The 72,089-nt window shown below is 33.5% G+C and overlaps 3 protein-coding genes and 1 non-coding gene across 5 annotated transcripts; 1 reads left to right on the top strand and 3 right to left on the bottom strand.

The window, feature by feature from the left end:
• The first annotated feature begins 24,489 nt into the window (after positions 1-24,489).
• On the top strand, positions 24,490-32,184 carry LOC100253596 (protein MHF2 homolog). 2 transcript variants are annotated; one of them, XM_010664763.3, is made up of 6 exons: positions 24,504-24,895; positions 24,990-25,038; positions 25,176-25,216; positions 25,482-25,521; positions 31,631-31,684; positions 31,783-32,184. In XM_010664763.3, the coding sequence occupies exons 1-6, from the start codon at positions 24,866-24,868 to the stop codon at positions 31,884-31,886; spliced, it is 318 nt and encodes a 105-aa protein (XP_010663065.1). In that variant the 5' UTR covers positions 24,504-24,865; the 3' UTR covers positions 31,887-32,184. The 2 variants fall into 2 exon arrangements, with proteins under 2 accessions (XP_010663066.1, XP_010663065.1); XM_010664764.3 differs by lacking the exon at positions 31,631-31,684 and having other exon boundaries at positions 24,490-24,895.
• On the bottom strand, positions 24,668-24,739 carry TRNAT-UGU (transfer RNA threonine (anticodon UGU)). The gene has a single exon. It is a non-coding gene; the product is annotated as a tRNA-Thr (tRNA).
• Positions 32,185-33,795: 1,611 nt separating the features above from the next.
• On the bottom strand, positions 33,796-37,058 carry LOC100248492 (leucine-rich repeat receptor-like serine/threonine/tyrosine-protein kinase SOBIR1). The gene has a single exon (XM_002276089.5). It carries the CDS (start codon positions 35,950-35,952, stop codon positions 34,054-34,056), a length of 1,899 nt encoding a protein of 632 aa, XP_002276125.1. The 5' UTR covers positions 35,953-37,058; the 3' UTR covers positions 33,796-34,053.
• Positions 37,059-59,143: 22,085 nt separating this feature from the next.
• On the bottom strand, positions 59,144-62,174 carry LOC100243366 (protein SIEVE ELEMENT OCCLUSION B). Its single transcript, XM_010664766.3, has 7 exons — positions 61,906-62,174; positions 61,723-61,827; positions 61,187-61,635; positions 60,976-61,085; positions 60,752-60,888; positions 60,170-60,649; positions 59,144-59,989 (listed from the first exon to the last, which is right to left on the bottom strand). Exons 1-7 carry the CDS (start codon positions 62,125-62,127, stop codon positions 59,372-59,374), a joined length of 2,121 nt encoding a protein of 706 aa, XP_010663068.1. The 5' UTR covers positions 62,128-62,174; the 3' UTR covers positions 59,144-59,371.
• Between the last annotated feature and the right edge of the window lie 9,915 nt (positions 62,175-72,089).

The raw sequence follows: 72,089 nt of genomic DNA, 5'->3' as shown, positions 1-72,089 counted from the left end.
ACCCAATGGACTCTAGGAAGAAAGGTTCAGCCTGATACATACTGTTAGCACTGGAAGTTGTCTCAAACATAGCAAGATCAATCAAACTTTTACCTAGTCGATTTCTAATGATTTAATATTCCCACTAGCCAAAGCATCATCATCCTCATTTCAATCATGGCATCTTCGAGGAGCAAATCTGTCGTTGGACTTCATGTCACACACGTACAATAGATGGAATAATCAGTGCTTCTCTGAGAGCTTCACAAAAGCAATGTGTTTTTCATCAGCATTCAAATCAAACATTGGAATTTTCTGTAGGTTGGCGGAATTGTTGGCAATGTCGGCGTCATATATTGCAGCAAGGCTGAAATTCTGACTTACACTTCTAAGTGTTCCAGAGAACTTAGTCAATGTCTGCCTCCTATATCATCTTTTGATAAATCTGGTTCTCTTCAAATGCTTCCAAAGGTTGAAATTAGGGCCCTTCTTCATCTCAAAGAAACAAACTACAAGAGCAACATGGTCGTCAACGTATTCAAATTCTGGATTAATTTATGAAGCCTTTCTGTCCCGATCAACATCATTGATAATCTGCATTTCTGGATGCTCTTGAGGAAAAGTTTCTTCATTGAGCCTTTATTCTATTTATTTATTTGCTGATCCTAAAATAATTCAATTCGGGCAGCCAACTTAGCATGATACATAGCCACTTCTCGGAGAGGTGCTCAGCTCATCTCAATAGCAGGGATGTTTCCCAAACATTTTGGGTGAAGGGTTTTCTTATTAATCAGCTCACTATCCTCTATCGAAGTCGTCACATATGCAGTAGCGTGACTACCAGAGATACGCTTTTGAACATCAGCATCAATTTGTTTGCCACCCTCGTTGAATTCAACAAACTCTCGTCACAACTTTATGAGTGCCACAGTCCCATCCTTGGAATCATCAGATTGCCAGCTCCGGATCCAAACCTGGGCTATTCAGTTAAGTTTCTAGAAATACTCTAGTTACGGGTTTCTCTTCGATGCTTAAATCCGAATTTCACCCTCCATCAATCCTAACAACCATGCTTCTCCCGGATAAACCTTATCGATTCATATATATCCAACACGCCATTTCTCTGTTTATAATGGTTTAAATTGGAAGTTCCTAAATCAGAGTCAGAATTATCACTACTGCTGTATTCTCTGCTGTCCTTAGTCAATGCTCCCAGAGTCATCAATGTCTGATGATTGAAAATTTGCAGCCACATTTGTGTGAGGAGTAATGCATGGACGATATGAAGAGTTAGAAATCTTTTCATATAAAGTAATGTCACTTCAAAGAGCAGAATATGTTTAGAAATTCCGGCTCCTCAATCGTACCATCAAGATTCAATTCAGAAATCTGCACACACATTGCCAAGTCTGGAACTTTCATACCGTTACTTCTTTTATTCGGTAAAATATTAAACAGTCTGCTCTTCAAAGTACCGGGACGTAAGCCATGCTTTACCATAGGATTCGGTTACTTATTAAGGGCTTCCTTCCGCAAAGTTCCTTTACTGCCAGAGTGTTCCTTGAAGTTGCTGTAACTGAATTTTCTCTTTGAATTTCTTAGAGCCCTTTGCGGTCCAGAGATGGGTAGTTCTTGCTTCACAAACATTACAACCATTCTCACTTCATGTTTTGCTCTCTCACAACTGAGAATGTTGTAGACAACGAAGGGCAATCCTTTTTCCCTTTTGCAAGACTCTGTCCTTGGAAAGATGGAGTTTGTATCTCAGTCTTAGCCAGCTAGATCAAGTTATCAAGGGAAGCAAACTGCTGGACTAGTCCGTGAGGGCAACGAGTAGAACCTACTGAAATATCAGTTCCGTATTCTTGGTCATTCTGATATCCACTCTGTTTTAACAGCGAACCTTCCTTTTCTTGAAAATCTCAATGTTAACATTCCGATTGAATTCCTTATTAGGCTCAGCTGCCAATGATCTTCTACTGAGCTCTGATCTGAGCACTTCCACTGCAATCACATCATCACACGGACACCGAAATAACTCAAACTTTACAGCCACAAGTCGTTTGCAGTGGTCATTGTCAAATAGCTTTAATCAACTGAAATCAAAACCAGGTTTCAAACCTGAACCATAAATCAGTAGGAAATCAGCCATGAAAATTGGCCACGTGCTGATTCCAGCAAACCTCAATTAAGACACCTCAAACAAATGGGAGCAAATTAGGAACCTTCATTTGACAAGATCCTCCACTGTTTAAGTTAGGTTCTTCATAATATCTATCCTCAAGTTAAACATCTAGGACAAGTGCAGATCCCTGAACCCAAGCAACTCCAAACCAACATTAAGAAAGGCAGCAGAATTTGATGTTGTGGAAAAGCATAGAGATAAAGTATGATTGAGACATAAGCAAGGGCAGATGATGGCTAGGAACCCAGAACTGCTTATCTTTCTAATTTTACTTGAACCGCTGGTACTTCCGCAGAGAACAATTTAGAGCTTCTCACCCATGTTGTATCTTTTTGCCTTCACGAAATTGTGGCTGCATGATCTCTTCTCCAATTGCTAGGTTTCCGGTCACTACACCTTTCTTGAACCGAGGAATTTGCTCCCAAACTTGAATCTGCCCATCTATCTCTCTCCTCTCAATGCGTGTTCTCTGTTTCTTCTCTCTTCGCCGAATATATGGATTTCTCCCCCCTGTTTCGTGATAACAGCACGCTTCTGAACAATACCCTTATAAAACTATAGATTTTCTTAATGGTGGAATCAAGCTCCTTCTCGTAGGCATTTCTTCAAACAACTCCCATGCTCCTCACTCTTCCTTTCGTGTAGATACCCTGGAGTAATCAAATTTCCAGAAACCATATCTCTAACCACCACATCAAACCACAAACTTACATCATTGTAATCAAGCTTAGCGAGCACATAAACATGTAAACCTTGGAATATTCGGATCCGGAGGAGCCACATCTCTGATCCCCGTATGAACCTTCAAATCTGTATTACAGTACCCAGATTTAATGGGTGCATAAACAGTCGATAAGCCACTTGGACAATCCTCTCTAGATCCCATGTTGTGATAGCAATTCCAGAATTTTGGAGCGTTTAATGCCCGTACTAAAACTTGTGACTGCCTTCCCAAACCTTGGAGTCACCCCCATATCAATCTTCCCATATTCAATCAAGCGATTCATCAAAAAAAATTGCAAGACATTATATGAGGAACAAACCCTTGTCTTCTTGTTTGAAACAGAGCATCATTGGCTTCATCAAACATACCAACCCTAACATAGGCCTTAGCCAACATATCAAGCACCAGAATCAACACACTCGAATGCTCATCCTCAACTTTTGCCCTTATATGCAGCCTCCGTAGAACTAATTCGAATTGCTACTGAAGGGAGACGACCCAGATTGTTTTTCAGATTCTGACACATCCTCTGTGAGAGCTCTTGATGCAGGAAAAGAGTATCCTTTTTTTTTTTTTTTTCAATTTTTAATTCCAAAACAGAGACCAAATCTTGAAGACCGGGAATAGAGCTTGTTGAGGTATGGGCCAAAATAGAAGAAAACAACAAAACGTATGGAAAGAGGAGAAGACCAGCAAAAGTCACAATTTTACATTTCAATCTATTAGCTCATAATAGGGGAGTGATTCAGAATAAGATTTGAATAAAAAAAGGGAGTGGTTTCTACCATCCAGTCCGAAGATGGACATGTATGCAATTTATTTTCAGATGGGATTAATGACATTAACAGAATGAAGAACATACCAAACAAACAAAGATTTAATTTCAACACAGCAATTTGTGGCCCTTTCCGTCCACACCAATCAGCAAAATAAACACCCAGAACCGTCAAAGGATCCTCAAGAATGGAATAAGATAAAGCATAGGTAAATAGTCGCAAAACATACCTGGATGGTCTTGGCTGCAATCGTTCCTTTTTCTTCTTCTTGCTTCTGCTGTGCTTCTCCGCAAAAAATCCTCCAATGCGTGCTGCTCCAGAAAGAATCTCCTCCTCCCTTCAAAAAAGCTCTCACACATATATATATCACCTCCTAAATCCTAAATCCGTTCCCGAAAGGAAAAAATCCCCTATTTTCTCTCTTCTTTTCTCCTTATCCTTTTTTTAAATCTTCCAATTCAAAAGCAATCTTCATAATTTCAAATTCCTCTCCCAAACCTTCCAAGGAGAGTCCCGCCTTCCTTAAACTTCAATAGTAAGTTTCCTTGCAAAAACATGAAATTTTAGAAGTTAAATAATTGCATTAATAGATAAATAGGTAAATAAATTAGAAAATGGTAAAAATAATAAATAAATAAATAAGTTAAGGAAAATAATATAAAGAGGAAAATAAAATAAAATAAAATAAAAATAAACAAATTAACAACAAAATGGGCCCTACGAGCGATGCAAACATGCAAGTCATATAAGTCACACTAAAAATATCCGAATGGGCCAAGTGTATCTAAAAGCTATCCTAAAAAACAAGAAAAGCCTAAGTCTAAGTTAGGGCTGCCAAGGGTCACAATAAAGGGTCAGATAATCCCTTAACCAAAGTCTCCAAGGTGACTCAAAAAAAGGTAAGTTGTACGAGTAGTAATGGGCCACCAAGGAACTATTTTGAAGCATTGAAAACGAATTTTAAAAACATGTGCTAAAGGGACAAAATTGAGGGTCTACAACTATATGTTAAATCTCCAATGCGAGGAAAAGATTCAAGTGACCAGAACTCTATTTTTGTAGTAGGAGCCTGACCCCAGTGATCCAAAAACTCCAAGAAACATTTTTATTTATAATTAAAATCAGTTATTATTTTTGGTTAGTTTAAAACCAATCTTTTTTAAACCAAAGTTCATGTTTTCTTTTAAAGCTAACCTTGAAATGAAAAAGCACCAATTTTACTTTGAATTAATATCAATTGTAAATTGAAAACCCTTCCCAGTGAACGATCCTAGAGCCACTATACTATGCTAGCTGAGGCTATCCTAGTACATGGTGATATAGGTTATAAATTTTGTTGATTACTCTTGTCTGAGGACCAAAATCAAGGTACACCAATTGATTGAGCCCCAATCAACAGAACATACACCAGTTGGGCACGAAATCAAATGGTGCCATTGCCGGGGACCATTGAGAGGACAAGAATTAGCTGGTATACCAATTGGGCACAAATCAAGGAGGTCACTGACGATGGAGTGATCGTTGATCCCATTGAGATGATTGATGGAGTTGTTCCCCATGATGAGTACCGAGATGAGATGGACATGATGACCATGAGTCAAATTACCAGTATTGTTCAGCTTAAGCCTATTTCACCATTTGATGCGTTTGGGGTGTCTACCACTGAGGTTGTTGAGGAGACCTAGACTATTCCTATTCCAGAGCTTTTAGATGATGATGGTAGTTTGTTTGAGGGCACTATTAGCCCAGTTGATGGAGCGTCCGACCTTGTGGACCCACATCTTTTCTTTGATGTTTTATCGGGATTTGTCTTCCGCTATGATGATGTTTCTATTGCATCATTTATGGATTCGACTATTTTTTAGTATTCGTTTGTCTCTGGTGATAGTAGCTTTATATCTACACTCCACTCACCCACTCCACAGATATTTGATATAGATGATGAGATTGCACAACCCGATTAAGATAGAGACTCTTTTGATCATGACTCTAATCCCATAGATGAGAGAGTTTCACCTGCTATAGGGGATGTTGAGACCGTTAATTTTGGCATAGAGGATAAGCCTAGAGAGCTGAAGATTGGTTCATCCCTATCCATAGATGAGAGTGATAGACTTATTTATTTACTCAGGTCATACTTGGAAGTCTTTGCATGGTCTTATGAGGACATGCCTGGTCTCGATCCCTCTATAGTCTAACACCACTTGCCTATCATGCCACATGCCAGACCGGTTAAGCAGAAATTGAGGCGATTGCACCCACGTTGAAGTCTGCAGGTGAAGGAGTAGATTTAGAAACAACTCAGTGTTGGATTTATATCAATGGTTAAGTATCCAGAATGGTTGGCTAACATCGTCCATTTTCCCAAAAAGGTTAGCAAAGTTAGAGTTAGTGTTGACTTCAAAGACCGTAATAAAGCCAACCCTAAATATGACTTTTCTCTCCCACATATTGATTTGTTGGTCGATAGCACCGTAGACCATTCAATGTTGTCTTTCATGGATGGTTTTTCATGGTATAATCATATTTTGATGGCTCTAGATGATATGGAAAAGACAACCTTTATTACTGAGTAGGGTACCTTCTGTTACAGGGTTATACCATTCCGGTTGAAGAATATAGGAGCCACTTATTAGAGGGCTGCTACTACTTTATTTCATGACATGATGCATAGGGATGTTAAAGTTCATATGGATGATATAATTGTGAAATCCCAAGGTAGAGCAGATCACCTAGTAGCTCTAGAGAGATTCTTTGAGAGGATTCAAAAATTCAGATTGAGGCTAAATCCCAAAAAGTGCACTTTCAGAGTGACTTTTGGGAAATTGTTGGGGCATATGGTTAGTGAGCAGGGCATAAAGGTCGACCCAGATAAGATCAAAGCTATACTTGACATGCTTGTGTCGAGGACTGAGAAAGAGATCAGGGGTTTTCTGGGCAGGTTACAGTACATCAGTCAATTGATAGCTAGATTGACAGACATATGTGAGTCCATCTTTCGTTTATTGAGGAAAAACCAGCCAATAGTTTGGAATGATGATTGCCAACTTGCATTTGAGAAGATTAATGAGTATTTTCTTTCTCTTTTTGTCTTAGTGCCTCCCATGTCGGGACGTCCACTTCTTCTATATTTTTCAGTTTCAGATATGGCCTTGGAATGTGTTTTAGCTCAACTTGATGACTCAGGGAAGGAGCGAGCTATTTAGTATCCGAGTAAGAGGATGCTGGAGTATGAGATGAGATATGTTATGATTGAACGTCTTTGCTTAGCTCTAGTTTGGGCTACCAGGAGATTGAGGCATTACATGACAGAGTATTTAGTGCACTTGATATCCCGCCTAGATCCGTTGAGATACTTATTTGACAGACCTGTATTGATTGGTAGATTGATGAGATGGCTCATATTTTTTACAAAGTTCAATATTTAGTATGTTTCTTAGAAGTCCATTAAGGGAAGTATTGTCGCCGATCACTTAGCCTCACTACCGACATATGAGGATAGACCAGTTAATGATGATTTTCCAGATTAGGAGTTTGTTGTCATGACTAACTTATCAGGATGTTGCATGTACTTCGATGGTGCAACCAATCAGTTAGGGAATGGGATAGGTGTTTTGTTGGTATCATCTCAGGGTGATCATATTCCTAGGTCCATTCATTTGGCATTCTCTGGTCGACATCCTACCACAAATAATACAGTTGAGTATGAAACTTGTATCATTGGTTTAGAGATTGCATTAGAGCTTGGCATTAGACAGATAGAGGTATTTGGTGACTTTAATATGGTACTCAAATAGATTCAAGGAGATTGGAAGACTAGGGATGTAAAGCTTAGGTTGTATCACTCTTATTTGGAGTTACTGGTTGGAAGATTTGATGACTTGAGATATGTTTATCTGCCTAAAGCATAGAACTGGTTTACTGACGCCTTAGCTACTCTGTGGTTGTACGTCCATTGCTGATTGAGTTGAGGTCTGCGCCTGCCTATTGTTGTCTGATTGGAGAAACAGAGGTCCAGGATGATCTACCTTGGTATCATGACATTTATCAGTTTCTCAAATCTGGCACATACCCTAAGGTAGCCACAGCCAAGGATCGGAGAGCATTGAGGCAATTGGCCACTAGATTTGTGATTTGTAGAGATACCTTATATAGGCATTCAACTGATGGTATGCTCCTATTGTGTTTAGATCGAGATTCCATAGACCATATGACGAGAGAGGTTCACGTAGGAGTTTGTGGTCACACATTGGAGGACACATGCTAGCCCGTAAGATTATGAGGACAAGTTATTTCTGGTTGACTATGGAGACAAATTGTTGTCAGTTTGTTCATAAATGCCCATAGTTTCAGATTCATGGTGATCTCATTCATGCACCGCCATCAGAATTACATGTTTTGACCTCACCATGGCCATTTTCAATGTGAGGTATTGATATTATTGGGAAGATTTCACAAAATATTCCAGTGGTCATGAGTTCATCCTAGTCGCCATAGATTATTTCACCAAATGGGTGGAGGTTGCATCATATGCGAGGTTGACATCTACTAGAGTTGTCAGTTTCATCAGGTCACACATCATTTGCCGCTACAAGGTTCCTCATGAGTTGATTTCAAATAGAGGGGTGCACTTCCGAGTTGAGGTAGATACTTTGTTATAGAGGTATAACATCCATCATCACATATCATCTGCATACAAGCCACAAACTAATGAGGCAGTAGAGACAACAAATAATAACATGAAGGGAATTTTGAGGAAGATGGTTGAGACTTCTCGAAATTGGTCAAAAAAACTCTTTTTTGCATTGTGGGCATACCGTACCTCTTTTCGAATCTTTACAGAAGTTACACCTTACTCTCTAGTGTATGGTATGGAGATTGTTTTGCCAATCGAGACAGAGATAGGTTCATTAAGAGTAGCCCTTGAGCAGCAGATTTTCGAGATAGAGTGGGCCTAGGCTCGATTTGATCAGCTTAACCTTTTAGATGAAAGGAGATTGAGAGCAGTGAATCATGTTCAGGCCTATCAGAGAAAGATGGCTCGTGCATTCAGGAAACGGGTTAAGCCTAGACCATTAGAGAAATGAGATTTGGTTTTTAGGATTTTCAGAGATTTGGTTGGAGACCCTAGAGGAAAGTTTAGACCTAGTTGGAGTGAGCCCTATGTTATTCGAGAGTTGACTCCAGAAGGGGCTGCATGGTTGACCGACTTAGATGGAAACCAATTTTCAGAGCTTAATAATGTAAATCAGTTGAAGAAGTATTACATTTAAGATTATGGTCGCATGATGGGTGGTCATCATTTCGGTTAGCCTTACACCTTATCACCTTTATTGATATATTGGACCATTGCTAACCCATTGAGCCTCATATGGTATGCTATAATTTTTTTTCCCATAGCCTTGCTTATCATCTCTACACCCGGGTTGGGGCTCTTTGATGTATAGTTATGTTGTGCTAGGAAAGTCTCATGAGCTTTGGACTTATAGGCTTATCTTCCTCATCCTTGCTATTATCACCTCACCACCCTATCTGTTACATTTCATTATTTTCACATTTTCATCTCAATCCTAGTTTTTATCATTGGTTGCTACATTTCATATTTCTTTCCCTTGGAATGATGATTCTTCACATATTGATGCATAAATGCTAGTCATATCACTCTCTTCATTCCATCTTTTGGCATTGATTAAGAGATTTTAACTTGAGAGGTTGTCTTATGGGATGGGGTTTCATATGTTCGTTAGTGATCTGAGAGAGTTTATTCATTCCTTGTAGTTTCTCATTGGAGTATGATTTATTGATGACCAAGGTATGCGCATTGAAAAAAAAAAGACGCAGTGATATGTTTGTACTTGATATCCTATTCCATTGAGCATTTGAGGCTTTATTGGGTTTATTATTGAGGATTTGTGCGAGTTTTCCATGAGGGCTTTTTTTGCTCGTTGAGTCATTTTCGTTATACAGTTGGATGGATGAGAGTTTTTCATGAGATTTTTAAGTTTTGTAAGATCCTTTGTTTTTTGGATCAGAGTTGTTGTACTTTACAGGTATGAGAGTTGAGTAACCTTTCACTAAGGTCTCTGAATCAGTGTCTTCCCTACTACTCCATCATGGGTGATATGATTTACCTTTGTTGTATTGATATGCGTTGCTCATCATTCCTTTTTACCTTCTCACTACCTTCATTTGATTTCCCATCATTTTTTTCTTACTATTTATTCCATTTTCGTTCCATTCCAACACCTATACACCTTCCCAATTTGACACATTTCTTCACATCATTTACATTATTTGTTGATGGCTTAACCACTTCTCCTTCTTTCTCATTTCACTCTCAACATCTTCATCGACTCCTTTTAAGTTCACATGCTCATGAGACTCTTACGCGTTGTACACTATGGGTTTGATCATTGGGTATTTGAGCCTAATTTTCTTTCATTTCTTTACATTTTCATCCTAGCCTACGTTACGTCCCGTGTTTTAAGACCACCTTGAGGCCATGAGATTAGACGTCATCTTTGACAGTCTTCACTCGAACAGGCTTTTGCAGATTGGTTGAAGAATAGTCGTTACTATGTTTTCTCTTATGAAAGATACTTTTGGAAGCATTTGGTCTCTCTCTTGCTTGGCATATTGATGTTTGATGGATTTTTGAGTTTGGGGACAGTTCATTAATGATGTTGGACTCATCCTTTTGATTGTGCATCAAATATCCACACTGGGACATATTTCCACCTTTCTCCGAGGTTCCTAGTTGTTGTTGGATGATATCCATATTGGGGCATATTCCCCTCTCCTTGATGAGATTGTGTTTGGGCAACGGTACATAGATGGATGATCATTGTTGGTTGTTTACCTCATGACTTCGACATCATATATTATACTGGGGCATATTCCTCTCTCCTTGATGAGATTGTGTTTGGGCAGCGATACATAGATGGATGATCATTGTTGGTTGTTTACCTCATGACTTCAACATTAGATATTATACTAGGGCATATTCCCCTCTTCTTGATGAGATTGTGTTTAGGCAGCGGTACATAGATGGATGATCATTGTTGTTTGTTTACCTCATGACTTTAACATTAGATATTATACTGGGGCTTATTCTCATCTCCTTGATGAGATTGTGTTTAGGCAACGGTACATAGATGGATGATCATTGTTGTTTGTTTACCTCATGACTTCAACATCAAATATTATATTGGGGCATATTTCCCCATTTTCTTTAAGTATCCTTGGGATTAAGACAACAACCAACTGGGTTTTGGATTGAGTACTAATCTAGGACTTTCAATGATTGACAATATTAAGACCTCCATACACGATTTTGTTGAGATAGAGATGGATCACATCAGGTTTCACCCAAGGAACATGAGTGGATCATTTAGCCAGGTGCTCATGAGATAGATTGTTTTCGTCATTGTTATCTTGTGGATTGGATTATCTAGATGAGTTGTATTTTGTGCGCTTTGAGATTTGCTTTTAGATGAGCCATGATATACACACTCCGAGATTTACCTTTTGAGATTTGTTGACAGAGCAGCTTTTGAGACATAGAGAGTTCATTCAGTTTAGATTTTTCAGAGGTTTGTCATGATGCATTTGTTTCTGACCCATTGATTTTAGTGAATGGTTGATTTATTGGTTGTTTTAGCAGTGCAAACACCTTGGATATTGGAACATATTTCCCTTTTTAAGTTCAGTAGTATGACCCTTGGCATTTTGAGTATACGACTTTGAGCCCATTCACTTCCTATCCACTTTCAAGTTGGTCTTGTTTATCTATTCCTTCTGGACCTTGAGTCTTATAGCCTTCAAAATCCATTCTTTCTAGACCTTGAGTCTTATAGCCTTCAATAAGCAATTCCTTCTAGACCCTAAGTCTTATAGCCTTCAGCCATCCATTCCTTCTAGACCCTGAGTCTTGTAGCCTTGAGTTATCATTTCCTTAAGATCCGGAGTCTTTCCAATTCTGAGCTGAGCCTTCATCATTTGGTCACCCATGAGTGGTTTGGCCTGGAGTTTGCATGTCGCATTCTCTTTCTAGTCAATCAATCATAGAACCTGGAGATCATAGCCCTGAGTTGTTCACATAGCCTTGAGCTATTCATCGTAACCTTGAGTTACTGATTGCATCATGACCCAGAGTCATTCATGGCATCCCAAGCCCTGAGCTCACGACCCGGAGTTGTTTGTATCCTTCACATCCCTGAGATGTTTCATTTTCATCATTCTAGCCACCTGTGAGTAGCCTCGACCCAACATCATGCGCTGGAAAGCATCCTGATTAGCTATCCATTTAGAGCTCTGAGCTCACGACCCTGAGTCATTCTTCTTATTTATGACCCAGAGTCATCCACAGCATTTGAAGCCCTTAGCTTCTGACCCAGAGTCATCCATATCATTTAAAGCCCTGAGCTTTCGACCAAGAGTCATTCCTAGCATATAAGGCCCAAAGTTCTTAACCTAGAGTCATTTATCCCATTCATGACCTTGAGTCATTCTTTTCATCATTTTCCATCTCTGTGCTACTCATCATACACTTTTCTCCTTTCATTGTCATCCCTCCACATAGAGTCGTTCCATCCATGCCATTGCGACCCCATTTTTTGACCTTACCTCTTCATGTGCCAAGACAAAATCTCTAGTCTCTTCCTTTTAATTCTTTGGTACAGTTCACTTCGTTCCACTCATTATTCGTATTTCAACTCACATTCTCTACACTCATGATCTCTACCAAAGAGGGGCATATTTGTAGACCCTTTATTTTGTCCCTTTAGCACATGTCTTTAAGTTCACTTCCAATGCTCCATAATAGTTTTTTTGATGGCTCATTACTACTCATGTAACTTATCTTTTTTGAGCCACTTTGGAGACTTTGGTTGAGGGGTTTATCTGGTTCCACATTATGACCTTGGTTGCCTTTCAAGTTTAGATTAGGCTTCACTTAGGTGCACTTTAGGTTAGACTTAGTTAGGCCCACCTAGTCTCACCCTAGACTCGTATAGGTGTACTTGACCCATTAGACACCACCTTAGGCCCATTTAGATACCTTAGGCCCATCTAGATTCACTTAGGCTCACTTGGCCCACTAGACATTCTTAGTGTGACTTGTATGGTTGCATGACTCATTTATCTCATTTATTTATTTATTTATTATTATTATTATTATTATTATTATTATTATCAATCACCTTTATTTAATCATTTATTATATTTTTATTTATTTTTATTGTTATTAATCACTTTTATTTATTTAGTTATTTTATTATTTTTTATTTATTTGTTAATTATCTTGTTATTTGTTCATTTATTATTATTATTATTATTTTATCATTCTCCGATTTATTTATTTATTTATTTTTATTCATTTATTTAATTTAATAATTTGAAGTTTTTATAGAAAAATCTACCAATGGAAAAGTTTTTGGAAAATGTAGGACTCTTTAGGTGATATGCATGGATTGGTTTTTTGACATTTAAAAGAGATTTTTCTGTTGGATGAGACAGGGAATTCGGAGAGAGTAAGACTCCTGAGGTGGAACGGCTACCAATTGTTATAAAAAACACAGGCATATGGGTTTTGGAGGAGGTGAAGAGATAGAAAAAGAGAGGTTTTCAAAAAGAAATATTTTTTTCAACACACATTGAAAAGAGAGAGAGAGTTCATTTGGGTCATCAAGTTTGGTTAAAGAGAAGAGGAGTTCGTTAGTCTCTGGGGAAACAGAAAAGGACTTTCAGGTATGATCCTCATGGCTGCCTGTACATTTCTTTTCAACCTTCCAAATTTGTGTATTAATGCTAAAAATCATTTTTTTTATTATTCTTGTTATGGTTTGGGTATGGATTACTTATGGCATGGTCTTCAAACTCTCTCCCTTCACACCATTCCCTTTCATTATTTACTGTGTTTAGATGTCGTTTGTTAGGTTACTGGTGAGTTTGAAGGTTGATTATCCATCTCTTGCTTGTCTGATTTAAGATGAGGATGATCTGATTTCATTTTAATTGCACTACGCCTTGGAAATCATACTTTGTTATTTTGTTTAGATTTTTTTTCCCTTTACCACCTCTTTAAGCACATGGATTACTTGTGAAATGACATTTGATCTGAAAAGTTTCTTCTTTTGTTGTTGGTTTTTTTTTGTTACTTATAACCTTGATATTCTCCTTGTTTTCTAGAGTTTTTTTTTTCTATTCTATTTACTCTCCATCCCTAGGTTTCTGCTTTACATCAAAGAAAGAAGCCTACCGAAACACATTTGTTTGTTAGAAGAGATTGGCCATCTTTACATAATGGATAGAGATCACAAAAAACGGTAATAGCATCATCACCATCTCTCTGTTTTGATACCTTTTCTCTTGTGGCCTGGGTCCCTTGATTTTGACTTCCACCTTTTGATTTCGGGAACTTGGATGAGGAACCTAGCGGGTAAGTGCCAAGCTCTTCGGATAATGCTAAATCAAACCCAAGGATAGCTGCTAGTTGCTTAGATGTAAATTCATCAGGAAGTTGAGAAGAAAGTTGGCCATGAGATTGCTTTTTGGGAATTTACTTTCATAATTCTGTGATAATGCAATCTGTTTTGATATAGGTCACATCCTTGTTTATGGGAGGTTATCCTGCTGCAATTTCATTGACCTTATCATGCTTGAGTGTCATTCTATCCTCATGTGGATGTTTTTTTTTTTTTTTTAAATCTCCCAATCTCTGTTCTTCATTGCCTTTACCCTTTGTTGCAAACACTTGGTTGGTAGTTGAGTTATTTGTTGAACCTGTTTTTCTTGATGAATGGACTGGTCAACATTTGGGGTTATCTCGTTCGTCCATCATACCCATTACATGCATCTTCCTAGAGAACGTATAACCCAAGCTTGGGAAATCCTGGAGATGATGGCTAATCACATCCAGATGTGGGGTATATTGGTAAAGTTTATCAGAATGGTTTGGGTATATTGCGTCTTAGCCCTGGGTTCATCCATAGGGTACCAGCCTCCAATCATAGAATTCTTATTGGGTGACACGTGAGTGCTAGACTCTCACTTTTTCATGGCTATGCATGGCCATCTTTCTTCATTCTCCCATCTCAGTCACTAACCTTAACTTCACAACCATGGTCTCTAAGTGATACTATTATTGGAAAAAGAACAAGAACATCACCCCAATTCCAATCTAAAACCAGAGATTCCATAATGCATAACATGCCCACACTGAGAAGTTTGAGAAGCCCAAGCTATTCATGTGGACTGTCGGTGATAAAAAAATAATTGTGAACTCATTGATGTGGAGTTCATGCATGTCGCGAAATGAACAAAAAAAATGGTGCATTTATGCAAGTCATTAACACTTTTAGATGCCTCTAAGGAAATTAAATTGATGGGGCTGTACCCTATAGCATTAATAGTTTGATGTCTTTTGTTGCTTTGAGCTCTTTGTGAAAGTCTATGCATAAAAGGGTCAACGGTTTGCATATGGACAGACATGCTATCATTTTTCATGCAATCAACAATGCTACAGGGGACAAAGTGCATTTGGAATTCAATTTTAGCACACAACTCAAAAAGTTACAACTCTATTGCCACTATGAATGGACTCCACTAATAGCTACATCAAGGATTGAAAATGGGGTGGTTTGCGTCCTCTTTGAAGCCATGTTATAGCATGCAACATGCGTAATATAGAATCAGCCAGCCTCCACAAACGATCTTACCTACACGCACCATTCACTCATTCTCAAGGGCAGTCACACCATCCTCCTCTTTCTTTGGTTTTTAAATGATTCTAGTTTCCTTCAAATTTCATCCTTAAAGAGTTTCTAGATTCATAAAAAATTCAGATTTCAAGAAACCTCTTGCTGTCATTTTTCCTCATGGCACGCATTCTCACTATTTTATTTGATTTTCAACTATTCTCTTGTCTTTTTTTTTTTTTTGAAAAGCATGAACAAACTTCATAGTGTCAAATAATGGAATTCATTGAACCAACTCATGTAAAAGTAATTTGGGACTTGATGGAACCCCTACATAAGAAATTTTTTCAAAACCCTTCCTTGCTGCCAGTTTTCATTTAACCACTGACCTTCTAGATTTAAAATTCATTTTAGCAACTTTGGAATATTTTTAAAAAATTTCCAAAACTTGTATGATTTTCCTCATTTCTTGAACTTAAATTTAAAATTTTGTTTAAGTTAGAAAGAAATTATGGAATAGAAGATATAAACGATTCTTTAGGGGGGCTCTGTTTTCAACCAATTCTAGACACCTGAAATCTTCCTATAAATTTAAAATAAAATAACAAATGACTTTTTAAATTTAACTCGATATTTTTCTTTAATTTTTTACTTCTTAAAATTGATCTTAGACATATAAAATGTTAAAAAAATATGCATTTTGAGGGACATATGATTTTTCAAAATCGTACCTACTGTACATAATGGAATTTGGACATCAGATTAGTTGGAGTGTTTTAAAAATATTTTGAGTACTCCCCGACCCTGGATTTATTTTTTTCTGTGATATAGACTATTTGAACGATGTGTGTGATTTTTTTTTTTTTAACGATTTTATGTGATCTTTTATTATTTTTAAAAAATTTGTTTATGCATAATACTATTTTTTTTTTTTGCTTAATTTGGACCTTCTAAAACTTTTGGGTGTCTTTGCTGCAATTTTCCATTTGAATGAGTGTTTGGCTTTTGGTATCTTGTTCTAGATGTAAAGGAGTTGTTTCCTGAAATTTTTTTTGTAGTTAAATTCCACTCCAAGATATTTTTCAGAAATTGTTTTTTGATGCTTCATTTTCTAACTGCATGCTAATGGAATTATACTTTACTTGAAATTGTTATTATTTTTGGAGTCATTTGATTTATCTTGGCTCAATTTTGGCTTTGGTACTGTATATTAGACATAATAAAGATGTTATATAATATATATTTGTCTTAACCACTCTAGCATTTTTTTGAGAAATCTTATAAATTATGCATGTTATTCGGGTACGCTCTCTATCACTTACTTTTCGGAATTCTATGAACATGCATGTTGTTGTGAACCTTATTTATGCTTGATGTGATTCTTAGGTGCTTAGATGTATGCTTGATTTGCTTGGATAAAACACATGTTGTGTGCTATATTTCTATACTAACTTTGATGTTTTATGATAGTATTTGAGAAGCAGTTCAGGTACACACCCTAAATCTGCTTTATGATTATGATTGGTTTTTCTTGTTTGACATGCTATTTTTTTTAAATCACCTAGCCTACCTAGGCATCTATAATCAACCAATTAATTGCCCCATTTCCCTCATCTTAGTCAGTAGAGACTTTAGTAGGGCTTAAAGGGGACCTTTTAGAGGTACATTCCCAATAGGTAACCCGATCCCCGGGCTTAGACTCAGGTTTTTCAAAGACACGCTTTTCCAAAAACTATGGAGTCACTTTTTTAGGATTTTCTTTTTTGTTTTATTTTCCCTTTCAAAATAAAATAAAATAAGTGGCGACTTCGAATTTTCCAAAACTAATTTTTCACCAATAAAAATGAGTCTTGCCATTGAGTGGTGATGCAAGTGAAAAATACGGGTCCGCGCTTTCCTATGTATATAAATTTATGTACTTTTTGATAATTTTAATTTAAAAGATGTAAATTTAATGTCCATTTAGCTACGTATTGAATAGTCTGGACCTTTGATTTCTATATATTATTAACATAGTATGGTTGTATGTTCTTATGAAAAAATGAAAATTTCAAAATTTGATTACAATTTGGTCATTCAGGACTAGAATAAATTTTCTTAAATTCAATGTTGCTAAGACTCTTGGATTGATATTTAGGGAGGCCATTCATATAAATTTGACATATTAAAGTGGGTTGCAAATAACCATTTGGATACCAACTTAGGGAAAGTTGTGGTAATGCGTATTTTCTTATGTTGGATTTGGAAGTTCAAGCACATTTATGGTAAGATAGTTCATTAGGCATATTCAAAATCTAATACTTTTTCAACCTATTTATTGTAAGTAAAATTTGCAGTAGTAGGATCAAGTATTGGTGTTACTTTTGCATACGATATTATCTCTTTAAAAGGCAAATGAAGTCATTGCAAAGGTAATTATTTTTATATTCAATCTTGAAGCATGACTTTAACACTTGTTCAAATTATAAAATATGGGCAATTGATTTGGTCAAGGATGATCAAATCATTTTGAATTTAAGTTTACACATAAATATTTACTATGAAAAGAAAAAGTGAATAGAGCTTAGTTGTTTAAGGATTTTGTTTTCAAAATGATTTAGTAAATGAACTTGGTTGAAATTTTGAATGAAATATTTTTTGAAATCCAAGAAAGTATAGGGAAAAAAATTTGAAACCATTTGCCAATAGAAGTTGAAATAGAAAATTTATCAAATGGTTCATGCATATATATATATATATATATATAAAAGAAATATAAAATGAAGAAATAAGGAAAACATAGGAAGAAAAAGGAAGTCTTGCAAAGTTTAAAACTAAGAAACCATTCATAGGAGCAACCATTGATGTTATTGTATGGTCTTTGTACTTTATTTCAATAAATTAATGATAGTCCTTATGGAAAATCTTCTTGAATATAGGAATGAGTTTATAAACATTGTTCTTGACGTTGGATTTGGTCTTGATTACCATCCTATTGTATTGTTGCCAACTAAGGTGTATTCACTTTCACACCAATATTTATATTAAAGTGTGGTTCATTATAAGTTAGTTCACAACAATATCTAGAATTTCTCTTGAATGTGCTTAGTTTCAAATTTATTTACTAGAGACAAAAGGGAAATATGACTCTCTCAAAATAGTAAATAAAACACCAAGATACTATTTAATCTTCATTGGTTTTATTCTACATTAATACTTAACAGTATCAATACATGTTAATGCAATGAAAAGGTTGTAAGGGTGTTGCTATTATCTTAGATTAACACCTCATTTGACAAGGAATAAGAGAAGAGAAATGAGGAGATTTCAAAATTTTCTTAATTTTAGTCCCTTGGTTTTGTAAGTGAGAAGAAATTTTGCTTCTTAACCTAAGAAAGTTTTTTTGGGGTTTTTCTTTTTGGTAGGAAAATTTTAAAGAGATGTTAAGTACAATATTCAGTAGATGGTACAAGCATTTTACAAATGACCTCTTATATTCTCTTTTCATTATTTTCTTTTCATTTCTCTAATAAAGTAGGTAATTTGATTTTCATTAGTAATGGTTGAGATATTAATTAAAGACATTTGCTGAGGGATTTTTCTAAACCATTTTAGGTATGAGTATGGCCAATAGGATGCTCAATTTTAATCATAACTGACACAAAATAGTCGATAAACGTTTGAGAAGTAAGTTGACCAACATTATCAAGACATATTGTCTTGATTGGATAATCTAGAAATTGTGTTTGTATTTTGATTATTTGTGCAGAGAGCTTAGAAAGACAATATTATGTGTAGAAATGAGACAATATGTGATCACCTAGTAGAGACATCTATTAAAATTATAAAATAACAAAATGGTTCACATGGTGGATGGATAGACTTACATATGTCTTCATGTATTCCTTTTAAAAAGACAAGTGTCTCATATATGACTTTAGTAAAAGATAGTTTAACTATGAATTTACCTTAGAAGCAAGTAGCATATGAGTATTCATTAGGTGAAAAAAATCTTCTAGTCCTTTAATGGATGCCAATGTGAGTGTTCTATTATGTGATGCATCATTGAAAACCTCGAGTGACCTAGCTTGTCATGCCAAAGAATAAAATTTTTTAGGTTGTTAAACTTCAAGTTCATGATAATATATGACTCAATAGACTTTATGGTTGTATGATACAACTTGAGGGAAAAAACTGAGAGTTTTTTCCATTATAAGCTTTTGGCTAGAATAATCGAAGTAATGTAAAGATATTCTACATTACCTTCATTCATATTCTAGATTTGCTAGGATATAAATATTATTTATATAGATCTAATTGCAATTGGTATCATAATATTTGCTATTCTAGAGCCTTCAGTTAAGTTTGTTGTACCATATATGGTATTTATATTAACTTTTGTTAATGTCAAATTAAAGACATATATTTTGTCTTGAAGAATTGTGTGCATGGTTACATAATTTGTGAGACATACATCATTCTCATCCATTTTGAGACACAATAACACATAGATTTTAGATATAATTAATATTTTAAAAAATATAAGGAATAAAGTAAGTAACAATAAAATAAAGGGTTTATTACACGTTACTCCCTTAACCTATAACGTGTTTTGTATATTGCCCCATTGAATTTAAAATTGAGCAATGTACCTTCCATGCTTTATAATTACATGCAATATGCATTTTTAGAGTGACAGTGTTACCTTAATTGGACGGAAGACATATGTGCTCTCCATGTGACTTATTTAAATGAGGGTAAAAGAGTTATTTCATTTTAAAACCTCAAAACCCTAACTCAACCCTTCTTCTTCTTCCTTCCTTTGTTTTCTTTCACCATATTTTCTCGGCAACTAAACAAGCTTGATCAAACACATTTGCAATGTCTTAAAAAATAGATAGATTCAAAAAAAAAAAAAAAAAAAAACTAAACTAAACTATACATTGATCAATTCTAACACAACTTTAATCCAAAATATGTTTTACCTAATAGTTAAAACATCAAATTGAAACACCATCACAATCCAAAACAACCAAATTCAAATCGTTAAACAAAAATGATCGAAAAACAATATTAAAATCCAAAAAGAAAATCAATTCAAAATTTAAATGACAAGTTTGCCAAATTGGGCGAAAATGCTTGAGAAACAAAAAATCGAAAATGGAAAATTTTCTTAAGCTTTTCTAATCCTTTCTCTCATTTAAATTTCGGCAATGAAAAACAAAGAAAATTTTTGGGATTTAAATAAATTAGAAAATACAGGATTTAGCCAGTTTGAAGCAATTGGTAGCTTTATCATGGTAAGGTAGGTTTCATAATTGTAAGCAAAATTGAGGTGGAATTTGTTGGCTTGGTCAAATATTTGGAGGGTGAGGTCAAGGTTGAGGTTTTGCTGGCGGTTGATCATCAAAATGATGCGTTTGAGGAAGAGACATTGGGGCTAGGGTTTGATTGGGAGAGTGATGGTGTGGGATTTGAGAAGGGTAGAGTCCACAACAGCAAGGCAGTGGTGCGATGGGTGGTCAGTGAAGGGATCCACGGTGGCATCAACGACAGCGGAGGTAGGACAAACAACAAAGATTGAGGGGAGGAATGTATGAAGGAAAAAGGAGGGTGGGTTAAGGTTTTTTTTTTTTTTTAAAATGAATGACTTTTTTTACCCTCATTTAAATAAGTCATGTGGAGAGCACATGCGCCTCCGTCCAATTAAGGTAGCATCGTCACTCAAAAAATGCACATTGTATATAATTATAAAACATGATAAGTACATTGCTTGATTTTAAACTCGATGAGGTAATGTGCAAAACACTCTATAAGTTAGGAGGGTAAAGTGTAATAAACCCTAAAATAAATGTAATTGCAAAACATAAGTACAAGAGATAACAATATATTAATTAATATAACAAGATATAAAATAATATCAATCGATGCAAGTATTTCCATCATCCATTTATATGATCGAATACATTATTATTAGGGAAATTCAATTTCATCTATTTCTTTTTTACTTTTATTGATATTTGGTAAAAGTTAACTAAATATTTGGGCATACAATAGGTATATGACCAATGTTCTTTTATACTACACTTATAATAATTCTCAATATTGTTTCACTTCTGGTGATATTGTGTGATTTATTTTGTTATGTTAATTTTTATTTTAGTATTAGTAATTAAGGAGAGTTCTTTATTCGTTTATGAGAATAACATTATATTCACTTTAGGAAATAAAATTCATTTTTTGTGTAAGTTTAGGCTATACAAATATGTGAATTTTTTTCTTTACATACTTTCTAGCTATGTGAAAAATATAATATTATTTCTATATAACTTCTGACTTTAAGTAAATTATTTTAAAGTAATTTTGCATAACTCTTGATTATAATTTACAAATAATTTCTTACTGTAAGCATGATTTTAATACAACTTCTGACTACATAATCATTTACACATAACATTTAACAATAATGATATTAAATGAAATTCGTACATAGCTTATGAACATGACCAAACAAAATAATTTGTTATATAACTTTTGGCTATAATTTACAAGTAGCTTCTGGCTATAAGAAAGATTTTTGCATAGTTCTGATTTTGTAATAATTTGTACATAACATTTGATAACGATAATATTAAATGAGATTTGTGCATAACTTCTAATTATGACTAAAAATAATTTACTAGTATATACAATATGTGACCAAACTAAATACTAATAGAAACAATGTTTTAAAAACCGGACCATCGATCAATCACCATTTCAATTTAGTTCGATTCCTTGAGTAGGTTAGTCTTTGAATCGGACTTGAACTGTTCAAACTGATGGTCGGATTGGTAAATCGATTGACCTGACCGGTTTTTTATGAACCGAACGGTTCAAAATAATCACCATCTCCTCTTCTAGCTCTTCTACCCATTTCCAGATTCTTTTCCTATGCCCTCTACTTCATATCATTTTTTTGCGCAGGGCTCCCTAGCTGCTCTAGTTGCTGCCTCCCACCCCACGACATGTCGACGACTTCCCACCATTCCAGATCCTAACCCTCCCCCTTTCCTTGTACTATCGCTGCGCACACCCCTCACCAAACTCTTTCACTATATTTTTTAGATTTTTTTTATACTTTTTATTTTTATTTATTTCCATTATTTTTTATTTTATTTTGCATTTATTATTATTTTTAAATTTTTTATAATTTTAATTTAAATTACTGAAAATATATTTTAAATAAAATTTTGAAAATATTGTGTCCATCGTATTTTAAATAAATTTTTATTTTAAAATTAGTTTATGATTTAAAAATAAATTTTAAAATTTGTGATTTTAATCTAAGTTTCTGATTTGAAACTAATTTGATGATTTTTCAAATAAAATTTTAATTTCTAAATAATATATAAATTAGTATTTTTACTTTTTATAATTATTTTAATTTTAATAATATATAAATTATATATTTATAATGTCACCGATTTGACCGTCGGTTTGATTAGTGAATCGTAAACCGATAACTTTTTATGTTCAATGATCGGTTTGATTATGAAAACATTAAATAAAAACATGCAAAATTTATTCTATATTAACAACTTCGAGTTTAATATCATAGAATTACCTTTAAAGCAATTTGTGCCAATAAGATGTTATAAAGTGAGAGTAAATGAAATACAAATTATGAAAAATAATAAAGAGATATGCAAAATACCTTTAAAAATATATAAAAAAAATAGGAGAAAATGAAAGAAAGAATGAGAGAACTTCTTACTCAAGGTGTGTCCATTTATATAGGCTATGTTTGGTTCATGGAAAATTTGAGGGAAAAAAAATATAAAGGAAAATAAAAAATATATTCAAAATCAATAAATTATTTTTATGTGTTTTTTCAAACTTATTTCACTTGATTTAATTTATAAATTTCTACCTAATTTTAATTATATTTAATTTTCTTTAAAAAAATTTTATGGTGAAACTAAATATAAGAAAATTATTTTCCTTATACTATATTTGGTTCCTAGAAACGGTGAGGAAAAATACGAGGAAAGGAAAATAAAGAAGAAAAGTGGAATGAAAGAAAATAAAAATTAGATTTAAAATCAATAAATTATTTTATATATTATTTCAAACTTATTTAATTTATTTTTCCTCTTTATTATAAACATTAAATATTTTTAAAATATATAAAATTTTAATTATAAGTTATTTTATTTTGTATTTTTTTATGTTGAAACCAAATATGAGAAAATAATTTTCCTTAATATATTTTTTTTCTTAGTACTTTTCAAAAACCAAATATAGTCTTAGTATTTATTTTCTTTGTTACTTTCCGAGAACTAAACATAGTAATAAGGTGCGAGAGACACAAAAATCTTACATTAATACCTCCATTTACTCGTGTTAATAAAGAGTGGTAATGAAGTACTTATATTTTTAATATTTTAGAGTGTGTTAGGTTGTAATTTTAAGAAGTATTTTTAGTTCTTTTAATACTTGAAAAATAAAAATTTTCAAGTATTATAAATATTAGAAACATATCTTAAAATTACTACAATACAAGAAGACTTGAGGTGACATTCAACTAGGGGTCTCCAACGGGCGGACCGGGCTGTAAATAGGAGGCCCGCGGCCCAGCTCGGGCCGGGCCTATGGGCCCGTTGACTGGTCAACAGGCCGGGCCGGGCCTATGGGCCCGTTGACTGGTCAACAGGCCGGGCCGGGCCATGCTAAAATGCTAGGCCCATGGGCTGGGGGGCGGGCTGGGCCGGCGGGCTTTTTTAAATAAGCCAAAATGGCTTTCAAAAAAGGGAAGGGGAGAAGGAGGGATTCGAACCCCTCCCCTCATTTTTTAAATTCAAGGTTCTAACCAACTAAGCTACATTCCTTTTATGCTTATTAATTGAATATTTTTTTTAATACTTTTTATTTTTGTAGTTTTTTTTTAAAGGGGCAGGCCTACGGGCCTAAATTTAGGCCCACGGCCCGGCCCGCCCATAAACGGGCTCAGGCTGGGGCGGGCCGCGGGCTTTTTGGAGACCCTTATTGATTCAACACTTTTAATATAAGAGGCCTTTAAGAGGTTACATTCAACACTTGCATTTACAACAATTACAAATAAAACAAAGAATTGTTATTTCTCAATAGCCAAACACATTTTATAAAGAAAAGAGAAAAAATAAAACATTCTTTTAGCTGCTGAAACTGAACACGGAGAAAAAACCTGCAAAAAAGATGGGGAACACCAGAGCAGCCGAACGCATTTAGAAAATAGAAACAAAAAATCGTTATTTTCTCGGCAGCCAAACACATTCTAGAAAAGGGAAAGGGGAAAACGATAAAAAGATGCCCCCATGCAGGATCGAACTACAGACCTTCAGTTTACAAGACTGACGCTCTACCACTGAGCTATAGGGGCGTTGAATTTCATGTCACAGAACATTTAATTTCACAAAAAACATTTCTCTGTGCTCACTCACTCCACCCCTTCCCACGCATCACTACCTTCTCCGGTGCTCCATCTATTGCCTTGAGATTGCTTCAGATGGACAACGCCAACACCCGTTTCGATCCTGTAAAACCATAAATTCCATTATTTTTCGTGTTCATTTCTTCATATTAATGTTAATTATTTCTGTATTGATTTTGTATAACTATTTCCAAGACAGGATCTGATTCATGCCATTTTCAAGCTTGTATGGTCCAGAACAGCCCTCGGTTTGTTGTTGTTATTATTATTATTATTATTTTTGTCTGTTTTTTTCTGCATTGTTTTTTGTTATCTTTTTCTCTGATTTTTTTTTCTGCGATTTTTGATTTATTTTTGTTTTTGTGAATTTTTGCATTAACTGCAGAGCGTGAAAAGAACGAAGGAGCCGATCCTCTGGAGTGCGAAGTGAGTTTGCGAGACATTTTTTCGAATTTTCGATGTTTTGGCGAGAAAATTGAGGAAAAGAAAAGAAAAGAAAAGAAGAGAATAATTTGAATGTTATGTTTGTTAACAAAACTGAAGTGGGCAATTAGCGCCAGTGTTATCGAATTTTGAATATGAATTGCATTAAAAAAAAATTGTTGGCTCAATTCTCTGTAGTTGCAGAACAAATCTCATGCGAGATGGTTGATGATTATGCCTTTGGTTTCCAATACTTTGGTGGATGCAGGTAGGAGCTGCAACATCAAAGAAAAATCGGCCCACTTCAGGTAAATCAGGTCATTGTAGTTTCTTTTATTACTTTTTGTTTCAATTTTGAATATGGATTATGGCAATCGAGTCTAGGAATTCTATAAATTGAGAAGAAAATCATAATTTAGATGATCTTTTTCCTGTGTCTGGAAAGGAGGGATTTAAGAGGAAAGGAAAGCATTGAGATTTTAAAATTTTCGGATAAGTATCCTTGTAAAAGGAACTTGATCCAAAGTCCATTGTATACATGAACCTTTGGAAGAGTTCTTCGCATTTGGTGACCATTGATTTGTTGGTCCTAACTAAGGTCTCAGAATTTGAAACAGAAATGAGGGTTAGATAAATCAGCCTGGTGGACCTTGAAAGTGTGCAAAGGAGGTGAGAATTCTCACATGGAAGCATGGAACAATGTAGTGGAGAGAAATTGGATTGAAGCTTTCCAGATTGTATTTTAGATGGTTTTGGTTTGGGTTTGATTGAGAATTTGCAATGCCTAAAAGTTGTTGAAGTAGCAAAGTAAATACAATGGGTAGCCATGCTCTAGCCATTATTTAACTGTTGAACTGTGAAAATGAAATTTCTTAGAAAATGGTGTGCTCATTTTAGTGGGAAAATCACCTTTCTAATTCACACACCTGAAAGGATTTCTTAAGATTGGTCCTGTTGGACTATTATGATCGGGTAGAGGCACTAGAGGATATGCAGGATAGTGATTCTTGATTCATTGAGGTCAAAGGTTTTGTTTTTCCCCTTTTCCTACAGACAACTATGTTACATTTTGCAGGAAGATTGAGGAGACTAGTATGAACTGTGTGAAAACTTAATGACCAAAGTCTTTAAAAGGTTTTCTTTTTCTGTCTTTTATCTAGCAGTATGATTATTTGTTTTCCTGTGTGGCTTGAATGACATTCTATTATTTAGTTGTTTTGGCTATTCAGTGACAGTATGCTATCTGCTCAGAGGTAATCAAATCCTGTACCTTTTTGCTCACCATGAAATTGCACTAGCCTTGTAAATTTATGACTCTTTCCCCTATAGATTAGTTGAAACCTTTATGGATTTGTGCTTACAAATTTTCCCTTTGATTGTGCTGCATTTTTAATGTGCCAGTTCCGTGTTTTCAATCCCACTAGATAAATACATCTATGGTAAATTAAGATAGATGTTGATAATTGGTTAAGACAGATGTAGATAATTAATTATAAAATTAGATGAAGCCTTAGGTTATGTTTGGTTCTTAGAAAGTATTAAGGAGAGAAAAAAAAAATACTAAGGAAAATAATTTTCTCTTGTTTGGTTTTATTGTGGAAAATATAAAAGAAAATCAAATATAATCGATGGTTAGAAACAAAGGCATTTTAAATTATTTAATCTTTACATAGTAGAGTTAAAATAAGTAAATGAGTTTGAAGTAGCATAAAAAAAATAATTTATTAACTGTTGAAGATACTTTCCAATTGTGGAAGATATATAGTTGTATATACAACCATAATATACGGCTGCATGTGTGTGTACAACTATGTAGATTTGTGTATAAAATCCCTGATTTGTAGGGACTTTTAATAGGGTAGTTCCAAATTCTTTTCTTATTCTTTCTTTTTTTGCTGGTGTATATGTTTATAAGTTTGTATACTTTTAAAATATGAATGAGAAATACAATTTTTCTTCACATGGTATTAGAGCCAAATTAGGCTCCTTGGGACTTTTCCTTTTCAGCCTTCATTGCTTAGTTATGGTACCCTTTTCCTATGTTTTTTTAAGTCTAGTTTAATGGCCTTCATTGCCATTTCAAAGGCACTCTTCTATATTTTTCTCAAAAATTATTTCCGAAATTCTACCCACCATGTTTAAGATTGTTGATGACACCAACATTGCCCAAACTCAAGAACAATGTGAATCCTCCATCAACGGATGATTTGTCTAGAACAAAGAACAAGGACACTATTTGGTGCACCTACTACAAGAGACCAAGACACATAAGGGATTGGTGTTGTAAACTCTATGGAAAGCCTCAAACTTTAAGTAAAGATTGTGTTTTCAAGGGTGGACAACAAGGTTTCAAAGGAGGACAGTAGAGAACCTAGGTACTCTTCACCAACTCTCAAATCAATAAAAACCCTTTACAAGAGAGGGTGAATTCCGGTGGTAGTGAACATACCGAGCTTAACAAGGAAGAAATTGAGAAATTGAAAAATCTCCTAGGAACCCTCGAGAGTCCTAGTGGTGCTTGCTCTCTTACTCAATCATGTAAGTATTCCCCTTCTCTTGCTTTTAGTGTCTTGGATATGTCTTTTCTAGGCTCTTGGGTCATTGACTCGGGAGCTACAAATCATATGACTCATTCCTCACAAAAGTTTAATACTTATAGCCCATGTCCTAGTAATAAGAAAATAGCCACTACTGATGGCTCTCTAGCCACAGTGGCTAGTCAAGGGGAAGTTCGCTTGAATAAATCCATAGTTTTGAAAAATGTGCTACATGTACCTAAGCTTTCCACCAATTTTTTTTCCCTTCATCGTCTTACCAAATAACTGAATTGTCATGTGATTTTTTATTCCTCCTACTATGTATTTCAAGAACAAGGTATGAGGAAGATGATTGGACATGCTAGGGAAAGGGAAAGGGAAATGAATGGACTTTACTATCTTGAGTTGTCATTTAGTCAAAATAAGACTAAGAATCATGTACCTGTATCATTCCTTTCCAAAATCTCATCCACAATAAGGGATAATATTTGGCTTCATCATCATCATCATCTTGGGCATCCGTCGTTTGGCGTTCTTAAGATAATGTTTCCTTTATTGTTCAAGGGAATGGATGTAGAAAAATTACATTATGATGTTTGTGAACTAGTAAAGCACTGTTGTGCTTCTTTTCCAATAAATAGTCAAAGAGTTTCATTTCCTTTCCACAATTCCTAATATTTCAGGCACTAAATGGTTTGTCTCATTTATAGATGATTGCACTTGAGTATTTTGGATGTTTCTTCTCAAACAAAAATCGGATGAGAGTATTGTATTTCCCAATTTTCACAAATTGGTTAAAATTCAATTTGGAGTGGGAATTAAGGAGTTTATGTTTGATAATGCAAAGGATTACTTCAATCGAATCCTACCTCCTTATTTTCAAAAAGAAGGTATTATCCATGAGTCCTCTTGTGTTAGTATTCTCCAACAAAATGGGGTTGCTGAAGAAAAAATGGTCATCTTCTGGTTGTTACAAGAGCTTTTTTGTTCCAAAAAAATGTTCCTAAATCATATTAGGATGAAGCAGTACTTATTGTTGCTCATCTTATAAACCGTTGGCCATTTAGAGTTTTGGGAATGGAAAATTTTTCAAAATACTTCCCGAACTTTGCAACGTTTGCTAGTCTTGTTCCAAAAGTTTTTGATTGTATTTCTTTTGTTCATGTCCACTCTCATAGCAAAAGGAAACTAGATCCAAGAGCAATTAAGTGCATTTTTGTGGGGTATTCATCTACTAAAAAAGGTTACAAATGTTATTGTCCACCCACTCAACAACTTTACTTCTCTTTTGATGTATCCTTTGTTGAACTTGAAAGCTACTTGAATCATCCTTATCTTCAAGGGGAGACATCATTAATGGAAGATATGGATACAAGAGATTTTTTCTTACTTGACTTGCCCTCATGTATGTCTAAACCCTCACAATCACAATCATCTGTGTTTGAGCCTGTGTTTGAGCACTCACAAATTCCTAAACCTAAAAGTCCACCTTCAGGGAAACAAGTTCCTAGTTCTACAAGGCCAACTTTGGTTTACTCCAGGAAGAAAACAACCATCATTGAACCTATGTAGGTTCAAGAGTCAAAACCAACCACTTCCTATGAGGTACATAATCCATCTTCTCCTGATATTTCTCTAGATTATATTAGTGATCTAAATCTACCCATGGTTGTTAGAACTGTACTCAACACCCTTTATATCCACTTTCCCATTTTCTGTCCTATGATAGATTGTTATCATCTCATAGAAATTTTTTCATCAGCCTAAACACCATAGCCATATCTAAGACCTTACCCGAGGCACTACATAGTAAGGAGTAGAAAGAAACCATGATGGCCGAGATGGAAGCACTTGAAAAGAATGGGACTTGGATGTGGTTGAGTTACCAAAAAAGAAGAGTCCAGTAGGGTGCAAGTGAGTGTTCACAGTAAAGTACAAGGTGGATAGTTCTCTTGAGAGATACAAAACTAGACTTGTTGCCAAAGGCTATACTCAGATGTGGAGTAGATTACCAAGAGACTTTCACACCAATAGCCAAGATGAACATTATGAGAGTTTTACTCTCTCTGGCTACCCATTTTGACTGAGCCTTTAACAGTTTGATGTGAAAAATGCTTTCCTACATGGAGAAGAGGAAATTTATATGGATTTTCCACCTGGTTTTAATATACACTTGAAAGGAAAAAAGGTGTATAATTTGAAGAAAACTTTGTATGGGTTGAAACAATCTCCTTGGGCTTGGTTTAGAAGATTTTCCAAAGTTCTGATAACTGCTGGCTACAAAGCCACGGTGACCACACCTTATTTGTTAAACACCAACCTCAAGGGATTGATTGCCCTATTAGTTTATGTGGATGATATAATATTGATTGGAAATGATCTTGAAGAAAGGGAAGCATTGAAGTGATGCTTAGCAAAAGAGTTTGAAATAAAGGAGCTTAGAAGACTAAAATATTTCTTGGGAATTGAAGTGGCTTACTCAAAAAGGGGAATTTTTGTCTCCTAACAGAAGTATGTTCTTGACTTATTGCAAGAGACAAGAAAAATAGGATGTAAACTGGCTGACACACCTATTGATCCAAATCATAAGCTTAGAGAAGCAAGTGAGGATGCAACCGTAGACAAGGGCATGTACCAAATATTGGTTGGCAAACTGATCTACCTTTCACATACACGACTAAACATAGCCTATGCACTCAGCCTAGTGAGTCAATTTATGCATAACTCGAAGGAAGTTGATCTACAAGCTGTATATAGAATCCTACAGTAAGCAACTCTAGGGAAAGAAATTTTGTTTAAGAAAAGGACTGAGCTATCAATGGAGGCCTATACTAATGCAGATTGTGCAGGATCAGTTGTTGATCAGAGGTCTACTACAGGATAGTTGCACTTTTCTTGGAAGGAACTTGGAAACTTGGAAGAGTAAGAAACTGAACATTGTTGCAAGATCTAGCATAGAAGCAAAGTTTCGTGCAATGTCTTAAGGAATCTTTGAGTTGCTTTAGCTTAAGATTATCTTGGAGGACTTGAAGATTAAGTGGGAGACACCGATAAGACTTTATTGTGACAATAAGTCGGCCATCAACATTGCACATAACCTGGGTACAACATGATAACCAAGCATGTGGAAGTAGATGAACATTTTATTGAGGAGAAGTTAGTGGCTTAGTCTACACACCATATGTGTTCACACTGGAGGTCAATTAGCTGATGTCTTAACAAAAGGATGGGCCAGTGCCCGATTTCAAGAAATCATTATCAAGTTGGGAATGGATAATAGCTATTCACCAACTCGAGGGAGAGTGTTGAAGATTATTACAGTTGCAATATATAGCTGTGGAAGATATACAGTTGTGATATATGGTTGTATGCGTGTACAGCTGTGTGAATATCCAGCTGTGTAAATTTGTGCATATTTGTATATATAATCCCTGATTTGTAGGGATCTTTAATAGGATAGTTTCCAATTCTTTCCTTATTCTTTCTTTTCTACTAGTGTATGTATTTTTAGGGTTGTATACTTTTAAACTATGCATGAAAAATACAATTTTTTTCCACATTAACTTTAAATCTATTTTTTTTTTCTTCATTTTTCTTTTTGTCTACTTTTCCTTTCTATTTTCTTTCTATCATATTTTCCCTCAAATTTTTGGGTAACCAAACATGGCCTTAGGTTCAAAGTCACATGCTCTTATATGTTATATGGAAGTTTTCTTTCCTACACCTGCATAAAGTAGATCTGACTGTATGCATCCAATCAACATTTTCCTTGCTAGAAGTTTTTTTTTCTTTACTCATTTAAGTAGTTACAAGTGGTTTGTTAAATAAATAAATAAACATCCTTCAATTAATGTTAACCTTTTATTGATCTCTGATGCAGCTAATGCAAATGCTCTAAAGCTGAGTTGTGAACTTCTGCGAGTCTTTGTCATAGGTTTACCTTGCTGAATTAAAGTCCATGCTTCCTTTTGAGAGTGTAAGTTTTGTTATTCTTTGTTACTTCATTTGTGTCAACCTTTCCTGTGGATGTAGAGGCCGTTGAACGTGCTGCCACAATTGCTGAAGCAGAGGGTGTTAATAAAATAGAAGCAACACATTTAGAGAGGATTCTTCCACAGTTACTTCTGGATTTTTGAGGTACTTGAGGAAAACTTAGCAGATGATGTTTCTCCACTATGGGTTTGCAGTAATATTAATTTATATGAAGGAATGAAAATATCTCACGCTCTCAAACCTGTCCAAATTTGGAGATTGCCATCAGTGACTCTGTAAAAAAAAGGGTATTTTGTGGATCAAAATAGACAAATTCATGCAGCCCATTCCTTCTTGTGGTAGGAGAGGGAAACTTTCATCTTAGTGCAAACTGCTGGGGTCCATATCTTGAGTTTGTTGCTCTGATTCATTTTTCATCAATATGATGGACATGATTTTGTATGTCTATTTTATTTTTGTTTTTATTTTTATGTTTTTGATGAGCAGGAGCCATGGTTATTTTCCTCTCTAAGGCTCATCTATAGCCAATTATGAAATTAAAATGGGATAGAATGGATTCTTGTATATATAGTTATTATTATTTAGTAACATCTCTGTCAATATTTCTAAAAGTTGACAACTGTTGATTGTTGTTTCCATTGGAAGGAGGGAGCGCTTACTGTGTCCAGACAATATTTTGTTTCTAATGTGCTTCCATGTCTGCAAGATCAAGAAACATGGCCTTTGCTTAGCCAACCTGAGGCCAGTTTCTTCTGTGCACTTGCCATGGCAACTTCTCTTAGGTTTTGCCTCTACTTAACTAGTTGTCCCCTGTAATGTTATCTCCTGACTCTGTTGTTTTCAAAGAGAAAGCAAAAATTAATTTTCCTAGTTGATTAGAACCATTTGATCCTAAATACCTTCTTTTAAAGCAGTTTATTATTAGGTGCCATAGCTGAAGTTTCTGTTTACAAGCAGTATTGCTTGTAAGATTATTTGCTAAATGGCTAGTCAAAATAATTGTTGTTTTAAATGTTTCTGAAATGGAGAAACCGTGTTCTCCATTCCCTTGGACTCGTTACAGAGCGCCGAAAGGGTTGAAAACTTCATTTTCTTCCTGGAGATGATAAAGGGCATTCACACTGTGATGGACCTTGAAAATCAGAAAGTTGAAAACCAGCACATTTAAGTGAATCTCATGTGGTCATGCTTAAACCCTGGGCCCATTTCCAACCTAGGTGGCAGACAGCCTGGTATGAGGCATGATTTCTGGTATATCATGGGTCAACATTTATCCTCTAGGTTAAAAGATTCGTAGTGTGTGGAATTGTAGGTTCAGAAAATGTCTCTTTATGTTATTCTGTCCCAATGCATTCTCGGAATTGCATATCCAACAAGACACAATTTATAAATATTGTTGATTTTTCAATAAATAAATTAAATGCATCTATATTGGGTCTGTGGAAGAAGCAACTTAAAGAATTCATTCGAAGTATCATTTTTACCTTACGTGATTTCCCACTTGTAGAAGCTAAATGTTTTTGTTGCTGTTTTGCCTCTATTATGAAGTCATATAGTTTCTGGATTAACCCTGTGCTAGATTGTGGAATTAGTTCATTTGTCTTGTGCTGCAATGCTATTCTATGTCATGATTTTGTTATGATCTACTCATCACAACCCTTTCTTTTCTAGTAAAACAACCAATCTCTTGTTTGTTCAAGCGTGCTCCATGCCTTCTGCATAGCCATTGAGTTTCTCGTGGAAAGTCATGTTGGATGATATATGAAGTATGACATTTAGTGATGTGTAATCTTCTCTGATTAGTCACAAGTGGATTTTTTTTAGGTAGGTTCTGTGATCAAGAATCAAAGTTATAATCCACTTGTTGGATTCAATTTCAGTGCTTCTTGTGTCTAGATTTCACTTCAACACCCTCATTTATCACAAGAATTGTTCAATATTTCTCCCTTGGTAAGGGAACAAAACAAAGCATCCCCTGAAAGGATAAAAAAGAGTTGATAGGAGAATACCTAACCAGGAGTGCCAATCTCTTCCCAGCTGCTTATGGCAATGTTACCTAATTTGTGGATGTCCTTTATTCCATATTTGAAAGATGTTTTCATGGAACACACTCTTGTTATGCTACATTGAGTGAGAACAACATTCAATAGATGACATACATGACAAAACTAGTACTAGTTTGATGCTAAATTTACATCTTAGATGCAAATTTGTTCTACTTAAACAGACACTTTCGATGACACGCATCATTATTCTTACATACAAGTGGCACATATAGATAGTTATATATAGCAACGTTCCCTTGCATCCCTAATGTTTGATCTGAGACAACATGGTCCTAACGTCCTTACTGTTAGGCCTTATCTTTGCATCATCAACAGTGCAGAAGCAAGCTATCTTTAGAACCAGCAGCATCTGCTCTTCAAATCCATTTCCCATCAGCTTTCTATCAATGGCTCTGCTGGGATCGTCTGAAGTCCTTATATTAGCCATCCACTTCACCAAGCTCATCTCAGCTGTGTGCTGGAAAAAGTCATCAGATGGAAGCTTTCCTACCACCAGAACCCCAAGCAAAACCCCAAAGCTGTATATGTCGCACTTGTCTGTAAACTTGAGTGTCTGGTGATACTCGGGCGCAATGTATCCCACAGTTCCGGCCACATTAGAAGTTGTGACATGGGTGTTAGCATCTGGGACTGCTTTTGCGAGTCCAAAATCTGCAATTCGTGCTTCCATGTCATCATCGAGAAGGATGTTTCCAGGTTTGAGGTCTCTATGAATGATGCGGGGGCTGTGGCTCATATGGAGGTATTCAAGCCCTGCAGCCACCCCTAGTGCGACCCTGTGACGAGCCAGCCAGTCCAGTTCTCTAGTCCCCTCTGAAACTTGAGTTAACATGTCCTGTAAGCTGCCATTCTTCATGAACTCATATACCAGGTAATGGCAGTTAGGCCGGGACACATGTGCCAGCAAAGGAAGAAGGTTTCGATGCCTAATATTCCCAACAGTTTGAATCTCCGACCGAATTTGGCGCATCTTCTTGTTCAAGAGCTTACTGTCTTCCTCAGCCAGTTCTGCTGCATCCTTTGGAGGTTGAACAATCTTCTTTATAGCAATCAGTTTCCCACCTGGTAACTCAGCTCTGTACACCTCTCCACATCCACCTTTGCCTATGATCTCCAGTGATGCCAATCCATCGTCTTTCTCCAAGAAAGCCAAGTCCTCCGCCTTTTTGATCAACGGACTGAAGATTGCCGGCCCTGACTCCTTTCCACCACCTCTCACCAACACCAGGAGTGCTTTAAAAAGCACGGAGAACACCAACCCAGATATGCACCCAGCAACTGCTCCAGCGATGAATCCGAGAATCCATGCGCTCAGCTTCTTGTTTTTCCGATGCTTATGAGGTGGTGCAGAAGGAGAAGGAGCTGGTGCTTCTCCATAATACCCTGAACTTCCACTTGGTGCAACTGCTGAATGATTGCTACTTCCCCTTGTTAAATTCTCAGCAAAGACGTATCGTCTCGGAAGTGCAGACGCTAGGGACTCCACCTCCACCTCCCTCATCCCCGGCACTGGGCCTTCCAGAAAGCTGTTCCCGGAAAGGTTGAAGACTCTAAGATTGCGAAACGAGCGTACAGACACCGGTACTTTCCCGGAAAACAGGTTTTCAGCCAGAGAGAGCTTCTCCAGGTTGGGAAAAAACCTCAAGAAATTCAAGTTCCCGGAAAACTTATTGGAAGAGAGATCCAGGATACGGAGGCGCACCAGGGAGGACAATTCCGGCGGAATTTCGCCGGAGAATCGGTTGTTCCGGAGGTCAAGGATTTCCAGTTTCCGGCAGTCAACAATTTGGGATGGGATCCGGTCAAGGAGATAGTTGTCCGGGAGGGAGAGCTCTTTGAGCTGGGAGAGGCGTCCGATTTGGGGAGATAGGAAACCTGAGAGACGTTGGGATTTGAAAACCAGACGGGTGACTCTGAGCACTGTGGCGTTGTCAGAGACTCTCCTCTCGCAAAATACTCCGGGGGTGTTGCATGGGTTGGGGGAGGAGCGGCGTTGACCGTTGATGCCCAAGTGTTTTTGGATGAGGAGGAGGGCGTCATAATCGGAGGGGTGGAGATGGAGGGTGGCGTGGGTGAGAAAAAGGAGAGAGAAAAGAGTTAGCAGAGAGATGAGGGATTCGCCGGAAAATGAAATGGAGGCCATTGAGCAGCGGCTTGCAGTGGTGGTGGTGGAGGTAGGCGCATGGAGCTTAAAAACTGTTGGGTGGTAGACTGGTTGTATTTGCAACGCGCAAGTCCGTGTGGAAAATATTGGGGTGGTGGCCCCATGCCATGTAGTTTTCTTTATTTTCTCCAGCCGGTTTGTTTGATTCCCAAAACTGCCCTCTTGACTTCATTTTCCAAGTCAAGCTATGATGTCGCAATTTCATTCCAAAAATCTTTTACATTCGTCTTATTGGTTTGCACAGGCTGGCTTATTTGATTATAAATTTAAAGATTTTGGAGAAAACAAATATTTATTTTTCATAAATAAAGTAGGTCGCCTTCACTCCTCTGTCTTGAAAAGGAAAAGCATAGAGAAATAAACTCAAAAAATACCCACTAATCTTCCAAGAAAGTCTACAAGTCCAAACCCCTGGAACGGTTCCGGCTCCCGATTAGTCCAACTCCCACGATTTTTACGCAGGTCTTTTCGTTGTCCTCAGCCGTCCGATCACCTCACGGTCACCGTTGTCAGACGGTGAGATGCCACCATTCACACGTCTTCTTTTCTTAGAAATCACGACCTGACTCCATTTTTCTTTTCCTTTGCTTTGCTTGTAGCACCATGCCAAAACTAAGTTAGAAATAATAATAATTTTTTTTTCTTGGATGATATATTTATTTTTTAGTCAAGAAAGAAAATTTTCTTGTGAATTTGTTACTTTGAGATCCAATTTTGTTAAAGATATTATAAAATTTTGTCTTAAGATTTTTCTTTTTTTTCTTCTTAATATTCGTATATAATTTATAATAATTTTATTTTAATTTTCAATTATTAGTCTTTTCATCGGGCAAACCTTATCATCTTATGTTTAAGACATGAGTGATAGAAATGAATGGAAGTCACCCAAATGGTTGAAAAATGAAATCCATCCTAATCGTCCAATCTCTCCCTAAGATCTTAAGCCATTGATGGGTAGAACCCAATGAATTTCAAGTCCAAGTCATGGGAATTGCCTGGTGCTTGCTTGGTAACATCAGTCACTACCCACCCACTGAAACAAAATTAAATAAAAACAAGATATAACAAACCAATGGACCCGGCGTTTACTTTTACTTTGACTATATCTTCCACTTTTCCATCCAAGTCTTCAAATCATGCACCATTTTTCCATTAATCCCTATTCTTCTCTATATGCAGTGTTCTAAGTTTATTTATTTATTTATTTATTTTTATTACAAAATTTTGAAACAAATTAGGGTCTCATTTAAATATACTTTGTTTTTAAAGGAAAAAAACTTATGATCAATTCAAATTTCACAATCCAATGTCTGTTTAACAAATTTTATTATCCAAGTGAAAAGAATTTTCATGATCCGAAAGTGGATTTAGCAATTCAATGCTTATTATAATATTTTATTTTCCTATTTCTTAGTATTATAATTTAATAAAAATATCATCAATAATATAAATAAAAATGAATATATAAATAAAAATAAATTAAAATGATATAAAATGTTTGCTTCTATTAAAAATTCATTGTTTTATGAATACTAAAATGTAAAATAAACTAAAAATAAAACTAAATTATATGTATTGTTTAAAATCTATCATCCTATAAATATCTTTTTTATTTTCTTTTTCTTATAAACCGCATTTTTATTGGATTCTTTTATGTTTTTTAGTTAATAAATATAACAAAAATTGAAGTTTTCATTGGAAATTGGATAACAAAAGTTATTTGTGTTCTTTCTAAATATTAATTTTTATTTTGTGATTTTTTTAGTAAACTTCAAAATTTTAATATTAATTTTATTACTTTAAATAGTACAAATTTTAATATATATGTTTATCATTGATCACACATACAAATGGTATATATATTAGTGTGTAAGCTTTAGGTTTAAGTATTAAATCATATGTTAATGCCTCTTTTTGTTTGAATTTATTATATTTGATTATATTAAAATTTACTAATATAAAAAAATAATTCCTTTTATTTGAAGTTGAATTAATTTAAAAAGAATTAAGGAAGTCAAAACAATTTTGATTCTAAATTAACTGAGAAAACTACTTTTATTAATGGTACACAAAGGTAATATTTTGGATTGCCACTTATAACAAAAAATTATATTTTAAAGATAATTTGAAAGTGTAATATTATATAATATTGCTTACCGTAATACTATTTCTTGAAGGTATAAATTGAACGGACATCAAATTTATTCTAGTAATTTTAGATAGGTAAAAAAATATCAATGTTTTAATATTTGAAAATTAATTTTAATTATTAGGTTGTGTTTAGTTTGGAAAAAGTTTTTTATTTTTCATTTTATTTTTTCCCTTTTTGAAAATACGTTTGATTAAGAAAAGTGAAAATTTTATATGCAATGTTATGAGATCTATGATTAGAATGGATAATAATATTTCTTTTATGATATTACGTAATAATAATAATACTCTATGCTATATTGTTATATATTCTTATATTTTATATAGGTCAATATTATATTGCACTTGTTTATTATTTTCTTATTTTAAATTATATTTTTATTTTAGAAGTGTAGACCCTGTATTTTGCTTGATGCGTTCCCACTCGATGACGAAACTCGGTTTTTTATTTATTTGTTGAAAAATATGATTTTTTAGAAAAAAAAAAAAAAAAACTTGGAATCACCACTTATTTTTAAAGGGAAAAACAAAATAAGAAAGAAAAACTCTAAGTGTGACTTCTGAAAGAAAAACAGGTCTGTGAAAAACTGAGTCTGAGTTCGAGGGTCAAGATACCTATTAGAAAGGTACGGTGGTGAGCTCTAGTACCCTTCTAAACCCATATACGTATGACCTATATTAAACAAATTAAGGGAATTATGACAATTAATTAATTAATTATGGATACTAAGAAAACTAATGATGAAATCTAATTACAAGAATATACAAAATAAATAATCAGAGAATTATGTAGAATGATTTATTGAACTAAATAAAAAAAGATATTAAAAAAAATTAGTTTTCAAGAAATTTCAAAGGACTTTATTAAAAATGATTTTGAATTAATGATTTCAATTTATTTGTTTATAAAAAAAAAGTTAATTTATTTTCTCAATTTCATTTGTATTCAATTTTCAAAAAAAGTTATTTACACTTATTGTATCAAAAGAATTTATTACAAAATTTTAATTTGACAACAAAAATTATTTTTACTTGCTTTTATGAAAAAAAAATGAATTTTTACAAATTTATTTATAAAATTATTTCAATTTGTTTTCATTTAAGAAAAGTGACTTATACAAATTATTAAAAAAAAATATAACTTTATTTGCAAAAGAATTTTTAATTAAAAATTAATTTTTGGGACAACTTTATCTACAAAACAATTTTTGGACAATTTTTATTAAACAAAGAAATTTTTGGACAATTATTATTAAAAACAAAATTTCAAATTCTATTAAAAACAATTTTTTTTTTTTGGATTTTTATAAAAGCATTTTTCTGAATTTTTATTAATAAAAAAATTTCTTTTATTAAAAAGAATATTTTAAAATTATTATTTTATTAAAACATATTTACTGAATTATTCATCTTATTTAAACAAAATTTCTGATTTACTTGATATTCAATTCTAAACATAACAAGTAAATATACACAAATAAATATTTACAGAAATTAATAGAAATAAAACCAAATATAAGTGGGAAATCAAATATGTACCTAAACAAGCTTACAAGTTCAATGTCTTCCTACAACTTTTCGAGTCTCACTTTCTTCCATGAAATTCCATGTTCCACGTGACATAAATCCATATTCCGCCAACAGAATTGCAGAATGAGCCCATGCAAAAAAACAAAAATAGCTCAAATGTAAATATCAAGAAATGTACAAAGTCCAAAACAAATATTCAAGCCAAAATCCAAACTTCAAATTAGTCCAATAAATTTCACCAATTAAAAATGGGCTCAAGTGAACAAATATAATCCAACAAAAATATCTCACATGTTACAAACCCTAATTTAAAATTTCTAAATCAATAGCCAAAATATATGCTCGGTTAATCAAACCCAAAACATGATAAATTAAAATAAATCCCATTAGGGCTAAATTTAATATCCCATCATCCAAGTCCAATTTAATACGGAAACCTAAATCCACAACCAAAATCAACCCAATTTAATATACAAACCCACATCCATAATATACCATAATATTATATCTTGTCCAAATTAAATAATTAAAATGAACACAACCATATAAATAATCAATTAATCTAATCCAAATTAGCCAATTCTAAATTAATTCACCTACAATAAATTATCCCAAATTTCATATTAATTTACCAATAACAAATTAACCTAAATTCTATACTAATTAACAAAGCCCAAACATAAAGCCCACAAATAAACATAAATGGCCAAGCCCAATTTCAACAACAATTACTATTAAAATCAAATCAAGAAAAATAAAGAAAAAATAGTAATAATAATAATAATAATAATAGAAAATGGGTGTGATGGGAAAGTAAGGGAATGAGAGAGAATGGGAGGGGGTCGCCGGCTAACAGTGGTTGGCCGATGATTCTACTGGTGACAGTGAGGGTTCACGGGTTTTTAGGAAACAAAAATAAAATAAAAAGGAAGATAAAAAAAATTGGAAGAAGAAAATGGGGATGGAGGGAAGGTCGTCGGGGATGGGTGTTGGGGCGGAGAAAAAAAAAAAAGAGGTCAGCCACCAACTGTGTGTTGACAAGCAGAACAGAAAGGGAAGGAAAGGAAAAAAGAAAAAAAAACAAGATAGATTGGGAGCTGGGCAGCCGGCTAACCGTATCTGGGTGTTGGGAGGGGTTGCAGGGAGAAAAGAAAATGGAAAAGAAATGAGAGGCGGATGGAGAAGAGTTGCCTTGGGGGGGGGGGGGGGGGAATAAAAAAAATAAATAAATAAATAAAAATAAAAAAAAAAAAAGGGAGAGGGGAGGGAGGAGGGGGGAAGGGGGGTGGTGGGGGGCATGGGCAGTGGTTTGGAGGTAGGTGAGGGTAGGTAGGATAAGGAGACAAAGGAAGAGAGAGGAGAGAGGAGAGAGATAAATATAATATAATATAATATAATATAATATAATAAAATAGAATAATAATAATAATAATAATAATAATAAATAAATAAATAAATAAATAAATAAAAATAAAAATAAAAATAAAATATTTTACAAAATAATAAAAACTAATAATTAAAGGGTGAATGAGCCAAAAATCACATGTGTTCGTAGATATTTTTCAATAATAGCCATAAGCTATATAATTTTTTTTTTTTATAACCAAAAGTTATGAAAACAATTTTTATTGATCATTAAATCATAGTTTGAAGTCATGTAAGTCATATTTTATATAATCAAGTTAGAAGCTTGTAATCATTGATGATTTAATTTTATAATAGCAAAAAGTTATATAAACAAATTTTTATAACTAGAAGTTATGGAAATAATCTCTATTGTTAATTATTTCATAGATAGAAGTTATACATACAATTTCTAATTCTCTTATATATTCAAAAGACCATTTTTAATTTTAATTTTTGTATAACCAGAAGTTATATTATAACATAATTATCAATTGTTTAATTTTATTACAATATTATTCAAATTTTAATTATTCATAACCCAAAGTTATGTAGAAAAAGTTAATAAATGAATAATTATTAAAACTAATATAGCCAGAAGTTATATGAAAAATATTTTATTATAAATTTATATTATATAGTCAGAAACTATATAATTATTATTATTCATAACCCGAATTTATGAAAATGAGAAGATTAATATTCTTTGTACTAATAAAAAGATATACCAAAGTTGTTAATATGAATTTTCTTATAGCTAGAAACTATAGAGAACAAAATTATTAACTAACAATTTTGTATAACTTTATGAAATTCATGTAACAAAAAATTATAATTAAAATATATTATAGTTTGAAACTATGAGAACAAGTATGTAAATAATATTTATATAATATCAAAAGATCAATATTTTATATATCAAGGTATACAAAATAGGGAAGTGATTGATAATTGTTTTTGATCTCTTATAACTAAAAGTTATTTAGAGTCATTGGTAGAAATATTTGCAAATAAAAGTGAAATTTTAGGTTGCATGAAGGTGTAATGTTTATACATTTAATATTCTTGTGTTAGTGGTGATATTTTGTAATATTTTATATTCTGGTTGTTTAATACACAATAATATTTCTATATGATATAATATAGAGTAAAATATGCTTGTTATTTCTATAAAAAGTTGAGATTTTTGGATTACATATATACTTCTATTCTAAAAATTCGAGATAATATCTTTTTATTTGGTTGTATAGAATTTTAATTTTTAAATATTTTAAGAAGCATGCATAAGAATTCCTCTCATGTCAAAAATGTTTGAAATTATGTATTGAAAATTTAATACTGAAATTATGTGTTGAAAATATTGGAAACTATATGAAAAAATTAGTTTCCTAACACATCATTTATTATGTTGTGATTTTCCTTTCTATGGATCTTGTTTATAATAAATATGGACATAAATATTATATTTATATGGAGAGACTTTAAAATCTAGTCTCCTTTTAGATACATATTACCATATTTGTTTTTCCTTATTTGAATCTAGAAAATGCTTATTCAAATATGTAAAGATTTCATTTTGAATATTATAATATTAAGAATATGCATTACTATGGTATATCTTAGAAATATGCAACATTTTATAAGATTTTGTACATAAATATCTATGTTAATATATTTTATAATTTTTGAAAATTTGATGTTAATACAATAATATTATTTTGATTTTATCACATTAATGTAAGAAAATCTTTTTAATTCTGATATGCATATTTTAATATCATGCCTGATGAAAAATAAAATTTTTGTTTTGATATATTTGAACTATATGAAAACTTGTACAAATATGTATGAATTATAAATTTGATATATGATTGAATTTTCTAAAGACATTTTTGAAAATTTTGATTGCATAATTTGTTGTGGATACATGTGAAACATATGACTTGGTCATATGATTGATAATTTTATTTTATATGTCAATTTTCATTAAGACATTTTTCTTTTATGATAGGAAAATTTTGAGTTATATAAAATAATATATATTATTGAATGTTGCCACATATGGTAAATCTTTTTGTGACTTCTTATAAAAGGGAGACCTCTTATGAAATATTCATTCAGTTTTTTCTTGAGTAATTCTATTTTTTCTTTTCTCGTTTTCTTCTTCTTTCACTTTATTATATATATATATGCTTTGAAAATTTGAGAATAGTTTTCGAAAACTATTCTCTAATGTTCTGTAGAACAAAATTTTGTTTGGAAGCCTAAAATGTTTTGAACTTGTTTTTAATATTTTTAAATATGCTTTGAAAATAATTTTCATGTCTAGTGTTTTATTTTTAATCATTCTACATGTTTGCATGATTATTTTTTAAAACAACCTTTAGAAAACAAGTAAAAACAGTAGAAAACACTAAAAGATGTTATATAAAAATACCATATTTTTTGTTTTTAAAAATAGAAAATAAGAAATAATTTTTGGTTGCCAAATGTATTTTCCTAATTTTTGTTTTGGAAAATAGAAAAATCCTGTCAAAAATAGTTATCAAATAAGCCTTATGATTCTATTTTAGACTCTTGAGTTTACAAATCTATAATGACTGACCATTACATATTATTTATCTAAAGGATGTGCAATATCATATGAACTGGCTCACTATCATTTTTGTCTAGGTTTTTTTTCGAAGTAACCAACCCAAAATCTTCTACTTCAATTACATGGTCTTTTAACATGTGTGATTTAGGGTGGTGGATATTCTTGAAGATGTTAGATTTGCCATTAATATCAATCTTTTGTTAAAAAAAAACTAAAATTCCTTTAAAAGAAAAAAATGATTAGATAAGAATAAAAATATTTTTTTTCACAATCAATATTAAACTTCATAATTTTCATAAATAATTTGTTAATGAAATCCAAATCTATTCAGAAATGCTTAAGGTTTGCTAAAGAAATGGGAGTTAAAATATCCATTGTAGAAGGAGATTTAAAAAACAAAATATAATTCAAAATCCATGCATATGGCCTGAAGCCTATGTATGTTGGTTTTGCTAGCAATGCCTTAGTAATGGAATTGGAATTCATCTTAAATTCTAAATTGATCTAACTTCAAAGAAATAATTGATCTAGCTTTGAAATAAGGAAATTATTTTTGTATATTAATAAATTCTAATGTGATTAAATATAATGAATTTGAAGTAAATGAGATATTAGCAAATGATCAAATACTTAAACTAACACTTGTCCCTCACATGCACCCCACATGCAATGCACATGACATCCAACTACTTGTTATAGAAGTAAAGAAAATAGAAAAAAAATTAACAAAAATTGAACTCTTAAATAAAGAGAAATTTATAGACAATGAACACTGAAGTTTCACTCTAGTCATCACTGCCACAATCATTCATTTTCTAATTCCTTGTCCTAGGCTATGATTTCCATCGCTTTCACAATACAACAATATGGACTCCAGTTAATCTATCATGTAACTTTTCCCAAATTCCTTGATTTATATTTTTCTTTCATTCTTATGTTTGTAGGAAGACTAAGTTTCTTATTGTTGAAAAGTGTCTTAGATTCTAATGTGAGTCAATTGAAAAGTCATTGGTAATTTCCTAATAGGATATATTCATGTAAGAGAGCTTTCTATTATAACAAATGAAATATACTATTGTGAAATCTTCTTTTAGGAAAAGATAGTTTTGACAATTATACAATTAGTTTCCTTTATAAAATCATTGAACTTTGTAATCTATTAGGAAGATGTTGGTTCAATCTATTAGGAAATATGTTTGACAATTTTACAATTAATTTTCTATATGAAGTCTTCACATGCATTAATCTATTAGGAAGGTGTTGGTTCAATCTAAAAAATATTATTCACTATAATATTATATGTTCAAATTATCTTAAAAATATATAAGTGGAATTTAGGTTTAATTTTTCAAGTAAGAGAGCATGTTAGTAGCACACCCATATCTATTACAAGTAATGCACTTAGAGACTTGCTTTGAGGATGATTCCTTAATGAGGAGCTTTCTTGAAGTTTCGCAAAAGTAGTTTTTCTACTTGTGATGGTTTTAGACTGTCTTAAGTAACCTAAACCTCTCTTAAACTAACTTTCTAGATAACAACAACTAGTAAATAAAAGAAAATTTCAGGATATAATAAAAATGTAAAAATAAATTTATATATTTTTCGATAAAAATGAAAAAATGTATGATGTAATATAATTTAATATTTTTTTCTTAAAGAAAATAAATATTATTATATAGGATAATATACATTATAAATATTATAAAACATTAAATTAGGTTTGGGTTAGGCTCGGGTTGTTTGAACCTTGGCCCAAGCCCAACCCAAATTGAGCTAGAGTTGAATAAACCTAATCCAAGTGTAGACCCTCTATGTTGTCCTTATAACACATGATTTTTATTAGAGTTGTTACCCCTCGCCTTATGCTTTCGTGTAGTATGCACTTAACATTCTTTTTTTCTTAATTGTTCATTGCGTTCCTTAGCGGTCTGTCTGTGACGCAATTTGACATTGATTCTTAAGCCGCTTTTGAAATCTTTGAGGAGTTTTTTTAATCCTTAGTGTGACTTTAAAGGTACCTTACGTTTTTCCAAAGTTTTGGAGCATTTAGATTTCAATCGATCTCTTTTTGGTGACTTGAGACCGTATTAAGGTGAAACTAAATATGGGGAATTGGTTCAACTAGTCAAACCAATTGGTCCAATTGGTTTCCTCTATTGATTCATCATGTTTTTGCTGTTTTGGGCCCATTTTAATTCTGATTCGAGTACCATTTTTTTGTTGGTTTCCTAACATTCCCAGGAGTATTTTGGTGACCTTTAAACCTAGATTAAAGGTCCATTGAATTTAGTTTTGGTTTGAGTGGTTTTTAGTTGTTTTTGAGCTTTAGGTAAGATGGGGACAAATGTTCAAATCTCCACCCACCCTTACCCTATAAAAAGGGGCCTTGAGAGCTCATTTTAAGGATACTTTGCCAAATTTGAGACATGAAGAAGAGGAGCTCTCCTAGAAGGATTCTTGGCTTGGAAGTTTGCTTGAAGAACAAGTTTGGTTACTTGTGTAAAGAAAACTTTTTAAGTATGGTTTAATTTCATTTCTTATCTTTCATTTATAGTTCATTATTCTTTTCTTTTGATTCTTTGAGAATAAATATTTGTTGGGTGTGGATATTGGATGCCACACATTAGATTGTTGATTTCTTTGTTCATGATCTATAAATGTTCTCTTTTTCTCTTGATTCTCCTTGATTGCTTGAGGAATGATTTAATATTTGATTTGCCTTGCTATATAGTGGTTTTGAAGTTAGGTTTGATTTGATTTTGACCCCTTTGGGGTATTTTTACACATTATCAAGCCCATTGATCAACTCATGAGATGTGGCTTTGTTAGGATTTGAAATCCTTGTTTTCTTTTGATTTCATCTTTTGGGAATTTTAGTTTTCTTCTTCATTTTAATGATTTTTGAAAACCTATTTGATTGATTTTGAAATAAATTTGGAGAGTTATAAGTGTTTGTTTATTTGCCAAAGTGATTTTTCATAGAAAATACCTTTTGAAGCCTCTTTTGACCCTTTTTGATTTTCTTTTCAAATACAGTTGTAAAATTCATTTTCAAACCCTCTTTGAATGAGATTTCAAGCATATTTAATAGTATTTTTCATGGCCAAGGTCAAACCTTTTTCCATAGGCTTTGATATCACTATTATGCTTGAAATAATTGATAGTTGCTTTGATGATTTTTTATGGTTTTTGGAAAGCCTTTTCAAACTAAATTTTAGAAGACCATTGTCAACCCTTTTGAATTTATTTTTATGATCAATTGGGGTTAGAGATTATGGTCATTTTGTGGTCATTAATGACTGCCATATTCTTGGTACATAATGGATGATTTCATATGAGAACATCCTCATTTATGGGTATTTTTTTTGTGAATTCAACACCTCTTTTTATGCTTGAGTGTTAATTTGGCCCTCCATACCTCTTTTAAACTCAATTTCATACTCATTTGAGGGTTGAAAATTATTGAATGCCTTGTGGATTGGTCTGTGGCTTTTTTCTTTGACCTACATCACTCATTTTTCAAATTTATAATTTTTAGATTTTCTTGATTTTTGAAACAAAGATAACTCTCACAAATCTTAATTTAATGAGATCATATCTAGCCCTCATGAACTTCCTTCCATGATCATTAATGTTGAAGATATGAATTAATCTATATAAATTAATTTGGGATTTAGATAAAGCCTACATGCTTTGATTTTCAAAATTCACTCATTATCGTAATTTGGACACCCAAAATGTTTCTATAAATCTAGACTTTTTGACTTATTTAAAAATATTCTTGGGGCTTGTATGATGTTTAGACTTCTTAAATATATTAAATATTTTTTTTTAAAAAGTCTTTTCCAAACTTGTTGAATAAATTGGTTTTTCCAAGTGTCCAAATTCTTCTCTATTTTTTACTTCCAAAATGTTTTTGCAATTCTATATTATCTCATGGGTTTTTAATTATTTTAGATATTTTTTATGTGTATTAAACTTCATAAATAAGGTTTTGGGTTTTGGTTTCACTCAAAAATCTATTTTCAAGCTTGAGAATTAATTCCATCTCTCCTTGCTTACTGTGTTAATCTAAATCTTGAGTTGTGATACATTCTTTGAAATCTAGGATAACTGGTTTATGTTTGAGCTTCATAGAAATTTTTAATGCGTTTTAGAACTTTGAATATAATTTAAAATTTTTATTTTGATTTTATCTTACCCTTTAAGCATGACAAAATATTCCATTTTGTCATGACTTTCTATTCTGCCATATTTTTAAGCAATAATGTATTTAATAAAATCTTAGATAATTGGCACATATTTAGGCACTTTGGTTTTTTGGATTGTACTCTAGACACTTTGACAACATTGTGTATGTCTTTTTTATTTCATCTCTAATTATTTTATTCTGATTTATTTTGTGAATGCCTACTTATTGTGCAACTTCTATATATCTTGTACAAACTTTCTAATTCAGTTCTTTTTTGCATTCTTTTGGTCTCTTTTGACCTTGATTTGTATTGTAGACACCTTTTACATGTTAGACAAGCCTTCCTTTATATCATATCCCCATTTTTACTATTTTATTTGGATTTACATTGTGATTGTACACTTGCTATCTTGATATGATCTTTGTGCATGTTTGGTGTGTTTAATCCATTTTAATGTTAGTTTAGTTGGCTCTGACTTCCTTATTTGAGTTGTATATATATTGTATATGTTTGGTAGCCCTTGTTATGATTTTATATATCTTATCTTGCTTGTGGGCTAACCCCCTTTTCCATGTAAGTGGTTGCCCTACTTTAGGTATTATTGAGGTATACTTCATTCCTTTCTTGATTTATTTGTTTGATATGCATGCCTTGCTTTGAGTGTTCTTTAGTTCTACATCATCATTTCCTTGTTTATACTTGATTTTGTATCTTTGTATATATTGGTCTATTAGCCAATTGTCTTAGTTCCCTCAACTTGTTTAGTAGAGACCTATTTAGGGCTTAGAGGGGTGCTACCTTGTAGTACCTTCTTGATAAGTAACCTAACCCCCAAATCTAGATTCGGCTTTTATAAACATGTTTTTCCTTTCAAAATGAGTCACTTAGGATTTTGTTTCTTATTTTGTTTTCCTTTTAAAAATAAACAAAATAAGTGGCGACTCCAATTTTTCAAAAATAAGTTTTTCACAATAAAAAGTGAGTCACTCAATTGAGTGAGGACACATGTGAAAAATGTGGGTCCATATCAAGTTCAACCCAAGTATTGAAATTGATCGTTCAAACCTACCTAAACGTTAGATTGGGTTTGGGTTGGGTTGAGCTAACTTGCTCAAGTTGCACCTCTAACTATAATGTTACATTTCCAATCTTTTATTAATTATTCATAGATTTTTTGAAATTAGTCTCCCATTTTTTATTTTATTTTTTTAAAATTAGGTATTCAAATTATAATATGAAGTCCTTTTCTACTAGTTATCAATTTTAATTATGTTGAAAATTTTTAAAATTTAAGAAAATTATTTAAAGCTAAATATGAGATTTATTTCCATAAAAACATCTCCTTAATTTAGGCTCTATTTGGATCAATTTTAAAGAATTTAAAAGTTTTATTTTTAAACTCAATAAGACTTTTTACACTTGTGGCTAATTTTGTTCTAGGAATCTTAATATGGAAGTAGGAAAAGGTTGTTTCAAAATTTTATTTGGATTTATATAATAAAACTTTTCCAACTCCTTTTTTTACCGTGTTCTCAAAGACTTTTCTAAGGACTAGGGTCCCAATCCTAAAGGCACGTAGCCGAACTTTCCTATTGTAATGGGAAATAGCTCTTTGTAGATAGGACGCCATCAGGATGGCTACTTTCCTTTTTGCTTCGTCTGCCCAGTCTAGGTGTCTTTCAAGTTCCAGATTCTCGTCCCTCTGGCCTTGGACGGTAGTCCGGGTTGTGGGCCTGCCTACCTCTGTTGGGATAATTGCATCCATCCCATAGGCAAGGGTAAAGAGATTAGTTTCTATTGATCATCTGGGCGTTGTTCGATAGGTCCACAGGATCCCGGGTAGTTCATCTACCCACATTCCTTTGGTTTTTTCCAGCATTTTCTTTAGTGCAGAGAGCAGGGTCTTGTTTGTTGCTTCTGCTTGCCCGTTGCTTTGAGGATGGCATGGAGTAGAGTATAGATTTTTTTATCTTCAGTTTCGAACAAAAGGTCATAAAAGCAATGTTGTCGAATTGTGGTCAATTATCAGCTACGATCGCTTGCGAGATCCCGAACCGACAAATGATGTTCTTCCAAACAAACTTGGAGACGTCTTTATCTTTGATGTTGGCATAGGCTTCGGTCTCTACCCACTTGTTGAAATAGTCAGTGGCCACAAGAAGGAATTTTTTCTAGGCGGCAACAACAGGTAGGGGGCCAACTATGTTTATTCCCCTTTATGCGAATGACCAAGGGCCTGTGACCAGATTAAGGACCTCTGAGGGCATGTGAGGAATAGGGGCATGCTTTTGGCATTGATCACATATCTTGACATAGTTCGCAGCGTCTTGTTTCATGGTGGGCCAATAGTACCCGTGCAAATGAGCACGGTGTGCTAAGGTTTACCCCCTACATGATTACCACATACACCTTCTTGTAGTTCTGCCAGCACATACTATGCCTCCGTGTCGTTTAAGCATCTGAGGTAAGGATCTCCAAAAGATCGTCTGTAGAAGCTTCCCTCTATCAGGGTGAAGTGGGCAGCTTGCACTCGGATCTTATGAGCTCGCTTGCTTTCTTTAGGAAGATCTTCGGTCTTGAGGTATGTCTCGATTTCGTTCATTCAACTAACGCCTGCCTCATTGGTATTGCACACGGGTGCGACTGCTACGAATGACACGACCTGAAGGTAGATGAGCAATAATATCGCTTCTTTTACGGGGAAAGTAGTAGTTATTCCAGCTAAGGCATTAACCTGTGTCTTTTCTAAGCGAGGGATTCTCTTGACGGCCCACTTGTTCAATTTGTCTATGCCAATTCGAACTTTTGAAAGATACCGAGCCATGAGCTCGTCCTTGGCTTCATATTCTCCTTGAATTTGTCCAATGAAGAGTTGGAAGTCACTGCATATTTCAAGCTTGGATGCCGACAAAGTTAGGGCAAGGCTCAGCTCGGTGAGGATAGCCTCATATTCAGCTTCATTATCAGATGTACCAAATTTAATGAAGGATGTACCAAATTTTGTGAAGGATGTACCATAGGTTCCAAAGTGCGTTCCGAGGTAGGGATCGACCCATAATCACTTCCTTATGGGTTTCAAAATGAAATCATGGACCATCTATGTTTAGATATGGATCCCGGAAACAATAAGATCGAATGTACCAAATTTAATGAAGGATGTACCAAATTTTGTGAAGGATGTACCAAGGATTCCAAAGTGCGTTTCGAGGTGGGGATCGGCCCCCAAACACTTCCTTATGGGTTTCTAAATGAAATTATGGACCATCCATGTTCAGATGTGGGTCCCGAAAGCGATAGGATGGGATGTACCAAATTTAATGAAGAATGTACCAAATTTAATGAAGAATGTATCAAATTTTGTGAAGGATGTACCAAGGGTTCCAAAGTGCGTTCTGAAGTGGGGATCGGCCCCTAGACACTTTCTTATGGATTCCAAAATGAAATCATGGACCATCCATGTTCAGATGGGGGTCCCATAAGCAATAGGATCGGATGTACCAAATTTTGTTAAGGATGTACCAAATTTTGTGAAGGATGTACCAAAGGTTCCAAAGTGCGTTCCAAGGTGGGGATCGGTCCCCAATCACTTTCTTATGGGTTTCTAAATGAAATTATGGACTATCCATGTTCAGATGGGGATCTCGGAAGCGATAGGATCGGATGTACCAAATTTAATGAAGGATGTACCAAATTTTGTGAAGGATGTACCAAGGGTTCCAAAGTGCATTCTGAGGTGGGGATCGGCCCCCAATCACTTTCTTATGGGTTCCTAAATGAAATTATGGACCATCCATGTTCAGATGGGGGTCCCGGAAGCGATAGGATCAGATGTACCAAATTTAATGAAGGATGTACCAAATTTTGTGAAGAATGTACCAAGGGTTCCAAAGTGCATTATGAGGTGGGGATCGGCCCCCAATAACTTTCTTATGGGTTTCTAAATGAAATTATGGACCATCCATGTTCAGATGGGGGTCCTGGAAGCGATAGGATCAGACATACCAAATTTAAGGAAGGATGTACGAAATTTAATGAAGAATGTACCAAATTTTGTGAAGGATGTACCAAGGGTTTGAAAGTGTGTTCTGAGGTGGGGATTGACCCCTAATAAATTTCTTATGGGTTTCTAAATGAAATTATGGACCCCCATTTGAACATAGATGGTCCATAATTTCATTTAGAAACCCATAAGGAAGTGTTTGGGGGTCGATCCCAACCTTGGAACGCATTTTGGAACCCTTGGTACATTTTTCACAAAATTTGGTACATATGATCCTATTGCTTCCACAACCCTCATCTGAACATGGATGATCCATAATTTCATTTAGAAACCCATAAGAAAGTGATTAGGGGTCGATTCCCACCTCGAAACGCTTTGGAACCCTTGGTACATCATTCACAAAATTTGGTACATCTGATCCTATCACTTCCGGGACCCCCATCTAAACATGTATGGTCCATAATTTCATTTAGAAACCCATAAGAAAGTGATTGAGGGTCGATCACCACCTCGGAATGCACTTTGGAACCCTTGGTACATCCTTCATTAAATTTGGTACATCTGATCCTATCACTTTCAGGACCCCCATCTGAACATGGATGGTCCATACTTTCATTTAGAAACCCATAAGAAAGTTATTGGGAGTCGATCCCCACCTCAGAACACACTTTGGAACCCTTGGTACATCCTTCACAAAATTTGGTACATCCGATCCTATCGCTTTCGGGACCCCCATCTGAACATGGATGGTCCATAATTTCATTTAGAAACCCATAAGAAAGTTATTAGGGGTCGATCCCCACCTTGAAACACGCTTTGGAACCCTTGGTACATCATTCACCAAATTTGGTACATTCTTCATTAAATTTGGTACATCGGATCTTATCACTTCCGCGACCCCCATCTGAACATGGATGGTCCATAATTTCATTTCGAAACCCATAAGGAAGTGTTTGGGGGCCGATTCCCACCTCGGAACGCATGTTGGAACCCTTGGTACATCATTCCCAAATTTTGGTGCATCTGATCCTATCGCTTTTAGGACCCCCATCTAAACATGGATGATTCATAATCTCATTTAAAAACCCATAAGAAAGTGATTGGGGGCCGAAAATTTGGTACATCCTTCATTAAATTTGGTACATCTGATCCTATTAATTTCGGGATCCCATTTGAACATGAATGGTCCATAATTTCATTTAGAAACCCATAATAAAATGAATGGGGGTCGATCCCCACCTTGAAACGTACTTTGGAACCCTTAGTACATCATTCACAAAATTTGGTACATCTGATCCTATCATTTCCGGGACCCCCATATGAACATGGATGGTCCATAATTTCATTTAGAAACCATAATAAAGTGATTGGGGGTCGATCCCCACCTCGGAACGCACTTTGGAACCCTTGGTACATCCTTCACAAAATTTGGTACATCGTTCATTAAATTCGATACATCATTTCTTAAATTTGGTACATCTGGTCTTATCACTTTCGGGACCCCCATCTAAACATGGATGGTCCATAATTTCATTTAGAAACCCATAAGAAAGTTATTGGGGGTCGATCTCTACCTCGGAACGCACTTTGGAATCCTCGGTACATCATTCACAAAATTTGGTACATCATTCATTAAATTTGGTGCATCCGAATCTATTACTTTCGGGACCCCCATCTGAATATGGATGGTCCATGATTTCATTTTGGAACCCATAAGGAAGAGATTGAGGGGCGATCCCCACTTTGGAACGCACTTTGGAACCCTTGGTACATTGTTCACCAAAATTTGGTACATCCTTTACAAATTTGGTACATCCTTTATTAAATTTGGTACATCTGGTCCTATTGCTTCCGGGTCCCCCATCTAAACATGGATGGTCCATGATTTCATTTTAGAACCCATAAGAAAGTTATTAGGAGCCAATCCCCATCTCAGAATGCACTTTGGAACCCTTGGTACATTCTTCACAAAATTTGGTACATCCTTAATTAAATTTGGTACATCTGATCCTATTGCTTTCGGGACCCCCATCTAAACATGGATGGTCCTTAATTTCATTTAGAAACCCATAAGAAAGTGAATGGGGGTTGATCCCCACCTTAAAATGTACTTTAGAACCCTTAGTACATCCTTTACAAAATTTGGTACATCTGATCCTATCACTTCCGGGACCCCCATTTAAACATGGATGATCCATAATTTCATTTATAAACCCATAAAAAAGTTATTGGGGGTCGATCCCCACCTCGGAATGCACTTTGGAACCCTTGGTACATCTTTCAAAAAATTTGGTACATCCTTCATTAAATTTGGTACATCCTTCCTTAAATTTGGTACATCTGATCCTATCGCTTTCGGGACCCCCATCTGAACAAGGATGGTCCATACTTTCATTTAGAAACCCATAAGAAAGTTATTGGGGGCCGATCCCCATCTCGGAATGCACTTTGGAACCCTTGGTACATCCTTCACAAAATTTGGTCATCCTTCATTAAATTTGGTGCATCCGATCCTATTGTTTCCGGGACCCCCATCTGAACATGGATGGTCCATGATTTTATTTTGGAACCCATAAGGAAGTGATTGGGGGCCAATCCTCACCTCGAAAAGCACTTTGGAACGCTTGGTACATCCTTCACAAAATTTGGTACATCCTTCATTAAATTTGGTACATCTGATTCTATTATTTCCGGGTCCCCCATCTAAACATAGATGATACATGATTTAATTTTGGAACCCATAAGGAAGTTACTGGGGGTCGATCCCCACCTCAGAATGCACTTTGGAACCCTTGGTACATCCTTCATAATGTACCAAATTTTGTGAAGGAAGTACCAAATTTTGTAAAGGATGTACCAATGTTGCCAAAGTCCATTATGAGGTGGGAAACGACCTTCAATAACTTCTTGAGGGTCTCCAAAGGAAGAAATGAACTATGGAAATGGAGATAAGTGTTCCGTTAGCTCAAGGATTGGATGTATCAAATTTTCTCAATGATGTACCTAAGGTTCCAAAGTCCATTTCGGAGTAGGGAACGATCTCCAATCACTTCCCAAATATCCCTAAAGGAATAAACGGACCATGGGTAATAAGATAGAGGTTTCAACAGCTCAAGTATGTACCAAATATTTTTAAGGATGTACCAAATTTTGTAAAGGATGTACTAAGAGTGCCAAAGTTTGTTCCAATGTGGGGAATGACCTTCAATCACTACCTAAGGATCCTCAAAGGATAATATGGACCATGGGAAGATAGATAGAGGTCTCGATAGCCCGAGGATTGGATGTACCAAAATTTCTTAATGATGTACCAAATTTCCTTAAGGATGTACCTAGGGTTCCAAAGTTCGTTTCTGAGTAGGGAACGACCTCTAATTACTTCCTAAAGATCCCTAAAGAAATAAACAAACCATGGGTAATGATATAGAGGTCCTGGTAGCTCATAGATTGGATGTACAAAATTGTTTTAAAGATGTGCCAAATTTTATGAAATATGTACCAAATTTTATAAATGATGTACCAAATTGTCTTTAGGATGTACCTTGGGTTCCAATGTCCGTTTTAGGGTGGGGAATAACCTCTAATTCTTTCTCAAGGGCCTCCAAAGGAATATATGAACCATGAAAATGAAAATAAGGGTCTTGGTTCCTCTAAGAATGGATATACCTAGGATCCCAAAGTTCTTTTTGGGGTGGGCAAAGACCTCCAATTACTTATCAAGGGTTCTAAAGGAATATATACACCATGATAAGTATGATAGTGTTTCCGATTCTCCTAAGCATTAATTTACCTATTTTTTAAAGATGTATCTATTTTTTTATGAAATTAATATAAAAGGTTAAATACAATTTTTTATGAAAAATATATTTTTCTTTTATATTTTATTTTAATTCAAAATTAAAGATTTTAACAAAAAAAAAAAAAAAAGGTTAGATCCACAATCAATTTAAAATCATAAGAAAAATGATAAAAGCACCATCACTTATTGTGATTTTGATATGATAAATTTAAAATGGAAATTAAAAGAAAAATAATGTAAATAATAAAATAGTATTACAATGATATTTTTACTTTTACATGTGATAGGATTTACAAAATAAATAAATCTTTTGTTTAGTATTAATATAAAAAATCTCATATCATAAACTTCTAAATAATAAAATGGAAAATTTTAAATTTAAACCTTAATTTATAAAATGTATTATTATAATTAATATTTAAAATCATTATTATTTGTGGGATAATATTATCATTTTTTTACATTATATATTTTGTTTTTATTTAATTTTTTATATTAATTATTTATTATATATTATCATTTTAAGTTTAATATGTCAAAAAAATAATTAAAATCAATAAATATAGACAAATTAGAGAGTAAAAATAAATTAAAATTAAAGAAGTTTTATGAGAAAATGCACGAACATATTAAAAAGAATATAAAGGAAAAAAAGAAAAATAAAAAAAATAAAAAAACTATAATAGGTGACAATGGATTATGGTTGGCAGGAAAGGGAAAAAAAAAAAAAAGTGGAAACGTGACAAGTGGTAAGGGAAATATATTGATGTGAGAAAAATAATAAAAATAAATGACACATGTACTTGTTAAGAGATGGTATTAAATTGATGTGTATTTTGTCCTTTACTTTTGAGGGTAATTGTAGAACAAATTTGAAAGCACTATTGGAGTACATGAATAGACAATATTTTTTCCCATTTTACACCAAAATTAAAAAGAAAAAAGAAAAGTTCCAAAATCTCATATTTTTTTGTAGTTGATGTATAGTTAGATGATTTTCCCTAAAAAATACCCAAATATAAAATAGCTTAATATATGAGCTTAGAAAATTTTCATGGGCTAGACAAACTTAGCCCAACAATACATTGTAAGGCATAGGTGGAATATAAATGTCATTGAATATGTTCAAAACAAATTTTAGAATCTAAAATATTTGATACTTATATTTTTCTTAAATTTTACTATCAAAATTTAAAAATAAATTAAAAGAGTTTATTTCACTTTTTTAATATAAAAAAAAATGAAATCCTTGAATTTATACCTTTTTTTTCTCTCAATTTGGGGAGTTATCTCAGGGTTTTCAATACTAAATAGAAGGTTTGTCTAAAGTTAAGCTCAAAGTGCAGGAATGCTTTGAAGATTTGTTGTTTGAATCTTTCATTAGAAGAAATGATAAAGTTTTCTAAGTTGTTGCCTTAGAATTGAAGTTATATTTATGCACCAAATTCTTGCTTCTTTTTTTTTCTTTTTTCCTCTCAGAGATATAACAATTCATATATATGATCGATGCTATACAAATTGAGCAAGACGCTTCATGATGATGATCATGGTGAAGGTTGATTGTTCCAACAAAGAGAAAAGTGTGGGCAAAAGAAAAAGAGAAATATTGAGGAATTTTATTCCTTACTTGAATAATTGTTGGGGCTTTAGCATGAAGTTACAGGCTTTCAATTTGTGTATACTCTGTATATATATATATATGTAGGTGGATTTCATATTGGAGGGCATGCTTGAGGGGACAACATTTTCTTGCCACAAATCTTTTTCTTTTTTTTTTGAATATTTCTTTGGTTGCAGAATCAGTAATGCACTTATTGGTGATGATGATTGAAGGTTTGAATGATTCTTAACCTTGCATTTGATTGGCCTTTTTCGGGTTTTGTTTACAAGCTTGTTACTGATAGTTGGGCATTGGATCCATATCATGTTTGTTATAATGCTGCAGTTACCTTGTTGAGTCATTGTATGCTTTCAATGGCTGACATTTTCCTATTTTGAAATTTTTTTCCCATTTTGTGTTACAAGAATCAGGGAAATAAATTGAGGATTAGTTAGAATGAAGTTCTTGATCAGATTGTGGTCGACATGAATGGAGAAACATAAACAATGTGATTAGGAACAGGGATAATGTGTCATGCATGACAAATCTTACTGACAAATGCCTCAATTTGCTTTAAGATTAGATTATAGAGGATGGGTGTTTCTAAAAGTTCGAACGTTCAATCAAACTGATAAAGGAATTCATAGTAGTATAGAAAACGATAACAGAATTGAAAGTTTGAATGTTCAAACCAATAAAGAAACGAATTCAACTAGTATAGAACTGTAGACAGATAATTTGAAAGCATAAACAGCAAAACCCCAATAAAAAGGAAAAAGGATGGCACAGTTCCCATTTAGCCATCCCTTGGAGATATTGAAGTGCTAGTTTTGTGCCTCTGTTATTTTCTGCCCAAACACCTTTTTTCTTTCCAGAAAAAGCTGAGCCAAGAAAATAATCTGAGGCATTTATCTTTAACTGGTCTGCCTCATTATTCTGCAGCTAGGAGTCTGAAGAAAAAATTTAAGCATTTGCCACTTAAATCTGTTGATAAAGCATTTGCTAATCCAAGTCTTCTGAATGATTTGGTGCTCAATTTCACTCCTGTTAAAACCTCCCAAAGTCATTCTCAGTTCCAAACTTTAAAGCGTCTTTCAATATGCACGTGCTTGCCTTCATCATTCTCATTGATTCACTTTTATTATCTCAAACAATCATGTCAGCAACTCTCTCACCTTTGGCTTACTGTTACTTTAACTTTCCTGCAAGGGCTCTCCATTGCTGAACCGATTGAAGGACTCTAAAAGCTCCCAGTTCAAGAATTGGGCAAACCGCCTCTGAATTTTACAGAAGGGTTTTATTAACAGAGGTATTGCTCTTTCCCCCACTTCGATCTTGGATAAGTTTCCCTGAAAATGGTTTTGCTTTTCACGTTTTTATGCCTCAAGGGGACTGACTGACCACAGAACTTGTGTCATTTGATATGAACAAATCATACACATAGCATACTTTTGGCACCATTTTCAGTCATTCATGAACTTTTTTCCTCTACTTTATTCTTCACCAAATTACACTTCATTGCTGGTATTCATTTTCGCAAACTTCTAGACAACATCTTTCTAGCGTATCTAAAATGAGACATTTAAGCCAAATAATCCAGTTTTCGGCTACTTCATAAACAACTTTAAAGAATCATCTCCAAATCACTGGGTTCAAAAGGCGAAACTTGGCTGCAGCCTCAACTGGGTAGTTCGCTATCTCCAACCTCCATTTTCTAACCCTGTGGAGAGAAGGATTCCCTATGTCCTATTCGATCAAATTCTTCCACTAGATTTAAATTGAATTTGATTAAGTAGTTGACCAACCTGAACTCTTCAGTCTATCTAAGTAATTGACATAGGAATTAAATTAAAGAATGAAAAAGAAAAGAAAGAGTTTCAGGAGGTACTCAATTGCCTTCACACAACATCATTAATAACCATATCACGTTGTTAGAGCACACTAGCATAAAGAGGGACTAGAGTCCCAGGCACTTCATACATGCAAACATTTGGAAACTACAGAAACATAGTTGTAGGCTACTAGTAATATGAAAACGAGTGCAAAATATGAATCCTCTCGATCAAACTTAAACACGATTAGGCTTCACCATAAGCATGTTATACATCATGCTAGGATCTGTAGCTTAATCAGTACAGCAGCGGTACATAAAGTACTTCTCCATTGGGCGGCCGCACTCTGCACAGACCACCTTTTCTGGGATGTCTCCATTGATCCCAGGAAGGATGAGGCGGTTGCAATGTTCTGGAGTGTGAAGTTTTTGGAGGTGCTCATTCAGTGCGGGCATGAAACCATTTTGCTGAACGTTGTCGCTCCAATCGCTGTACTCTGTAAAGCATTTTAAAATCATGTCTCCCTTGGCTTTGGCCATCTCCGTAGGTCCGTGGCAGATCACAGACCATCCTTGATCACTGCCATCAAAGCTAAGCATCGTTAGGACCCCTGCGAATATAGAATCATTCTCAATGGTCTTGCCATGTTGTGTCTTCGAGTACAACATGCTCTCCATTCGAGTCCAGAAGAACCAAATGTTAGTGGGGTCAGTCCAGCAGTAACCAAGACTTCGAGAATCGATAAATGTAATGGTCTTCCGCACTTGCTCTTTGGCGTTGCTCTTTCCCACATAAACCATTTCTAGTTGAATGCCTGCAGCCTTTGCAACTTCCCGTGCTGCTGTGTTAAAGTTCAGGATCCAGTCAGAGTTCACTCCTCCATACATGCAAATGTATTTCCCCTGGTTCACCTGGTAAAGTAATCAAAGGAATTTCATACTAATCATAATCCATATTATCAGTGTATCAAGTGTGAGAATGGCTTGTTCTTGTTTAAAATTAGATTATATATTCAATCGTATGCATGCTTCTGTGTTTATATAATGAATGAAAATGAAGTATCTATAAAAGAATTGTGAAAATGGGGCTACCCAAGCAAATATGGTTGCATCAATATCATCTACCAGCAGCTTCAGTCTCCAAGTTTCCTCCTTCCAAAGTGATTCCTCTTTCGAATTAGTGAAAGGATAAGCAGTATTTCCCCATATCCACATCATGTGGAGTGCATTTCGGCATACTACTTTTCCTTGTAGATCCAATACCACCAATATTGCCTTCTTGGTGAAATGCCACACCTCTTTAATGTATCTGACCACTGCTGGCTCAAGCAATGAAGGGTGTAGCAGTGTGTACCATGGCATCTCCTTTTGCAGTTCATGAAACTTGTTTTGATTCTCTTCAGTCAATGGTTTTGACCTGTCCACCACTGAAAGCCACACCACCTCATACTCAACATCACTCTTTATCTGTTCTCTATAAAATTTATGGAGAATCACAATCTCCTCATGCAAAAGATCAAGATCTGATATTAGCAATAGCACAGTCTTTCGCCTTAGTATTTCAATATTAACCTGTTCACATTGATAGAAATTGTCACTAGTGTGTCACATTTAGTTGGGAATAAAAGGATAGGAAACTAAATATGGAGTATCATGTTATGAATTAACCCTTGCCTTGGTGTTGCCTTGCAGCAGTGGTTGTATATCTTCCTTGGCATAAATCAGTGTCTTCAAAACCTTCTGGTTGTCGAGGTGGGGCATTTCAAAAATGCGCACCAGATTGTTGTAACTTTCAAACTGTTTCTTCTCCTCTGCATCCCAAGATAAATTTATTTATTAGCTCCAAACACAATTTATGTATCTTGTAATAGTTAATTGTCTTTTGTCCAAGGCCTCACCGATATGCTGATGGCAGATAATTAGTTGCTGTATGAGGTGCTCGTGTATGCTGCTGACCTTATGAGCCAGGGTTGACAGTTCCCATGATTCGGTTGTCCATGAGGTGTACCTGAAGTCAGTGTGACAGACAGAGATGTTGTAGATTAGTCCTGGCCCTGTGAAGAACTGAAAAACTGGAGGTTGAACAAGGTGTAGTCATCGATGACTTACTCATTGCTCGTGCCTATAAGGCTTATGATCTGGGATGCACAAGCTACAATGCCTCGAATGGTCCAGTAGGCAGCAGTGGGGATATGAGCCATGGTACTTGACATTGGAGGCATGTCTGGTGAAATGTAAAGAGATGGTAGCTCCTTGAACTCAATGATACTCTTGGTCACGTCCAACATTACCTTGATAAGTTTGGTGACTGCATCAAACCGGGATTTCAAGGAGTTTCCATGTTCTATGATGTCAGGCAATTGCTTGAGGAGAGCCACTGACTTTGCAAGAGGGTTTGTAGCGTAAAGCTGAATGACCAGCCAGAACTCCCCATAGTTTGCAGCGAATGCAGCCAGGGATAGCACCACCTTTGCATCCCAGGAATAGTGGGAAAGCATGTTGAATACAGCCATAGTCGTCGCATGAGCGTCCCCTCCACCCGAGCATTTGCATGATAACTGCATATACATGTGCACAAGTGTTAGCTAAGCCATTCAATCAAATGGACTTTGCTTTATAAGTCTGAGTTCAAACTTCAACAGAACCTCGCATGAAAGCTTCTGTATAGTATAAGCCAGTTCTTCTAGGATGCCATGGAGGCCATCCTGACTGCTCCTGTCCTCCAACGCCTCAAGGTGTGGAGGGTTGCCCTACACAAAATCACAACACGCATGAGAATTAATCCATAAGAGAAGAAGAGAAACCATGGAAAAAGCTTAAATACATACATATAGGGTCCCATCAATGGCGGGAGTGGCATGATTCAGGATGTCCTCAATGACTTGGACAATAGGCTTGACCTCAACCTCTCGACCATCTGGGGTATGAGTTGCCTGAATTTGCTTCATCATTGTAGTGTCATCGCTCATCCGCAAGAACTTTGGATGGTCCCTACCCTTAACTACTTGCTGCTGTTGCTGCACTCTGTTGGGCTGGGCAGTGGCTGCCATTGTTGGCTTTCTTCTTTTTGTCAGTAGGGAAGAGCGGGAGATTTGGTTTTGTGTGTGTAGTTTTACATTTAAGCAAGCTCAGACTTATTTATAATCCTAGAAAGCCTAATAGAATCAAGTTCCTTACTTGCAAGATGGTCTAAACTTAAGCTAAAAGCCATGCAGATTTGGATAAGAATACAGCCATGGTGGCCCCATGACTAGCCTCTTTACAGTAGTAAAGGGCAAGATGTGATGCAGATAAATACAAGCTAGCCCTGCATTATACATAATCCTAGTAACTTACCTAAAAAACAAGATTTAGAGCTGCTAGAAGATGAAGGCGGTCCCACTTTTTGCGACCTTGTGTTCATGGACTTCATCAAATATGCAGCCATCAATTTCTAGTTAAAACTTAAAGGGGATATAATTTGATCGGTGCAATGATTAAAGTAGTAAGCTTTAATGGAATATCACTTTTCCTTTTGTCCTCCCAAGTCTAGTTCATCATCTTTTGTTACCTTAATGATGTGTAAAAGTACGGCTTAAACTCTTGGATAAAGACAGAAATGCCAGTCAAGCCAACAATGTATATTGAATTGAGGGATGTAAGCCAAGCCCTAGAAATTAAGGTGATCAACTCGTGGATCATGCTTATTACCTTTCATTTTATTCTTTTCCTCTTCAATTTATGACTTACCTTCTCTTGTTACTTTTCCTTTATCTTTGGTTTACCCTAATATTTAGCAAAAAAATTATTAGGTAGACATCACGGAGAAGAGGAAAGGTTAATTGTAAATCGAGAAGCTTCTCTTGATTGAGAGTGGTGTTGAGCCATGATCGTACATTTTAATCAACACAAATCCAAGCATGATAAGCCCAATTGGGAATATAGCATTCTTTAGCATCATAGGTATATTGAGAAGGACAAGGAAAAGTGTCAACCCAATAATGTTATAAAGTTAATATAAACTAATTAAAGTCCAATATATTGAGCTAATTTAAGTTAAAACCCGAAAAAATAAATATAAAGTAAGATTTAAATTTATACTCTTTTTGATAATAAAGCTTGTAAACCAAGCCTTAGAAATTAAGATGATCAACTCGCAGATCATGCTTATTACTTTTCATTTTGTTCTTTTCCTCTTCAATTTACGATCTTACCTTCTCTTGTTACTTTTCCTTTAATTATCTTTGGTTTACCCTAATATTTAGTATAAAAAAAAATTAGGTAGACATCTCAAAGAAGAGGAAAGGTTAATCGTAGATCGAAAAGCTTCTCTTGAGTGAGAGTGGTGTTGAGCCATGATTGTACATTCTGATCAACACAAATCCAAGCATGATAAACCCAATTGGGAATATAGCATTCTTCAGCATCATAGGTATATTGAGGAGGACAAGAAAAAGTGTCGACCCAATAATGTTATAAAGTTAATATAAACTAATTAAAGTCCAATATATTGAGCTAATTTAAGTTAAAACCGAATAAATAAATATAAAGTAAGATTTAAATTTATACTTTTTTTGATAATAAAGCTTATATTAAGCCATGAATTTGAGGTAATTAAGTTGATATAGTAATATAATTGATAGATATTCAAATCCCTTTCGAATAACGCTCTTCTTCAAAATAAATCAATAAACATACCCCATGATAAAAAAATGAAAAAGGAGAGATGCACTGTCAAAAGAGGGGAAAAAAAAAAACAAAGTTAAAAGAGAGGGATAGGGTTGCTTCCTACAAAGTACGAACTACAACCTAAGCACTTGCCACGCCATTAGAAGCACTTTTCTGACAAGTATTCATCAGCAAGTGCTTACATAAGCAATATTACATCACTTAGGCCTTGGGATGCCAAACCGCTGAATCACGGGTTGACACAGGAACCTACTTCAGGTAAAGGGTAAAAGGAAAAATAGCACAAAGATAATACAAGAGGATAAGCTTCTAATATTAAGATAGATGTAAAATGGGGAATAAGTTGAGATCATGAAACATTAACGTCCATTGATGCTATATTTAAATTTTGGGAGGCATCATTTTACTTGGGTTTGATTGTACTGAGCTTCTGCTTTTATTATTATTTTGATAAACATGTAAAATTTAATAAAGTAAAATTATTATTTTGGTAAAGAAGTAAAAATAATTTAAATATAATTTTTTTTTTTTTGAAGAATCACTTAATCATACACCATTGAGAAAAAATAATATTTTTTAAAAGTTTGACTTCTCACTTTCAAAGTGAGTTTGATAATTGACCCAAAGTCCTCGGTAAAAATTAAGATGAAAGATATTATCTTTTAAAAATCTCTAAAATACCTTTGCTTGTTAAATAAAAATACTAACCGATCACCCTCGCCTTTCTCATTCCCTCTTTCACTCTTTTTCTCTCGCTTTATTCACCTCATCCTTCTCTCACATATTTATTATTGTGACCAAGTTGAACGATTTCATAATCATTTTTTTCTAACAAAATGAATATTGGAGATAAATGGTTAAAATGATTATTACAAATACATTTTTTAAGTAAATATTTTTTAAACATCTCATAAATTTTTTTTTTCAAATTTACATAATATATAATAAATATTATTCTTTATTTCAAACTTATATTATTTCTCATATATATTAAACAATTTTTAAACACCTCCTAAAATATTATTATTCTTTATTTGTTCTAACTTACAAATTAGATATTTTCAAATATTATTCTTTGTTTTAAACTTTCAAAGTATATGATATATTAATATTTTTTAAATACTTTAGAAAATTTTTTTTCTTACTTACAAAATAATAAACATGTTATATATATAATTAAGTTTATTTTTATATAATATTTAATCAAGAAGAAAATATTTTAAGAAAAAATTGTCACTCTCCCGATAATTTTATGAGTTACAAATGTAAATAGGGTAATTTACGGAATTAAAGTTTTTAGACTCAAAAATGACCTCCAGCCAAGAGATTACTTCTTCCAACATCAATGACAGATCAAAAATTTGGTTATGCTAATTACTAGGCATAAAGTTAGAGTAAAAATAATTACCTATAATGGAGCCATTCATTTATGCTTTTCATTTGTGGAAAAAGAACAGATGATTTTCTCATCGAGGTAGCCATTGATCTGTCAATGGACGATCCAAAGTACAAGGCCTAGAAATCTAAAACCAGCATGGTGATGTCATGGTTAATCAATTCAATAACCAAAGAAATTAGATAAGGCTTCATATACTACAACATGACCAAGGAAATCTAGGACGCTACAAAGGAAACCTAATAAGGCAATGATATAACACATGAATTATTTAAGGTAAATGGTATCCTAAACAATCTCCATCAAGGAGAACTTTCTGTTACTCAATATTTCAATACTCCAAATATATATTGGCAACAAATAAATCTCTTTAATAATGCTAAACCTGGTTGTTTGAAATATAGTCTCAAGTATAAAAAGAGAGGAAAGTAGAAAGAGGATTATCATGGAAAATCAAGTTCCATTAAACTCAAATAGATTTACCCTAGCAGCCTATGGAACTAATCCTTCTCTCGACAATAATTGGCTAAGGAAACGAGGAAGACCATGGTGTGACCATTCTAGAAAACCTGGACACACCAAGGGCATATTGATTGGAAACCGAAAGATTCTTTTGAAAATCTTGGCTTCATGTCCATTGGAGAGGAAAAGTCTACACCCTGGGCTACGCTGTCCAATAAAGAGCAAATGAAGCTGTTTCAAAAATTGATCAACCAACAAACATCATCCCATTCTCCACCCGAGTCCATAAGTACTGGATCAATCACTTAAAAAGGTAACTTTTCAGTGGCTTTGAATACTCAAATGGGAAAACTCAACTCTTGGATTATAGACTCCAATGCATCAAGTCATATGACCAGCAATGTTGTTCTATTTCACACATGCAGCCCAAGTTCTAGGAATTTTTTGGTTCAAATTGTTGATAGATCATTGTCTAAGGTGGTCGGAATAGGATTTATTGCTATTACAGACGACCTAGTTCCAAATTTTGTTCTCTTTGTTCCAAATTTAACTTGCAATTTGTTGTCTATTAGAAAGCTTAGGATTTGAATTATGTTACTAATTTTTTTTTTCTCAAGTTGTTGTGAATTTCAGAACTCGGAATCGAGGAGGATGATTGGCAATGTGTTGAAAGGTCCTAACAATCTTAAAAAAGCAAACTCAAGTTGCAAATAGTATGTCATTTCTTGTTTTTTCAAATTTATTTAATAACAATAGTGCTATCATGTTGTGGCACTATAGATTATGTCATCTCAATCTTTTTTTACATCAAAAAGTTATTTTGTACATTATTCAATAATACCAATGTCAAGGTTTCCAAGGACTTTTGACAAAAGTACGGTAATCTAAAAAAATTATTCTTAAATTACCATAAGAGAAAAAGTAATTCCAAATGTATGGTAATTTTTGCCAAATTTTTTTTAAGCAAAATCGTCTTTTGAAAAGACGATTTAAAAAAAATAATTTAAAAATAGACGATTTCCCTTGGAAATAATAAAAAAAAATTCAAAAGGGAAATCGTTTCTTCATTAAAAAAAATAATTAATATTACAAAAAATTGAAAATCCAAACTAATTTTTAAAAAAAAATTCAAGGGGAAATCGTCTCTTGAAGAGATGATTTTCCCATTTAAAAAAAAAAAATTCAAAAGAGAAATCGTCTCTTGAAGAGACGATTTCCCATTAAAAAAAATTAATATTACAAAATAAAAATTTTTTAAAAGAAAAAAAAATCCCAAAATATAAAAAAAATTAATATTACACAAAATTGGAAATCCAAAATAAATTTTTTTAAAAAAATAATATTACAAAAAATTGGAAATGATTTTCCAAACTAAATTAAAAAAAAAAAAAAATTCAAAGACGATTTCCCATTAAAAAAAATTTAACATTACAAAAAATTGGAAATGATTTTCCAAACTAAATAAAAAAAAATTCAAACTAAATTAAAAAAAAAATTCAAAGACGATTTCCCATTAAAAAAAATAATATTACAAAAAATTGGAAATCCAAACTAAATTAAAAATAAAAATAAAAATTCAAAGGGAAATCGTCTCTTGAAGAGATGATTTCCCTTTAAAAAAATTTAAGTGAAATCGTCTCTTTAAGAGACGACTTCTCTTAAAAAAATATTTATTTTTTATTTAATGTGAAATCGTCTCTTGAAGAGACGATTTGGCAAAAAAAAAAAAAAAACTTTCCCAAATAGCTAGCCCATTTGGTATTTTGAACAAGACCGTTTGCTATCATAGCTAGCCCGTTTGCTATTTTGAAGAAGACCGTTTGGTATCATTCCGTTACACTCTACCAATTCCATTTGAAACTCAAACTTTAACCACTCATCATACCTTTTTCCAACTTCTCATACACTATAAATTACCTTCTTCATTCTCATTTTCACCTTCAAATTTCTTCTTTCTAATTTTCACCTTAAAACTTCTTCACTTACATTTTCCCCCTCTTCCCACTTGAAACTCAAATTTTCACTTCTCATTTTTTCATCTTCCATCTTTGGTAGACTTTGAGCATAACTCCTAAGGTAATATTTTTGCTTTATTTTATTTTATGATCTATAGTTTTTATTATTATATCAGTTTTTATTGGTAGGTAATATTTTTGTCTTTATTTCATATTTATTGTGTAATGCATGATAGATATTTGTTATTACATGTATTTTTTTGAATTTATTTGATTTATGATAATTTTGTTAGAATATTATTTGTTGTAAATTATCATTATATAAACATAAATGAATTAAATCATTAAAAAATAAAAATGATATTAGTTTATTTAATTAATATTAAATAATAGGATTATTGCTTATGTTTATCAATAAAATATTAAAATTTAAATTTAAAAATAAAATAAAATATTGATAAAATGAGAATGAAAAATAATAATAATAGAATAATTATATTTCTATATATTTTCATAATATATGATTTTAAAAAAATATTAAAATTTAAAAAATACAAATACAACATTATCCAAAATTATTAATTGATCTTATATATTTTTTAAAATTAATAATAGTGTTAAATAATTGACAAAATTGTTGTAAAACAATGAGATGTAAAAATAAAAATACAAATAAAAGTAAAAATAAAACTAAAATGTTATTTGATTTATTATATATAAAGTAATTTAACACAAATATAAAATAGTAACCGTGACTATTAAATGTATATAATATATATTTAAATATTAAAATATTAAAATATTATATACATTTAAATATCCATTTTAACAAAGAAAAAAAAGATATAATTGTAAAATGTTAGAATATATAATATTATTAGTGTGAAATTATTTTTTTGCATACATTATTATATATATATATATATATTAAAATATAAGAAATATAAGTAGAACATTATTCAAAATTTTGAATTTGTATTCTATATTTTATAAAAATTAACATTAGTCTTAAATTATTGAAAAAATTCTTGTAAGATATTGAGAGCTAAAAATTAAAAATAAATTAAAGTAGAAATAAATTTAAAATATTATTTGATTTATTTAATTGGATATTTTAATGTATATAATATATATATATATATATATATATATATATATAAAATAAGAACTGTGAGTATTAAAGGTATATTATGTATATTTAAATATTCAAATATTATATACATTTCAATATCTATTTTAAAAAAGAAAAGAAATAGAAAATCGTAAAATGTCAGAATATATAATAAAAGAAAATAAATAAATTTAGTTATGGCTGTTAGTATTAAATTATTTTTTTGCATACAATATTAATTAAAAAAATATAAAAATATAAGAAATATAAGTAGAACATTATCTGAGAGTTGGTCTTATCTTATATAATATGTAAATGCACATTTAAAATGTTATATTATATACATTTAAATATCCATTTTTAAAAAGAAAAGAAATATATTGTAATGGACAATGCACCATAATATTAGTAAAATAGATTTGCAAAATATATATATTGTTTATTATCATAAAGTTTATTGATGATGATACTTTTTTGTTGATCTTTTGAATAGGTTTGATAGTGGACGGTTACACCACGGTGTTGTGCTATACTAGGGGTGAAATTATTGATTGTGAATTTGGGGTAAGTTATAATCGTCCTCTTGATAAAGGTGTTTTAATCAATAGTATGATAACATTTGATGAGTTAGAAACAAAATTGTGTCATGCTCTGAATATTAATCGTACTTACACCAAGTTAAATATGGTGTTCCGATATCCAGTTCCCTTTCCAAATGGAAAGGGTACTGTTAATTATATCCCTTTGCCTATTTGAGATGATGGTGATCTAAGGATAATGTTTACCGTTATCGCACAATCTCCTTCTCCAAATACTATTGAAATGTATTGTCAAACTTCTTCCATTGATTATCACCTCGTGCCTAGTAGCTTTACTACCCCATTGCATATTGAAAATCTAGGTCCAAGTCAACATATGGTAGAAAAGAACACATCTTCCCTTATGTATATGCAAAGTTATGATAATGACATGGAACCTATAGTTAGGGTAGATATGGCAGGGGTTATTGAGTCAATTGTAATGACAGTTGGAAATTATGTTGATATTTTACATGGAAATGATGATGACAATGTGGAGTTATTTGATGAAGATGATGGTAATGAGGATATTATGGACATGGAAGATAATGAAAATACAGAAAATGATGCATCATTGCTAGGTGGTGGTGAACATGATGTCCCTTCCCCAATATTTAGAGAATTGAATTGGGGTGTAATTAACTCCATGGTTGACAAGGATTTAATAGCATGCACTGGCTTATGGAATGAATCAGATGAATTGTTTAAGGGTTTGCGGTTTGAGAGTAAAGTAGACTTACAATATGCTGTTAAACGTTATTCTATATGTAAGAATCAACATTTGATTGTTATTGAATCTGAGTCAGATATTTGGGCTGTAAAGTGTAAAAAATGGTCTAAGGGTTGTAATTGGAGGCTTCGTGCATGTCGTCGTAAATGTCGTGGTTTGTTTGAGATAACAAAGTACATAGGTCCTCACACTTGTGTTTACCCTAAACTATCACAAGACCACCCATAATTAGACTCAACCTTCATTGCACGATAAGTTCAAAATGTAGTCCAAAGTGATCACACAATTTCAATTGTTGCATTACATCAAATAATGAAAGATAAATTTGGTTATAATGTTCATTACAAGAGGATTTGGGAAGCAAAGAGGAAAACAATCATAAGGATATTTGGTGATTGGGATGAATCTTACCGAACTTTACCTAGATGGATGAATATTGTTAAACTTACTAACCCTGGGACTAAGGTTGTTTGGAAGACATCAGTACTAGTAGGTTGCAATGGAAATGTACGTTTTATGCATGTGTTTTGGGCTTTTGGGGCATGTGTTGAAGGATTTAAGCATTGTAGACCAGTAATACAAATAGATGGTACTTTTTTATATGGAAAATACATAAGGAAACTTTTTATTGCAACATCAATCGATGCTAATGGTCATATCTTCCCTCTAGCATTTGCAATAGTTGAAGAGGAATCATCAGATAGTTGGTCTTGGTTTCTTTATACATTAAGGACTCAAGTCACACAAAGAGAAGGCATATGTCTCATTTCAGATTGTCATGCAGGAATACAAGCCGCCATTAGGGATCCTAGTGTTGGTTGGAGCCCGCCTTATGCACACCATTGATATTGTCTTAGGCATGTGGCAAGCAATTTCAATGATAAATATAGAAATAAGATGTTAAAAGACTTAGTGTATAGAGTAGGGTCTCAACATCAACCACGAAAGTATGAGGCATGTATGATTGAGTTTAAACGATTAGATGAGAAATGCTTAGAATGGTTTAACAGGTTGGACACAAAGAAATGGACTTTAGCACATGATGGAAGACATCGGTATGGGTGGATGACTACAAATATTGCTGAATGCATAAATGGAGTGCTCAAATGGGCTAGACTGTTGCCTATCATTGCTCTTGTTCGATTAACTTTCTATTATTGTGTTTCATATTTCGAGACTCGTCGAACAGAGATACAAACTTGAATGGCAAATAGAGATTTGTATACTTCCTATGCCATTAACAAAATAACAAAATATGAATCAAGGGCTAGTGGACACACTGTCAATATTTTTCACCTTTCAAATGAGATATTTGAAGTTACAACTGCTCCCCATGGGTTTCATATGGATAAAGAAAACAATATACAAATTGTGAAGTTGAAAGAAAGAACATGTACTTGTAATAAATGACAATCATTTGGTATACCATGTTCACATGTGTTGGCTGTATGTGTACGTGCAAAGATTGATAGTTGGCAACTTGTTGACAAATATTATAGGATGGATGTATATGCTTGTTGCTATACACCTTAATTCAATCCAATTCCACATCAAGCCTATTGGCCAGAGCCTAATTTCCATTTGTTCATCCTAATCCAACTTTAGTACGTAATAAAGGAAGACCAAGATCTTCAAGGATTAGGAATGAAATGGATTGGAGAGAACCAAGTTTCAAAGTGCGATGTGGGCTTTGTAAACAGGAGGGTCACAATTGACGAAAATGTCCTAACAAAGGGGAGTCTTCTAACATAACCGCTCAATGATATTGTAAGTTCCAGTTGAAAATTTAACTATTTAAATGAAAGTTTTTTTTAACATTAAAGATGAACATTGAGTTATTTCCATATAATGTCATTCAAATGTCTTGAAATAAACTCATGAAATTATTTTAATGAAGCAGGAAATTTCAAATTTTAATTGAAATTGGTACCATTAATTATATATATTATAAAAAGAAATAATACAATTTAATATAAAAATATATTAAAAATGCATTTTGAAATTAAAAAATTAAATATACTCATACAATTATTATAAATATATATTATAAAATTCAATCCAAAGAAGAGACGATTTCCCATTAAAAAAATCCCAAAAAATTGGAAATAATTT

Source organism: Vitis vinifera, chromosome 17 (genome assembly GCF_030704535.1).
Source record: "Vitis vinifera cultivar Pinot Noir 40024 chromosome 17, ASM3070453v1".
Lineage (NCBI taxonomy): Eukaryota > Viridiplantae > Streptophyta > Magnoliopsida > Vitales > Vitaceae > Vitis > Vitis vinifera.
This window is presented reverse-complemented; position numbering and strand designations above follow the sequence as displayed.

Excerpts from the sequence above, each read along its gene's own strand:
- LOC100253596 (XM_010664763.3), top strand. The coding sequence starts at position 24,866 with ATGGACAACGCCAACACCCGTTTCGATCCT. Across the intron at positions 24,896-24,989 it reads CCAACACCCGTTTCGATCCT|GATCTGATTCATGCCATTTT; the intron begins GTAAAACCATAA and ends TTTCCAAGACAG. Across the intron at positions 25,039-25,175 it reads ATGGTCCAGAACAGCCCTCG|AGCGTGAAAAGAACGAAGGA; the intron begins GTTTGTTGTTGT and ends CATTAACTGCAG.
- LOC100248492 (XM_002276089.5), bottom strand. The coding sequence starts at position 35,952 with ATGGCCTCCATTTCATTTTCCGGCGAATCCCTCATCTCTCTGCTAACT.
- LOC100243366 (XM_010664766.3), bottom strand. The coding sequence starts at position 62,127 with ATGGCAGCCACTGCCCAGCCCAACAGAGTGCAGCAACAGCAGCAAGTA. Across the intron at positions 60,889-60,975 it reads TATCTGCCATCAGCATATCG|AGGAGAAGAAACAGTTTGAA; the intron begins GTGAGGCCTTGG and ends CTTGGGATGCAG. Across the intron at positions 60,650-60,751 it reads TGCTGCAAGGCAACACCAAG|GTTAATATTGAAATACTAAG; the intron begins GCAAGGGTTAAT and ends CAATGTGAACAG.